The 72,089-nt window shown below is 41.2% G+C and overlaps 1 protein-coding gene and 3 non-coding genes across 5 annotated transcripts; 1 reads left to right on the forward strand and 3 right to left on the reverse strand.

Moving 5' to 3' along the window:
* Positions 1-7,112: 7,112 nt before the first annotated feature.
* Positions 7,113-54,937, reverse strand: ACTR2 (actin related protein 2). Of its 2 annotated transcripts, none has more exons than XM_049784744.1 (9): positions 54,787-54,937; positions 39,444-39,554; positions 30,976-31,191; positions 26,309-26,381; positions 22,598-22,734; positions 21,571-21,720; positions 18,220-18,365; positions 13,668-13,800; positions 7,113-7,738 (listed from the first exon to the last, which is right to left on the reverse strand). In XM_049784744.1, exons 1-9 carry the CDS (start codon positions 54,832-54,834, stop codon positions 7,568-7,570), a joined length of 1,185 nt encoding a protein of 394 aa, XP_049640701.1. In that variant the 5' UTR covers positions 54,835-54,937; the 3' UTR covers positions 7,113-7,567. The 2 variants fall into 2 exon arrangements, with proteins under 2 accessions (XP_049640701.1, XP_049640702.1); XM_049784745.1 differs by lacking the exon at positions 54,787-54,937 and adding an exon at positions 37,028-37,045.
* LOC126025112 (U6 spliceosomal RNA) lies at positions 35,443-35,552 on the reverse strand. The gene has a single exon (XR_007501158.1). It is a non-coding gene; the product is annotated as a U6 spliceosomal RNA (small nuclear RNA).
* LOC126025039 (U6 spliceosomal RNA) lies at positions 40,115-40,221 on the reverse strand. The gene has a single exon (XR_007501089.1). It is a non-coding gene; the product is annotated as a U6 spliceosomal RNA (small nuclear RNA).
* Positions 54,938-65,890: 10,953 nt separating the features above from the next.
* LOC126024919 (small nucleolar RNA U13) lies at positions 65,891-65,994 on the forward strand. Its single transcript, XR_007500996.1, has one exon. It is a non-coding gene; the product is annotated as a small nucleolar RNA U13 (small nucleolar RNA).
* The last annotated feature ends 6,095 nt before the right edge of the window (positions 65,995-72,089 follow it).

A 72,089-nucleotide genomic window follows, 5' to 3' on the forward strand; every position in this document is an offset into this window, starting at 1 on the left:
ATGCTAGTTGTGGGATGGGAATGGTGGCTTTAATGCAGTATAGCACAGGGGGTCAAACTCAGGGCTTCTTGCATACCAGGCTAGTGTTCCAGTCCTCTGGGGGAAAAATAAAAACCCAACATTCAGGGGGTTGGAGAGATAACATGGAGGTAAGGCGTTTGCCTTTCATGTAGAAGGTCACTGGTTCGAATCCCGGCATCCCATATGGTCCCCCGAGCCTGCCAGGAGCAATTTCTGAGCGTGGGGCCAGGAGTAACCCCTGAGCGCTTCCAGGTGTGACCCCCAAAAAAACAAAAACAAAAACAAAACCTAAAAAACCCCAACATTCAGCAGACAAAAATTCAGTTCCAGCTCACTGACTGATGGCACCAATCTACATTGGGTCAATCGACTAGTTTCTGTACTTCCCAAAGCCAAACCTTTCCATTAGTCTAGGTAAGCAGTCAAAAATACTAATTCTCCAATATCAGTTATTCCATATTCCATAGAAAATTATTTACAGTGTCCTTTGCAGTCTTTCCTGAGGAACCAAGTACAGATATGGGAAGACAGGAGAGAACTGTCAAAAGAGAGGAAGAAAGCACTTGGGACCCCCCATCTACTTAAGATATTTTCCCCAGCCCCCATCCCAGGCCCTACATAAGATATTCTATAGTAGTGGCATACAACACAAAGGGGAATACCTAAAACACAGGCGTTGATTTGGAAGTCACTGCCAAAACGTAATTTAAATGCAAGGCACAAGCTTTAAGTTTCTCCATAATTACATTTGTTATTTAAACAGTGCGGAGCACTTTTACAATAGTTGCTTATGAAGCCAGGGATGTGACTGTGTGGAAGAGCACATGCCTTGCTGTGTTTGAGCCCAAGCACATGATCACATCAAAAACCACCTTGTTTGTATGAAGTGGGGGAAGGCATGTGTGTGTCTGGGTGTGCGTGCATGCACTTTCACGTGCACACATACTAGGCTCAGGGCTTTCTCTTGGATCTACACTCAGGGTCACTACTGACAGTGCTCTGAGGATTATCAAACTAGGGTTGGCCACATTGGGCAAGTCCTTTAAGCCTGGTGCCTCTCTCTCCAAGCCAATGTAAAATGTTGTATGTGAGTTACTAGAATTCATATAACAGTTCTCCAAACTCATGCTTACTTCTGTGATTAACATTACTTTTAAAATGATGGCTGAAGTTAGTCACTTGACTTTTCAAGTGTTTGCACTTACAGAAACCCTTTCTCCACCCATACCTCCCAGGCTTACCTCTACTGAAGTATTTTCATTTATTTGTTTGCTTGTTTTTAAGCCACACCCAACTGTGCTCAGGGCTCATTTATGGATCTGTGAGCATGTGTTAACTTCTTTTTATTTTTTTAAGTATTTTTAAGTTTATTTAAACATCTTGATTACAAATATGATTGTGATTAGGTTTCAGTCATGTAAAGAACACCCCCCTTCACCAGTGCAACATTCCCACCACCAATGTCCCAAATCTCCCTCCATCCCACCCCACCCCCACCTGTACTCCAGACAGGCTTTCCAGTTCCCTCATTCATTCACATGATTATGGTAGTTCTCAGTGTAGTTATTTCTATAACTGCATCACCACTCTTTGTGGTGAGCTTCATGAAGTGAGCTGGAAGTTCCAGCCCTCCTCTCATTGTCTCAGGATTGTTGCAAAGATGACTTTTATTTTTTTTTAAAACCCATAGATGAGACTATTCTGTGTGTGTGTCTCTCTCTCCCTCTGACTTATTTCACTCAGCATAATAGACTCCATGTACATCCATGTGTAGGAAAATTTCATGACTTTATCTCTCCTGACAGCTGCATAATATTCCATTGTGTATATGTACCACAGTTTCTTTAGCCATTCATCTGATGAAGGGCATCTTGGTTGTTTCCAAAGCCTGGCTCTTGTGAATAGTGCTGCAATAAACATAGGTGTGAGGAAGGGGTTTTTGTATTGTATTCTTGTGTTCCTAGGGTATATTCCTAGGAGTGGTATAGCTGGATCATACAGGAGCTCAATTTCTAGTTTTTGGAGGAATCTCCATATCACTTTCCACAGAGGTTGGACTAGACAGCATTCCCACCAGCAGTGGATAAGAGTTCCTTTCTCTCCACATCCCCGCCAGCACCAACTGTTCTCATTCTTTGTGATGTGTACCAATCTCTGTGGTGTGAGATGGTATCTCATTGTTGTTTTGATTTGCATCTCCCTGATGATCAGTGATGAGCTTTTTTTCATGTGCCTTTTGGCCATTTGTATTTCTTTTTTATCAGTATCTGTTCATTTCTTCTCCCCATTTTTTGATGGGATTAGATGTTTTTTTCTTGTAAAGTTCTGCAGTGCCCTGTATATTTTGGATATTAGCCTTTTATCTGATGGATATTGGGTGAATAGTTTCTCCCACACGGTGGGAGGCTCTTGTATCCTGGACACTGTTTCTTTAGAGGTGCAGAAGCTTCTCAGCTTAATGTATTCCCATCTATTGATCTCTGCTTCCACTTGTTTGGAAAGTGCAGTTTCCTCCTTTAAGATGCCTTTAGTCTCAATGTCACAGAGTGTTTTACCTACATGTTGTTCTATATACCTTATGGTATCAGGTCTGATATCAAGGTCTTTAATCCATTTGGATTTTACCTTCGTACATGATGTTAACTGGGGGTCTATGTTCACTTTTTTGCAAGTGGCTAACCAGTTCTGCTAGCACCACTTGTTGAAGAGGTTTTCCCTGCTCCACTTAGGATTTCTTGCTCCTTTGTCAAAAATTAGGGGATTGTATGTCTGGGGAACATTGTCTGAGAACTCAAGCCTATTCCACTGATCTGAGGGTCTGTCTTTATTCCAATACCATGCTGTTTTGATAACTATTGCTTTGTAGTACAGTTTAAAGTCGAGGAAAGTAATGCCTCCCATCCTCCTTTTCCCTGGAGTGCTTTAGCTATTCGAGGGTGTTTATTGTTCCAGATGAACTTCATAAGTGTTTGATCCACTTCTTTGAAGAATGTCATGGGTATCTTTAGAGGGATCACATTAAATCTGTACAATGCTTTGGGGAGTATTGCCATTTTAATGATGTTAATCCTGCCAATCCATGAGCACGGTATGTGTTTCCATTTCCGTGTGTCCTCTCTTATTTCTTGGGCATGTGTCAACTTCTGGCAGGATTGGGATGCTGGGGATTGAATACAGGTCAGCCGCATGCAAGGAAAAAGCATTATCTGTTGCTCCAGCCCATGGAATGTTTTCAAACTAAAGGTGAATTTGAGCTGAAGAAAAACTGGCCCTATAAATAGCCCAGGTACAGTGGGACATTAGCCAGTTTAACTGTGATTAGTATAATGAACTGAATCAAGCCAGAATTTTGATTCACTTGTCAGATACCCACTTTGATGACAAATACTAAAAGAAGCAGTTCATAAGCTCAGTTGCACTGTGGGCAGTTTGCAGCTAGAGAAAATGACAAAGAGCACCACTTTGACTCTATCAATGGTACTTGCTGCACTGCTGAGTATTTTCCTCCTGTGCACACAGAGCATGAGCTCTCACCCAATTCTTCTGACAATCAAGGTAAAGACTAGATGAATGCCACCAGAGGCAAACCTCAGTAACTTTGGCTGTGAGCGAAAGGGAGCAATGAGGTTCAAACATATTCATGAAGAAATAAAAAAAATACTTGCTCTGGGCTAAAGAGTATAGTGGGTAGTGCTTGTGCCTTGTAAGCTGCGGACATGGCTTGATCCTAGTTTCCCAAATGGTCCTGCAGGCACCACCAGAAATGATCTGAGTGCAGGGCCAAGAGTGAGCCCTGAGGACTGTCAGGAATGGCTCAAAAACAAAAATATAGAGAAAGCTTGAGTCTATTTCCCACCCCCTTCCTCTCAAAGGCTTGTATAAATCCAAGAAAGGGTCAGTTTAATATATTTTCTTCTTTCTTTTTCTTCCTTCCTTCCTTCCTTCCTTCCTTCCTTCCTTCCTTCCTTCCTTCCTTCCTTCCTTCCTTCCTTCCCTCCCTCCCTCCCTTCCTTCCTTCCTTCCTTCCTTCCTTCCTCTCTCTCTCTTTTTTTTTTTCTTTCTTTGCTTTATTAAACAATTCCATGTCAGAAAGCCTACAGGTGACATGATGTCTGTGACAAGAAGCATGCCACACTGGAAAGTTATATTGGTGAAGGGGTGGTATACATTTGATGACTAACATCCAACTACGAATATTTTTGAAACTCCAGTGCTTAAATAAATTATAAAAGAAAGAAGAAAGAAAAGAAAGAAAGAAAGAAAGAAAGAAGAAAGAAAGAAAGAAAAAGAAAGAAAGAAAGAAAGAAAGAAAGAAAGAAAGAAAAAGAAAGAAGAAAGAAAGAAAGAAAGAAAGAGAAGCATGCTATGCATATTACTGTTTATTCTTTCTTAGACTGGGGAATCTATATGAGCCATGTGTGAGGGAAAAAAAAGTAGAAGAGCAGCCTGCTTAAGGAAAACTCCAACATAATGGCAATTATTAAAAAACAAAAACAAAATAACAAAAACAAAGCAAAAACACACTACAATTACTCTTATTTCTATTTTTTTCTTTGTTCTTTTTTGTTTTGGGGTCATACCCAGTGGTGCTCTCAGGGGTTACTTCTAGCTCTGCACTCAATAGTCACTCCCGGCAGGCTTGGGGGACCATACGAGATGCTGGGATTCGAACTGGGGTCTGTCCTGTGTTGGCCGAGTGCAAGGCACTCGCTGTGCTATCGCTCGGCCTAATTTTTTCTTATATTTAAGATCATACCAGAAATAAAGGTTTCTTCGTCATACTGAGTTGAACTTGGTCTAACAATAAGCATGAAGTTATAAATACATCACGTAAAATACTGTTTCATGTAAAGTATTTAAAAGAAAAACAACTAAAATTAGTATAACAAAGACAAAGCACAAATTTACTTTGAAAAATCTGATTTTATTTTCTGAATCAAAAAGAAGTATATCGTGTTAAATTCAGAATGTTAAACTTTCCATTGATCTCTCAAAATACTTTCCAGATATTGTTAACAGTGCTCAGAACTGTGTAAAAGTTAACATCCAATACCATATTTAAAGAAAAGCATTTCAATGCAGGCTCTATTTTTAGAAAACTTTCTCAAAGGTCAAGGCATTGGCAATTCTAATTTTAAAAGAAAAGAATTTTAATCATTATTGGAAATTTAAGTGACAGTGATTTTCAAGAATAATAAGATTTCTAAAACAAAAACAAAAAATTTCTGAGGGGCATACCTGACAGTAGTTCAATTAAACAGATTTCCGCCTGCTAAATTATTAAATGCATTAGTTCATTTTAAAAAAGGAAATTTATAAAATGGAACTTAAAAGTTATACTCTATATCAATTTGTTAACACACCATTTTAACCGTCATGTTTGCTAGCAGAATCATGAAATTAAAACCAAATTTTACCACCAGGGACAAATGACAAATGTTGCTCCTTGTTTACTAAAGAGCCTACCAATTTTTGGGTTTTATACCCATATTTTAAAAGCATGACCCAAGCCAGGAGTCACTTCATTTACTGGAAATGAACAGCTAGTTGTACTGGTCCTACCCGTTTCCTTTAACAAATCCAGTACTCCAAAATTGGGGGTTTTAAAAGAACATGATTTAGGACACTTTAAAATTCCAAAGTGCTTCTGACCTCACTCAAGTCCCTACAGTTTAGGAGACAGTGCTCAGAGCTAGTTATCATGTACTGAAGCATGTCCAGCATGCAGGCAAATGTTACTTGTTCAAATTGAGGTAAAACAGACAAAAAAAATTAACATTAGGGCCTGGAGAGATAACACAGCGGTGTTGGCCTTGCAAACAGCCGATCCAGGACCTAAGGTGGTTGGTTCGAATCCCGGTGTCCCATATGGTCCCCCGTGCCTGCCAGGAGCTATTTCTGAGCAGACAGCCAGGAGTAACCCCTGAGCATTGCCGGGTGTGGCCCAAAAACCAAAAACCAAAAAAAAAAAAAAAAAAAACATTAACAAAAGCTGCGTAATTAAAACTAATCTTTTGTTATTTCATAGAAATGTATTTTATGTTTTCTCACAAGAGATGCTAATGCCAGTAATTTGCTCCTCCAATTTAATATGTCAAAAAGAGGCTTCTTTCAAAGTCATTATTGGTAAAGAGTATTTTGAAATAAAGTCTTTTTTCTCAGAATCTGTGCTTTTATTCAGCATAATACAATTTCTTATTATCTTCCCTTTCAAATGCAGAGTCCAAACCCATAGTATCCATATTTTTTCAGATATCAAGCAATTCCAACAAGAATTCATACATGTAATTTCTTCACACAGGCAAGAAAGTTTGTAACACGTTCAAATACCAACAATTCTTCAGCAAAGCATAAGATGGCTGAGATTTTTGTAGCTATGATTTGTTTTTCAATACAAACACAGATACCAATCTTGATTTTGTGGGGTCAATATGTCAGTCAAATTTACTCCACTTTCAGGTTTCAAATAAAAAAACAATAGAATGAAAAATAACCAACTGGCAACAAGTCCCATATTTCAATGTTATTTTTAAATGAACAAGTATAATTTACTGCCAGTAATTATATGTATCTATTTATTTTTATTAAATAAGCACTGCCAGTTTATAAAAGGATTTGCAGGATTGGTACTTGGCACTGGGTTACCTGAATGCTTCGAGAACAAACAGAAACATTTAGAAAATACCAGCTCTCTAGCACTATTTTACTCTGTAATTTAAATATCCAAAAGCATTTTTAAATGTTACATTTCCTTTGATGGAGACGAAGAAGTATAGCTGCAGTTAACAGGTTGATTTTTAAAAAACAAATCCCTAAGCTACACTGTAATAGAATAGCACACTTGCCTTTTTATCATATGAAAAAATTCCAGGCAGACCAAAGTAAAGTCTGCAAATCAAAGTATTGTAAATAAAATTCATCTTACGTACCCCAGAGCAGAAGAGAAAAAAAAAAAGGAAAAGAGAGAAAGAAAAAGAGACTATTCCTCTCCTAAAGCCCACCCAAAACTCTTTAGTTCTGAGCCTGACATTTCTCAAGATGTTAATAAGAGAAGCTTTTACGCACTTAAAAAGCTGTAGCAGTAACTGTTGAAATCACCACACTACAGAGGAAATGCCATAAAAGATTCAGCTGCCCCCTCATCCCTAACCACCCCCCACCCCAATAATATGTAAAAGCTCCTATTAAAGGGTTTTTCTTATGCTAGTCAAGTCATACCACCTAGTGTGCTACAGACTAAAACTAGCAGCATTAGAGCAATAAAGTGAACATAGGAAGCAGACAGGAATGATCTAAATGCCTACTTAGAAGAAACAAAGCAGCAGACAGGACCCTTTGCCCTCATGTTGTTTTCAGGGAACAGTCAGATTTATCCACATTAACAAAAATTTAACAAAGCATCCCCAAGACACCAGGAAAAAACCTGACCTTTCCAGTCAAAGGGCACAGAGAGGCCTCCTCCATATCCTGGAGTTGAATGAGTTCAAAGATTGGCAATAAAGAAAAAAGAATGCGCAAGGGTTGTGATGGAAACAAGCTTTGGAGTTTATCGAACAGTCACACCAAGTTTCTCCAGCACACGAACACCCTTTTCTTGGTATTCTTGCCGGGTCATCCAAAAGTTGTCTTTGTCTTTCATGATGTCCGCAAGAACAGCACCTCCCAGGAATACCATGTGCTTTCTGCGGGGTGGGTCTTCAATGCGGATCTTGAATTTCTAAAGGAGGAAGAGGAGGTAAGCTGTTACATGGACATAATGTTTTCCGCTGAAGAGAAATTATTTTTCCCCTGCAGTCTCTTGTGACGCTCTCTGACAAACAGGACAGCAGGATTCCATGTGGCCTGTGCTCCATGCTAAGGGACTAAAGGCCCCTCCCAGTGAGCCTGCAATGATCCAAATTTACCCCAAGTCGCATCATTTTAACAACACTACTGGATATTCTCAAAGTGACTTGATTCATGGAGGTTTGGAGCAGTGGAGCAGCATAGGGTGTTTGCCTTGCAGCACTGACCAATGAAACCGCAATTCAATCCCCTGGCGTCCCATATGATCCCCCAAGCCAGGAGTGATTTCTGAGTGCAGAGCCGGGAGTAACCCCTGAGCATCACCAGGTGTAGCCCCAAAACAATAAAAACAAAAGTGACTTGATTCAAATGACAAACTACATGATTACAAGGACAAGTGCCCTGAGTGCAGCAAGCTTCTCATCAATTATTGGATATCCACAAGAGCAAATCACTCAGCTATCACATGAAGTATCTGTTAAGGGGTTTCTTTTTCTTAATTGTAGTTCAGGTAACAGTGTTGACTTTTTCCTTTTTTTCTTTTCATTTTTGGTTTTTTGGGTAACACCTGGCAGCGCTCAGGGGTTACTCCTGACTCTATGTTCAGAAATTGCCTCTGGCAGGTACATGGGACCATATGGGATGCTGGGATTCTAACCACCGTCCTTCTGCATGAAAGGCAAATGCCTTACCTCCAAGCTATCTCTCCAGCCCCAACAGTGTTGACATTTATATTTTTGATGTACAAAGTCACTGCACCTCCACCACTACCAAAGTGCTCAAGATCTTCTACCACTATCCTGATGTACTTCCAGTCTGCCTTTTGGCCCCCGACTCGTTCTACTACTTGGCAACCTCAGTCAGTAGTTACTTCCCAAGGGTTTGTTATCACTATTACTGTGGATTTTCCTGCTTTGGTTTTTTTATATGTTGCTGATGAGTGAAGTCAGCTGGTTGTGTTCTTCTCCTTGTAACTTCTTTAACTTAGTATGACTTAAAGAAACTTTTTAAATTTTGGAGCCACACCAGTGGTGCTCAGCGGTTACTTCAGGCTCTGAGTAATTTCACTCAGAAATTACTTTTTGTGAGAGTTAGCACAGTGAGTAGAGCATTTATCTTGCATGCAGCTGACCCAGGTTCGATCCCTGGCATCCCACATGGTCCCTCAAACCCACCAGGAATGATTCCTGAGCAGAGCCAGGAGTAATCCTTGAGTGCCACTGGATATGGGGTGGGGTGGAGAGAGAAGGGAAGGAGAGATGGGGAGGGGGGAGGAAAGGAGGAGGGGAAGAAGAAGAGAAGAAAGAAAACGGAAAGAAAGAAAGAAGAAGAAAGAAAGAAAGAAAGGAAAGAAAAGAGAAAAGAAAGAAAGAAAGAAAGAAAGAAAAAGGAAGAAGAAAGAAAGAAAGAAGAAGAGAAAGAAGAAAGAAAGAAAGAAAGAAAGAATGAAAGAAAGAAAAAGAAAACAAGAAAGAAAGAGAAGAAAGAAAGAGAATGAACGAAAGAAAGAGAAAGAAAAAACAAAGAAAGAAAGAAGGAAGGAAGAAAGAAAGAGAAAGAAGAAAGAAAGAAGAAAGAAGAAGAAAGAAAGAAAGAAGGAAGGAAGAAGAAAGAAGAGAAGAAGAAAGAAGAAAAGAAAGAAAGAAGAAAGAAAGAAAAAGAAAGAAAGAAAGAAAGAAAAAGAAAGAAAAAGAAAGAAAGAAAGAAAGAGAAAGAAAGAACGAAAGAAGAAAGAGAGAAAGAGAAAGAAGAAAGAAAGAAAGAAAGAAGAGAAGAAAGAAAGAGAGAAAGAAAGAAAAAAGAGAGAAAGAGAAAGAAAGAAAGAAAGAAAAAGAAAAGGAAGAAAAGGAAGGAAGGAAGGAAGAAAAGGAAGGAAGGAAGGAAGAAAAGGAAGGAAGGAAGGAAGAAAAGGAAGGAAGGAAGGAAAGGGGGAGAGAGAGAGAGAGAGAGAGAGAGAGAGAGAGAGAGAGAGAGAGAGAGAGAGAGAGAGAGAGAGAGAGAAATTACTCAGTGGGTTTGTGGGACCCAATGGGGAATGAACCCTGGTTGATCTTGAGCAAGGCAAGTGCTCTACCCATTGTGCTATCGCTCAGGTCCCTTGAAGAAACTTTTGTCTTCAAGGTCTAATCCTGCTATGAGACTAAATCCTTTACAACGAAATAAAATTTAAAGTCTTTCCTTACAAGCAAAGGTCATTTTCTATTGTTTCAAATTAAAATGAAAAGTTCTAAAAATAAACAAGACCAAATTTAGTCAAACTAAACATGGGGGTCCTGGGAGACAATGAACACTGCGCCTAAAATTAAAGACAACTGGGATAAAATCTGGGATCTTTAATCATTACTGTCTAAAAGGATACACTAAACCTCAGTTAACTTTTCTTTTTTCCTTTCTGGGGGCCCATATCTGGTTGCGCTCTGGGGTTACTCCTGGTTCTGCACCCAAAACTCATTCCTAGTATGCTTGCGGGACCAAATGGGATGTTAGGGATCAAACCTAGGTCGACTGAAAGCAAGGCCGAAAGCATTACCCACTGTTCTATTGCTCAGGCTCCTCAGTTAACATTTTTTGTTTGTTTTTGGGCCACACTCAGTGACACTCAGGAATCACTTCTGGCTCTGCATTCAGGAATCACTCCTGGCAGGCTCATGGACCATATGGGATGCTGGGGATCAAACCAGGGTCTATGCCGGGTTGGCAGCGTGCAAGTCAAATGTCTTACCGCTGTGCTATCACTCACCCCTCTCCCTCAGTTAACTTTTGACAGAGAAATTTTTAATGACATAAGAGTTGAGCTGCATGGTAAAAAGGGTAAGACACTTGCCTTGCATGAGGCCAACATAGGTTTAATCCCCAGGATCCCATACAGCCCCCTAAATCTACTGAGAATGGTTCCTAAACACAAGGCTAGAGTAAATGCTAAACATGAAGGGGAGTGACTCAAAAACAAAAACAAAGAAAAGGCATAGCAGTTTTACAGTGTTTTAACTGTACAAAAAAACTCAAATAAAAATCATTCTAAATAATAGATCTTCACATATCATATGCAATTGTAGAGTTCAGATTTGTGACATAAAAAAACACCAGTTTACCATATAGATAAGTTCTGCTGCTAATCTACCATTTTAATTGGTTATCTTTTTGTCTGGAATCAACAGGAAAGCAAAAGGCTGGGGCCTTTCAGATCTCTTCTAGCAACAATGCAGTGCTACTGTGAGACAGTGCACACAAATAATGTGAGACATCGGGTAACACTGTATAAAGGAAGAGGCCTGGCTTATCCCTGGGTAATATTTTTAAAAACCAAACCAGTCAGTCTGCGCAACGCTCAACCTGCTCCCACTGCAGTGAAAAGAAACCGAGACAGCACCTACAGACATGGGTGCTCTCTCTGCCTTTGGAATAGGTTCACAGAACAGGAGGCCTGAGGACAAGAAGGCTTCTTATTCTCATAGAAGCATCTCTCTCCCCCTCCATAACACTCTGCAGTCCCCTGAAAACTTAGGCTGTCAGACTATTCTGGACGTACCTCCTCGTCAAAGTTATCTATAGATTTCCTGGTTATTTTCGTCCCTAGACAAAACTGCATGCAAGTACTCTCCCCACCTCTTGCCGGAATAATCCTCAGTGACTCTGCCTTTCTCTCCCTTTCAGGCTCCAAAGGCAAAGCACCAAATCATGTGACCAACTCTCTACTTTGCATTTGGTCTCAAGCAACTAACAGCAGAGAAACTCATTATCTTAAGTAATGTATCCCTCTTCCCAATCCAGCCCTTTAAGGCTCTTCAGCAATCCAGACTTGTATCTCTCTGCCAATCTCCAGGTCAGCCACTTCAGTCCTCTGCTGCTATCTGAGACCTCCAAACCAGTCTGTCTATAATACTGTTTTTCCTCCCTTTGTCAAAAGTTACCACACCAGACTTAAGGATCCCTTAAAATTAGTCAGATACCTGATTTTGTGAAAAACCCTCCTGATACTTTAATCTCACCAGGAACAAAATCAGATTCTTCAGTGGTTGCACAGAGACCTGTTAAGCTGTCACCTTTATGACCGGATACCCCAATCCTCTCATTTATTCTGCCCCAGATACCTTCATCCACACACAGCCCTGCTCAAGGCATGTGCAGGTCTCATCTTTCAGAAACTGCTCAATCCCTCATGCCACAAAGGCCTCAAAGCTACTCATTAGAGAGGCATTCCCTGTTCTCGCCACCAGAAGGAAGGTATCTTCTCTATTACTACTGTGGCAAACAGAGCCTTACCTTACTTTCCATCACAGCTATACTACCAAACAGATTAAAAACAGAGTTTTTATCTTGCTCAACTTTGTTCTGTTCCCCCAATATTTAGCATCAATATTTAGCACTCAGAGGGAATGAATACACAAATACAGGAGCGATTTTTTGTGTTTTTTTGGATCATACCCAACGGCGCTCAGAGGTTACTCCTGGCTTTTTACTCATACATCACTCCTGGCAGACTCGGGAGACCATATGGGATGCTGGGAATCGAACAAGGGTCCATGGTCCATCCTATGTTGGGCGCATGCAAGGCAAACATCCTAGCGCTGTGCTATCGCTCTGGCCCCACACGAGTAATTTTAAAGTATTTGTATTATTCACTAAAATCCTAAAATGAAAATAGACTGAGCAGTGTCCAGGTGTTGCCCCTGGCTTTACACTCAGAAAACAATTAACTAAAGAACCATCAACTTTTGCATATTAGTTATATATTTTTATTTCATGTATTATTAAAAGACTATCAAAGTATTTCGAGAACTATAGTTGATGAGCTTGCAAAATTATTAGAAACAAATTTATTTTATATATTTTCCCCAACCCTATTTTATATTTTTACTGGAGAAACAAAACATGCAACAAATAGAAAATAGCCTTTTTCTTTCTCTTTCTCTTTCTCTTCTCTCTCTCTCTCTCTCTCTCTCTCTCTCTCTCTCTCTCTCTCTCTCTCTCTCTCTCTCTCTCTCTCTCTTCCTCTCCTCCCTCCCTCCCTCCCTCCCTCCCTCCCTTCCTTTTGTTTTTGAGTCATACCCGGCAGTACTCAGGGGTTATTCCTGGCTCTATGCTCAGAAATCGCTCCTGGAAGGCTCAGGGGACCATATGGGATGCCAGGATTCGAACCACTGACCTTCTGCATACAAGGCAAATGCCTTACCTCCATGATATCTCTCTGGCCCCAAATTCAAGTTTTTTTGTTTTTTTGTTTTTGCCAGGAGGGATTTCTAAGTGCAGAGCCAGAAGCAACACTTGAGAGCTGTCAGGTGTGGCTAAAAACAAACAGAAACTAAAAAAAAAAAAAAAAAAAAGAGAGCGAGCGAAAAATCCAAAAATTTTGCTGAAGGCTAATTACATATTCAGGAAATAATTCAAAACAGAGGCTGGAGCAATAGGACAGTGAATAAGGTGCCTGCCTTGCATTCAGCAGATCCTTAACACCCAATATGGTCTGGGTTCCCTGACCCCTGCCAGGAGTGATCCCTGAGTGCAGAGACAAGAGTAAGCCTTGAGCACAGCCAGGTGGCAAACAGAAAATAATTTTCATTCAAAACACAAGAAGGCATTTACATCTCCTCAGTAGCACAGTGAGCTCTTCCCATGCTGAATTCACTGGGACTGCAGGCTATATTTTACAGAAGAACCAGAGCTTTCCAGCCTGCTTGCTGCCCTCCATCCATTGACTAGGGACCAGAAGCAAGCTCATACTTGCTTCTAATTATTCCAAGGCCACAGGTGACTGAGACAGCATTAGGCTTAGAAAGACTTCTGGCTCCCTCTGGTGGTTGTCTAGAGTCACAAGCTATCTTACAGGGTATTTAACGTTAGGTTGGATTATTAATACTTACAGAAAGTTTTTCCACATCACCCTTCAAAACTCGTTCTAAGTAAAGCTGTTTAAGTTCTCGTTCCAACCTGGATGGCAGCCCAGGGTACATAGTAGATCCTCCAGAAAGCACAATATGTTTGTAGAATTCAGATCTAGAAAGACAAAATTGGTATTTACTGGGGTTTCAGATTAGGAAAACTGTATTTTTTTCCCAATATCTTTATTTAAGCATCATGATTACAACATGTCTGTACTTGGGTCTTAGTTCTCCCCTTCACAGGTGCAACATTCCCACTACTAATGCCTCCTGTCTCCCTCTTCTCCCCACCCCCTCCCTATATTTAAGACAAGCATTCTATTTCTCTTACTCACTACCATTGTCTTGATAGTTGTCAGTGTAGTTATTTCTCTAACTGCACTCACCACTCTTTGTGGTAAGCTTCATATTGTGGGCCGGTCCCTCCAGCCCTCATCTCTATTGTCTCTGTGTATTATTACAGTGTCTTTTATTTTTCTTAAAACCCATAGATGAGTGAGACTGTGTCTATCTCTCTCCCTGGCTTATTCCACACAGCATAAGAATTTCCATGTCCATCCATGATAGGAAAATTTCATAACTTCATTTTTCCTGAAGGCTGCATAATATTCCTTTGTGTATATGTACCACAGCTGTTGTCGGGCATCTGGGTTGCTTCTAGATTCTGGCTACTGTAGCTAGCAATGAATATAGGTGTGCAGAAGGCATTTTTGTGTAGTGTTTTTGTGCTCCTAAGGCATATCCCTAGGAGTGGTATAGCTGGATCATATGGGAGCTCCAGTTTTTTTGAGGAATCTTCAGATTGGGAAAACAATATTTCTATCAGCTTGAGGAATTTGCTGAGAGAAATAAAATTTGACACATAAATCACAGAACTTAATGTTTGCTATTCTTATTGTTGTTAGATAACAAATTCTTTGTGTGTGCTTTTTGGTGCTGAGAATGGATCCATGGTTTAAACAAGGGGTTCAATACTCTACTGCTACACTCTATCCCTTGTCCTAAATCCTCTTTCATGTCAAATTTGTCATAATTTAAAAAAAAAATAATTCGGGGATGACATTGGGCTACACCTAGCAGTGCTCAATTCCCAGCTCTATGCTCAGGACTGATAACTGATGATGCCAGGGGACCTGTGGTGCCAGAAATTGGAACTAGATGGGTGGGATGCAGGCAAGAAGCCTATACCTTACCTATACTATCTTTCTGGCCCTGAAAAAACCTTCTGGAGCACTCAGTAAGCTTTCTCACATAAAGGTAATGAATGAGTTTGCCACTTAGAGCCATAAATCATAAAACAAATGCCAGTATTTTGACTGTGTTAACACAGGATGCCTCTGAAGCCAATGAAATCAATGGTTTACTATAATTAACAATTTTCACTGGGATCCTACTTTTTAATTTCTCTCTTTTTTTTTTTTTGCTTGAGATTGTCCTCTCTTTTATATCAGTGAGTCTGCTTCTTATAGCTTCCTCTATCTTAAATAAGCTGTTAGATATGAAAATCAAATCTAAAATAACTGCTATGTAGTAAAAATAATCCAGCTGTTTGAGCCTTTTAACACCATCATATATTAGTCAGTGGTTGAAAGACTGTGTGAAGTGAGAAATGAAGGTCTGAAGAGCAGTAAAAATAGTAAAGCTCAGGGGCCGGAGCGGTGGTGCACTGGTTGGGTGTTTGCCTTGTAAGCTGCTGACCTAGGACAGACCATGGTTCAATCCCCTGGCGTTCCATATGGTTCCCCCCAACCAGGAGTGATTTCTGAGTGCATAGCCAGGAATAACCCCTAAGTGTCACTGGGTATGGCCCCAAAACAAACAAAAAACCAAAGAAAACTGATAAAGCTCAAAAAAAAAAATCACATTCATTTTAGGCTCATTCAGACTGGCTTCCAGATTGTTACTTATTTCAATGTAAGCTACTCTAATTCTCAGTTCCAGAAGAGCAGTGTTTTTATATCCATATGTGTAATTTATTTAGTAGTGCCAGGGGCAATTTGACTTTACATTTGACTTGTGAGGCAGGCACTCTATCACTGTGCTACACAGGGTGAGATGAGGCCTATGTGTATTTGTATCAACAATTGCACTGAAGCCCCCTGAAAAACCACTATGAACCACTCCTGTTACTATATAAGCTCATCAGTCTAAAGCTACAGACCCTAAAATTTGTGGACTGCTTAGTTGCTTGTGACTGTGTGAAACCCCATGATTTTAATTCTGATTTCTCAGGAATATACAAAATATTAAATAAATTATTCCTACCTACCAAGGGGCAAGCTTCAGGGAAGTGGGGAAACTGATGACCAGGGTCAAGAGAATATTACACTTGGTAGTGCAATATTGAATGCCAGAAAAAACTGTACTATGAACAACTCCATAAACCACACTGTTTAAAATAAAGACATTTCATAAAAAAAAAAAAGGGGGGGGGCTGGGCCCAGGACCTAAGGTGGTTGGTTTGAATCCCGGCGTCCCATATGGTCCCCCATGCCTGCCAGGAGCGATTTCTGAGCAGATAGCCAGGAGTAACCCCTGAGCACCGCCAGGTGTGGCCCCAAAACCAAAACAAACAAACATAAAAACAAACAAACAAACAAACCCTGGAAAACCTTTTGTTGTGATAACCAGAGGTGAACTGTGTCTTGCCTATCAGTCTATGTGTCTTGCCTATGTGTCTTGCAGTGATGACACACTTGGCTTCAGGACCCAACTGCAATCCTTTGTGGTGGTACTTGCACACACATGTATTGGGGGTGGTACTCTAGCTGCTGTGCTTGTTGGGGCTCATTATAGTGCTCACACACACTGGTGGTCACCAGAAATATAATTCCTGGCTATAGTGGTTGTACATCTTTTTTTTTTTTTTTGGTTTTTTGATGCTCAGGGGTTACTCCTGGCTAAGCGCTCAGAAATTGTCCCTGGCTTGGGGGGACCATATGGTGCTTGCCAGGGGTTAGGTCCCTCTTGGTCAGTTTTGGTGCTCACACACACTTGGCTACAAAACAGCAGGAAGCTTCTGTGGTGCTGGGAACCATGGTCAACAGAGCTGCAGGACGGAGCTCAGTGCAATATGGTAGCACTGGGGATTGGATTAGCACTGGCAAAGCAGGGTCCCTAAGTTATTCCTCCAGGCCTGAGTTGTACTCCTTTCCAAAGTTCACTCTGTGGAGAAGAGCCTAACTACTTCAGGAATGCCAACAGTTTCATCAACAATAGGAATCTGCTTTTAAGTACAATTTTGCTATTAATGATCATCAAAAGACAAATGCATATACCTAATCCCTGCATGTCACAGATTATGTGACAAAGTCTGGTACAGAGAGGTATGTTCAACACTGAAGCTAATAGCAACAACTAAAGTGTGCAACCTCTAGCAAGTGCCAGAACTAAAGATGTATGAGCATTTTGTCTAAGTATGTGACCCCAAGTAAGCACCACAACCTAGTCATCACAGCAACAACAAAGGGGAAAGAAAAGGAAACAGGGAGAATATATGCATTCACTCTATGGCAAGGAGCTCAAGAAACAGCAAGATAAAGCAAATATGCATAAAATAAAATTAATAAAACAAAAATCTGAACAGAGGGCCCGGAGAGATAGCACAGCGGTGTTTGCCTTGCAAGCAGCCTATTCAGGACCAAAAGTGGTTGGTTCGAATCCCGGTGTCCCATATGGTCCCCCGTGCCTGCCAGGAGCTATTTCTGAGCAGACAGCCAGGAGTAACCCCTGAGCACCGCTGGGTGTGGCCCAAAAACCAAAAAAAAAAAAAAAAAAAAAAAAAATCTGAACAGAGTGCAGATGAAGTCTTTTTTTTTTGGGGGGGGGGGGGGTTGGGGCTATACCCTGTGACACTCAGAGTTACTCCTGGCTGGCTATGTGCTCAAAAATTGCTCCTGGCTTGGGGAATCATATAGGACGCCAAGGGAATGACCCATGGTCTGTCCTAGGCTAGCACGGGCAAGGTAGGCGCCTTACCACTTGCGCCACCGCTCTGGCCCCTGAAGTCTTTGCCTTTCACAACTTTATTTTTTCTGTTTTGTTTTGGTCTGATTTGGGGCCACACCCGGCCAATGCTCAAGGGTTACTCCGGGCTCTGCAACTTTAAATTTTAAATGATTAAAAAAAAATTCTGGGTCTGAGAACTAGCTTAACACAGAGTAAAGCAAATGCCCAGCATGTCGCCCCTAAGTTTAATTCCAGACCCTGCATGCCACCTTCCACCCAACTAAGCACCACTGATGATAGCCCCATTAGTAACATATCCACAGCTGGACCATAACAGGGCTTAAGGTGCTTGACTTGGTTTGATTCTAGCACCACTTATAGTACCCCTTGCCAGCATTGCCAGAAGTGATCCTTAAGGACAGACCCAAACTGATCACTACCAGTTGTGGTCCCAAACCAAAATAAATTACATTGTCAACTATTAAAAGAATATTTTGTAATCTTTATTCAAAAATATGAGATATTAAATAAATTCTATTCATGGTATTCATGATAAATAACCTTAAAATGACCCTTTCTACTTTACCTGGTATCAATGTCAGCTGCCTGTATTGTGTTAAAAAGCAATTCAGCAACACCTACTCCCTCTACATTGATCAAGTGAGGCTGGAATAAAGCTTCTGGGGCTTCGAATCTCTCTCCCCCAACTTTGATAATGCGGCCATCTGGGAGCTAGAAACCAAGAACAACCATGTTATTGGTCAGCAAAGACTGAAAAAACGTCTCAATGTTCTCTACTCCAACAGTACTCTTAGAAACATCTGTTCAAAGATCAAAATTATTTTCAAGATAGTTGTCCTAAAGTATTTGTTTTCATTTTTGCTTTTGTGTCACACCTGGCGGTGCTCAGAAGTTACTCCTGGTAGGCTCAGGGGACCAAATGGGATGTTGGGATTTGTCCTGTATTGGCTGCGTGCAAGGTAAAAGCCTTACCACTGTGCTATCGCTCTGGTCCCCTAAATTACATTTTTGAAAAGAGGACAAAGGGAAAAATGAAGTACATCTAGATAATGACTTCTCACACTATTCTGCTGTAAAATGGTGCCCTCCACTTCAGCATCAGGAACAGTCTTTAGAGACCCCAATGCTGAGTGTCCATTAGTGTATGCAGCAAAGCAAGAGCAGGCAGCACTCACCCACCAACCACTGAACTCAGATCACTGCTCATGTTGATGGTGCTGTCTCACTAGTTGACTAGGCATTTTACCATGTACCATGACAAATCAGATCTTTAAACACTTTATTACATCTGCTACTTATGTGAAATTATTTAATCCAAAAATTGTTTCATGATCAAAACAATTTAAGAAAACATTGATGCAGACTACTTTTTTATTAGGCAACTGCAACAGTCTTCCTTTGTGGGCACTATTAAATTTTACCTAATATAATTTTTTGTTTTAATTTTTTGGTTATGGCATTCAGGGGTTACACCTCACTCTGCGCTCAGAAGCTACTCCTGGCAGGCTTGGGGAACCATATGGTATGCCAGGGATTGAATGTGGGTTGGCTGCATGCAAGGCAAATGCCCTACCCACTGTGCTATTACTCCAGCCCTACCTGATATAATTTTAATTTAAGCAAGTAAAACTTAAAACAGGTCAAGTACTATTACAACTGTCTTCTGATCTTGTGCAGAAGACACAAATCACATGTTTTTTTTTTGTTGTTTTTTTTCGGGCCACACCCGTTTGCTGCTCAGGGGTTACTCCTGGCTAAGCATTCAGAAATTGTCCCTGGCTTGGGGGGACCATATGGGATGCCAGGGGATCAAACTGCGGTCCTTCCTTGGCTAGCACTCTCAAGGCAGACACCTTACCTCTAGTGCCACCTCGCCAGCCCCACATTTATTTTTAAATGAGAAATGTTAGGTAGCAATTTCCTTGCTTTAATGATCTCACAATTCACTGAAATTATGAGATTTAAAGACACTAAGATCTCTGATTTAGATCATTAAATATGTGGCATTTGACACGAGATAACATATATAGTTTTGCACTGACATTTATAGCATCATTAATAGTAATTATATTTAAATTATACTTTCCTATATAAGAAAAGGCCACAAAGCAAGTTTTTAAGCTACTCAGTTTGTTATATATACATAGTGCAAAGCAATCACATTTTCCAAAACTCCTTACTTATCTTTTTTTTTTGTTTTTGTTTTTTGTTTTTTGGGGCTACACCCATTTGATGCCCAGGGGTTACTCCTGGCTAAGCGCTCAGAAATTGCCCCTGGCTTGGGGGGACCATATGGGACGCTGGGGGATTGAACCGTGGTCCTTCCTTGGCTAACTCTTGCAATGGCAGACACCTTACCTCTAGCGCCACCTCACCGACCCCCTTTAATTATCTTTTTATAAATCATATTAAATTTCTAAATATTTGTTTTGGGGGGGGGATTAGGCCACATCTGTAGGTGCTTAGGGTTACTTCCGGCTGTGCTCAGAAATCAGTGCGGGCACGTTCGGGGGATCATATGGATGCTGGGGGTCGAATATGGGTCAGCCGCATATAAGGTAAGTGCCTTACCCACTGTGCTATCACTCTGGCTCACAAATACTTGTTTAAAGAAAATTAACATAAACACTAGATGATAATCACATAAAATCATCCAAAATACGTGGTAAAACTTTACATGACAGATTCTATTACAAGTAAAACCTCTTGAAACTTGCACTTCTGACTTGATGGTACAGCTTATCTCAATGATCTGTCTGGCTAGTGGGGGACAAGTTTTCTACCTGCCTTGTGAACTGTTAAAGACTATGTAGTTTTGGGCTTGGAATACAACTTAGTGGTTAAGCACTTCATTTTCATATGTGTGGCCCAGAGTTCAAACACAGTCACCACAAATAAAAACAAAAACAGCAATACACAATATGGCTTAAATTTCTTTTCCTTTCTTTTCTGGTTCCCAATTTGTTATACCAAATCTTATCTTACTCTTTATCTCTCCATTCACTTATTAGTTTGTCTTTGTAAGTTTTGTGTATATATTTTGTAAGCTACTCAAACTTTTTGATAAAAAGGGAAGAAATAAATAAAATACCTGTTAATTTATAATTACCTATGCTTTTGTTTCATACGATTGCCACAATAAGGCAGAACATTTTGGTCTAAATTTTGGTTTTGGGACACATTCAATGGTGCTCTCTGGCTACTTCTGGATTTGTGCTTAACAAGGTCACTTCTGGAGCTGCTCAGGAGACTCTAGGTACCAGGGATCAAACCAGAGACAGCTACACACAAGGCCAGCACCTTAGCCTTAGCCAGGGGTTTCTCCTGGCTATGCGCTCAGAAATCGTTCTGGGTCAGCCACGTGCAAGGCAAACGCCCTACTACTATGCTACTGCTCCGGCCCCTGCAACCTGTTTTTAATTTTTGTAAAATGCCAATAAAAATAACGATCTATACATGTTTAAAGATGTTACTTCAGATACTGGAGTCCATTATCACATCAATATCTAATTATGTCTAAAGCAGAAAACCAATTAATAATCCTTGACTTATTTAATATTATATGGTGGCTAAATAAAACACAGAATTTTTTTTTTGGGGGGGGGAGGGTTGGGCCACACATGGCAGCACGCAGGGGTTACTCCTGGCTTTGTGCTCAGAAATTACTCTTGGTAGGCTTGGAGGACCATATGGGCTGCCAGGGATTGAACCCGGGTCAGCTGCATACAAAACAAATATCCTGCTCATTGTGCTATCTATCGCTTCAGTCCCAAACCACAGTATCTTAATATACAAATATGTTAAAGATCACACATACTATAACAATTCAACACGAATAAATGAACTCCAAAAATATTTCCTAAGGAAACTAAGAATCATTGTACTTTAACATAAATTATACACTGGAAATACTTACTGTGTAAGATTCAACTAATACTGTGGTTTCTAAGGCCAGTTTCTGCTCTTGTTCAATATTATATCCCACATAACACAATTTTTCTTTAATCATGCGAACTGTTTCAAAATCAGCAGAATGATTGAAGGCGTATCCCCGCAATAAAAGCAGCTGATGTTAAAAAAATAAATAAAACAGCAGTAAGTTCACAATCATTACCCACTAAATACCTAAAAACCAAAATCTTTAGCTGTTCTTGAATATTTCAGAAATGAAAGTAATAGAATAGCTTATGAATAAATGTGTAAAAAGTAAAAAAAGCTTGAAAAAAGTTAGTTTTTTTTTAAAAAGTGGTGATTGAATGCTAATATCAAGGCAGTTTTGATAATCAAAAGTCTATTACTAAGTTTTCATCACAAAAATCAGGAAAAATATTGCTTATTGGTTGGTGAAACAGACTTACAAAACTTTGTAATATATATAAATATTGAATCATGCTAATATACTTAAAATTAATATATACATTTCTGAGCAGAGAGCCAGGAGTAACTCCTGAGTGCTGCAGGGTGTGGCCCCCCCCCCAAAAAAAGATATAAAATTGTATATATTAATTTTTGGTTTCTGGGTCACACTCGGCAGCGCTCAGGGGTTACTCCTGGCTCTAAGCTCAGAAATCGGCGCCGGCAGGCTTAGGGGACCATATGGGATGCCAGGATTAGAACCACCATCCTTCTGCATGCAAGGCAAACGCCTTGCCTCCATGCTATCTCTCTGGCCCCTGAACATTTTTTTTTTAATATTAACGGGGTCAGGAATGTAGTTTGGTATTAGAACACAAGCTTCCTATGTATGAAACCTGACATTTATCTCCAGCACCCAAACAAATGATACAAAAAAAATTTTTCTTTTAAATTTTTGTCAGTTTTGTGCTCTGTGCTTAGAAGACCATGAAGTGCTGAGACTAGAACTGGATACAGAGCAAGTGCTCAGTCCACTGGGTTCTCTCTTCGGTCCAACAAAAACCCAATTTCTATTTTCGTTTGCTTACCTTGATAAGATACCGGGTAATATCTCTCCCAGCAATATCCAGTCTCCTGGTAAGGTGAGGGAGAGAAAAGCCTTCATATACCGGGCAGATATGAGTGACACCATCTCCAGAGTCTACCACCACTCCGGTCAATAAACCTGTGGAGGAAACATGAAGGGATGAGTCAAAACCAACTCAGAAAGGGAGAAGCTAGCAAATTTCAAATACCAACATTTTTAACCAGTCTAGAACTCCAACAACTAGGAGGATGAAAAGTGTTTTCTTTACTATTTTCTTATTTGGTGGTTTTTCTACTATATCAACACTAGCATCAAGTACATGTCTCTTGTGAGAAACTTTGTAACCTAATCATGTGCTAGTCCAGAAGAGAAAGATTCTAAGAGGTAGAACAACAACAACAACAACAACAACAACAACAACAAATCAGAACCTGTTCTTGAAGCTCAAGACTATATGTCTTTCCAATATAAAATCTCCGGGGCCCGGAGAGATAGCACAGCGGCATTTGCCTTGCAAGCAGCCGATCCAGGACCAAAGGTGGTTGGTTCGAATCCCGGTGTCCCATATGGTCCCCTGTGCCTGCCAGGAGCTATTTCTGAGCAGACAGCCAGGAGTAACCCCTGAGCACTGCCGGGTGTGACCCAAAAACCAAAAAATAAAATAAATAAATAAAATAAAATCTCCAAAAATTTTATGGGGCCAGAGAGCAATTACAGCAGGTAAGGTCCCCGGGTTAGGTCCCCAGCATCCTATATGATCCCCCACGCACTGCCAGGAAGAATTCTTGACCATGAAAATAGGAGTAACCCTGAGCACCACCTGATGTGGCCAATTCCCCCCCCCAATCTCCTAAAATTTTCTGTACATCATAGTTACTTATGGGAATTAGTGTGAAAGGTAAATATCACAAAAATTGGTAATAAACTTAATAAAATAATCTAGTTATTATTTTTGCCATATTGTAGATTCAAAGCCATGTTGTTCTGGAACAGTATCTGCCAGTAAAAGATACCTAGAAACCTGAGTACAATTCATCTTGGCTAGTGAAAAGATCACTTCAATTATTTAACTGAAACCAGGAGCAATATGCCTTTATAGGAAAGAGCAGCAAAGGGGCTGTCTTACTTTTATTATATACTATTTAAAAGTAAAATGGCTGCAAGAGTTAGATATCCACTTTTAGATAGATATACCAGCTCTCCTAAATTCAGGAAAAGAAACTTCTGATTTATTTCCCTAGTAACAAAAAGGGAAAATAAATAAATAAAAATTAGTACCATCAGGAGCAACCTTGGGAGTGACCCCTGTGTACTGCGTCAAGAGCAGCTCCAAAGTACCACCTGGTGTGACCCCAAATCAAACAAACCAAACATTCCTTCCTTTCTCTTTATTAACATAGACATGCATGAACTCCATTATCTCATTTCAATATTTTTAGTTTCAAGTGTTTTGTTCTTAGTTGGCTCTCAACAAAAGACACCTAAACATCAAGAATTGAGATAAGCTTGGGGCTGGAGAGATAGCATGGAGGTAAGGCGTTTGCCTTTCATGCAGGAGGTCATTGGTTCGAATCCCAGTGTCCCATATGGTCCCCCGTGCCTGCCAGGAGCAATTTCTGAGCATGGAGCCAGGAGTAACCCCTGAGCACTGCTGGGTGTGACCCAGAAACCACACACACACACACACACACACACACACACACACACACACACACACACACACACACACACACACACACACACACACAAAGAATTGAGATAAGCTATCTTCTCATGAGACAGAAATAAACTTATAAATACTGATTAAAACCTGTGAAGGTCAATTTTACCCAAATACAGTTAAAACAAGGGCTGTGGAGGTGGCTTCATGGTATATAGCACATGTGTTTGTATGCAGAAGCCAGATGTTAGAGCCCTGGAACCAACCACAGGATCCCCCTACTCTAGCCTCCAATGCCAGGAGTGGCCCTGAAGCACTGCCAGGTAGAGCCAAAATGAGGGCAGGGATAGGGATTTCAAAGCAGTCTTTTCTGGACCAGAGCAAAAGGATAGCTGATAGACTTAGTTTGATCTATACAAATATCATCAAGCTCTAGAGTTATCGGAGCACCATCTAGAAAACATCCCAAATTCTCTTATGCCAATAAACTTCTAGGGTGAGGCCTTTTTGTAATCAGGTCAAGGAGTTTTTCTCCATTTTCCCATTTTTCTGGACCTATGCAAACAATGGCGATTCCCACTATCACACCTTTAATATATTTTTTTACTCTTATCCTTTAAGAAAAAAAAATACAACTTACTGAACTTAAAAACAAATAACTGTAGTAGAATGCCTGTCTCGAATACAGGCAGGGGATGGGAAGGGGGAGGGGGTAATGTTACACTGGTGAAGGGAGGTGTTCTGGTTATGACTGTAACCCAAATATGATCATGTTACTTAAATAAAAATATATTAAAAAAAAGAAAACATCCCAAATTCAACAACAACAACAACAACAAAAGTTTAAGTTTATGGAAAGAAAGAGTAAATAAACTTCTTTATTTTTAAAAATTGGAAACTTTCTTTTTGCCTTAAATTCTTATCTGCTAAAAAAAAGAGAAACAGGGGGCAGCTGAGGTGGTGCTAGAGGTAAGGTGTCTGCCTTGCAAGCGCCAGCCAAGGAAGGACTGTGGTTCGATCCCCCGACGTCCCATATGGTCCCCCCAAGCCAGGGGCAATTTCTGAGTGCTTAGCCAGGAGTAACCCCTGAGCATCAAATGGGTGTGGCCCCCCCCAAAAAAAAAAGAGAAACAGGGCCAGAGATATAGTATAGGCGTAAGACACTTAACTTGCACAAAGCCAACCCCAATTTGATCTCTCTCACATGGAGATATAAAGAAACACAGTAAGGGGATAATAAATGCCCAGAGCCAACAGAAATGAAGAACATAAAGATGCATGCCACTGGGAAAGGGTAGGGGAAGGAGAGCACGACTACCATGGTGGAAATTAGGGGTCACGGTAGAGGAGGAAGAAAGGGGTGCTGGAAGACAGTAAAATGTCACTTATACAACCATATCAGTAACACTAATGTAACCCACTGCACCTAAAGAAAAAAAAAAAAAGAGGTGCTTTCCAGAGGCAGAATAAGAGTGGGTAGTTGGAAAGAAAAGGGGAAATTGGTGGAGGAAAACAGGAAAATACCAGTGAAGGAATTGGTGTTGAAACATTGCATGCCTAACTCAATTAGAATAACATTATAAATCAGGGTGCCTCGATTAAAAAAAAAATAAATGGACATAGGGCCAGATAGTATAGGGGTAAAGCACCTGGTTTACATGCAGTCAACCAGTTTGATCCCCAGCACACCAAGAATGACCTCTGAGCACCAGAGTGTGTGACCCAAGCTCGCCTTTCCCCATGAAAAATAAATAAATGAAGTTAAAATGTAGGGGCTAGAGAGACAGTACAAAGAGTAAGGTTTTTGTCTTACATGCCCCAACTGGGCTTGATTTCTGGCATCCTATAGATTCCCAGTGAACAGCTCCGGAACAATTCCAGAATGCAGAGCCAGGAATAACCCTGAGCATTACCAGGTGTGACACATGCACATACAATGATAGATGGGCAAATTTTAAATGCATAACTTATTGGAAAATCAATTACACCAACATAAACTATACTTCATAAACATTTCCTGAATTTATTTTTCTAAGAATAATCTTGACCTACCTTGAGCATACAAAGTCAGAACTGCCTGGATGGCTACATACACACCAGAAAACTGGTAAGTTTCAAACATTACCTGAATACACAGAAGAAAAGAAAAAAAAACATTGGTATTGGAAGTTATATACAGTATACATGCTTTCTCTCTCAAAGAGATGCCAGTCAAAGCCTTTATTTCTTTTACCTATTCTTTTCTCTGTTAAAAGTCCTGCAAATTTTTGGATACACAATTGAGTCCCAAAATGTTTCATAAGTGGTATTAAGATTTGAGTGTTTAGTCAATGACTAATTATATTAAAATAAAACTTTATACACTTGATAGAAGTTCTTCTAATATTCCAGAAGGAAAATATTCTTTAATTAAAAAACAAACTATAGAAATGCTAAGTATTGATCCCTCTCCTTATTCCTTTTCCTTAACCTAAGCCAGTGGCTCTACTTTTAGTAGCTTACAAAGCAGTTGTAAAATAAGATGGTAATAAAATTAACAGTTAATTCCTAATTGTTGGCAAAAACAATGCTTAAGCTGCAGAGCCTGACTTCATGCCTGAACCTGGCTGCTGCTCCACCCTTAGCCACACACTGAACTACCTGTGAGATTTTCCTTGTGCCCTTCCTGGTTACAAATGTACTCAGGCACCATAATTAGTCCATACTTAGTGCTGGAAGACAGTAAACAGGAACATCCTCTGTAAAAAAAAAAGTAAACAAAAAGACCCCAGAGGTGGGACCAGGGAGATAGCACAAAGGTGTGAAAACCTCAGGGTTGACTCCAGAATCCCATGGATCTCTGAACACTGTCAGGAGCCATCTCTGAGCAATAAACCGAGAATAGTCCCCCACCTCCTCTTCCAACACTACCAGATGTGACTCCCCGCCTCCAAAAAAAAGTGCCAAGAGAATTTGTGTCCTTTAATACTCTAGGGATAGAACCCAGGGTCTCAGCCCCATAGTCCAACCTAAAAGAACTTGGAAGATTACTGTGATTGGTTGAGTTATGAGCAGGCAGGTGAATGGAACAAAATGGGAAGGCAATATTATATTAGAGCCTGATAATCCTTATACATTATAATAAGGAATAAGTAATTTAATTGACAATGCCACTAAGTTCAATTAGAAACTATACAAAATAAAAACAAAAACTACAACTATCTGAAACCACTGGCATTAAGAGAAATGCTGGTAGATTTTGAGAGGAAGGCAACTTGGAAGAGGAAGCAGTAGAGTATAGGCTTTCCCTTTTACAGTTAGTTGCCAGCCTGAAGGTAGGACACACTGGGCACAAAAGAAGCTAAATCTTCACCTAATAATTGAATTCTTCCTAGCTTCTTTTGCATAGCAAAAGGAAAAAGGAGAACGTTAAAGAAATAAGAGCAAATGAAAATTTAAGATTAGGAAATTCAGTTGTGGGCCCGGAGAGATAGCACAGCGGCGTTTGCCTTGCAAGCAGCCAATCCAGGACCAAAAGTGGTTGGTTCGAATCCCGGTGTCCCATATGGTCCCCCTTTCCTGCCAGGAGCTATTTCTGAGCAGACAGCCAGGAGTAACCCCTGAGCACCACCGGGTGTGACCCAAAAACCAAAAACCAAAAAAAAAAAAAAAGGAAATTCAGTTGTAAGTTGGGATGCAGGGATAAAGTTACAATAAATTTTGTATGCCTAAATATCTCACTGACCCCTGCACAGGGAAAATTCGGTACCATTTTCTTTTTTTTTTTTTTTAACTTTATTTATTTATTGATTGGTTGGTTTTTGGGACACAGTGGCACTCAGGTATTACTCCTGGCTCTGCCCTCAGAAGTCACTCCTGACAGGTTCAGAGAACCATATGGGATGTCAGGAATCAAGAAATCAAATCGGGTCTCTCCCAGGTTTGGCAAACACCAAACTGCTGTGCTATCTCTCTGTCCTTTCGTACCATTTTCAAATAGTCTAATCTAGACATCAAATAGCTAATCCAGAGAATTTGGGGGTGAAGAAAGAGAAGATCACTTAAGAAATAAGACAATTCTAGATGATATCAAAGTAGTGCCTTAACAATCACTGCCAAGTTAGCACTCACAAGCAATTAAGAGTATAAAATAAGGTAACTCTTAAGAGAGCTATGAGACCAATTCTTGTCTTTTTTGTTTTGTTTTGTTTTGTTTTTTGTTTTTGGGCCACACCCAGCAGTGCTCAGGGGTTACTCCTGGCTGTCTGCTCAGAAATAGCTCCTGGCAGGCACCACCTTTGGTCCTGGATCGGCTGCTTGCAAGGCAAACGCCACTGTGCTATCTCTCCGGGTCCCAATTCTTGTCTTTTTTAAAACAGATTAAAAATTATATTGTCTACCCAAACTGCTAATTAGAAGAAGCATCCAGACTAAATAACATCTCCCTAACATTTTATCTGAAAGAAATCTTATAGTCATTCTGAAATCTTGTTGCTTTCCTAAACATGTATCCAGATACCTTTAGATTCAAAATAAAATTATTTATACACTGTGATAATGTATTGTTGTTAAAAAGTAATAGTAGTTACAAATGATTACCTGTTTATCACAAAATATAAGTAAATAGCTGTAAATCATTTTAAAAAAATAAAGTGCAACTTAAATTAATGTAATAAAATACCATCTTCTGTTATAGGGGTAACAGAAAAGGACATTAAAATATGAAGTATAAAAAGTCATATAGGTTTCTGAAACTAAAATCCTGAACTAGAATTCTTTTTTTTTTTTTTTTTTTTGGTGTTTTTGGGCCACACCCGGTAACGCTCAGGGGTTACTCCTGGCTATGTGCTCAGAAGTTGCTCCTGGCTTGGGGGACCATATGGGACACCGGGGGATCGAACCGCGGTCCGTCCAAGGCTAGCGCAGGCAAGGCAGGCACCTTACCTTTAGCGCCACCGCCCGGCCCCCTGAACTAGAATTCTTATAGAGCTGGGTAATTAGCTCCAGACAGAAAACTGGAGCAAAACTTTGTTTCTTTTTCTTTTTTTTTTGTTTTTGTTTTTGTTTTTGGGTCACACCCGGCAGCGCTCAGGGGTTACTCCTAGCTCTATGCTCAGAAATCACTCCTGGCAGGCTCAGTGGACCATATGGGAGGCCGGAATTCAAAACCGGAATTCAAACCACTGATCTTCTGCGTGCAAGGCAAACGCCTTACCTACATGCTATCTTTCTGGCCCAAAAGCTTTGTCTCTAAGGCAGGTCGAAATTCAATCCCCTGACCACCACTAGAGGCAGCCCTTGAGCACTGCCAAGCCTGGCCCAGTCTCTAATAAAAGCCTCAGACACTCTAGAAAATCTAAAAACTCTAAAAACCTCTAGAAACTGAGTTTCAATGTAGATTTTAAACAAGCTCCTCCCAAAGTTTCCATCAATATTTATCCATAATATTAAAAAAAATTTACACAAAGTAGTAAAAGACAAGCAGAACATTCAAAATAGTTTCTCTACCTTGTATATAAATGTAAAAAATAGCCTTGACAGTTAAACTCGGCAGTTTCCACACGTATTTGGCTGACTGCCAGGGTAAGAGCAATGGTAGGGTTCTTGTCTTGCACACAGTCAACCGGGTTTCTAATATAGACAACCACAATAGTCCCCTTAAGGCCTGCCAGGAGTGATCCCTGAGTGCAGTCAGGAGTAAGCCCTAAGGACCACTGAGTGTGGCCCCAAACAAAAGAAATAAAATACTGAGACTGACCACCCAGGGAAATCTACCTTCTTTGAGTCTACCATAGCCCCCTGGACCATTTCAGCACTCCAAACCGGAGGTCAGTATCACCTACTTTGGGAAACATTATTAACTATGTGAATTTCTGTTGTGTGTAACTGTTTATCTTTAGGCCTTTTAAATCTTTTAGTAGCACTTCCTCTCTCCCTGGTCCTTGCCTTCTCAGTACTGTCCTCCTTGTGAACATTATTCTTTATGTAGTATTCCTCTGACCTCATTTATTGTTGCTCTCCTTTCATTGGATTCCTTTACAACTAATAATGCCAATCATATTCCCATCATAAGAACTTGACATTAGCTATTAGCTTTTCCTTTGCCTGGATGTTCACCATCTCTTTTTTTTTTTTTTTTTTTGGTTTTTGGGCCACACCCTGTGACGCTCAGGGGTTACTCCTGGCTATGCGCTCAGAAGTTGCTCCTGGCTTCTTGGGGGACCATATGGGACGCCGGGGGATCGAACCGTGGTCCGTCCTAGGCTAGAGCAGGCAAGGCAGGCACCTTACCTCCAGCGCCACCGCCCGGCCCCTCACCATCTCTTATAGACTCTGGCTAACTCCTTTACAATCTTTGTTTAAATATCACCTTCTACAGACATCACACCCTATGTAAAACATACAACCTTCTCCATTCCCCACATCCCTTAACCTCCACTTTCCCCACTTTTAGCACCTACTATATTCCAAAAACCATTCCAATTAACTCATGGGAGAAGAGGGAGAGTAGAGGAAGTGGGGAGGAGCAGCTATATATCCCAACTAGATGCAGATTTTTCTTTACCAGTAAGTCCTACTCAAAATAAAAAAAAACTAAATATAATTAGAGGATTATAAATAGGAAGGGGGTGTGCATGGCATTTTCTTCTCTTTATCTTAATATCAATGATTAGTAGAAAATGCTGCTTTCACATTGTATTACAGAAATACAAGTAATTATATTCAATGTAGAAACTTACCTCTACAATCTTCTCTCTGTTTTTGGTTGGGTTCATAGGAGGTTCTGTGAGTAATATTTTACAATTTCTGGTATCTATGTTAAGTTTTTCTGGTCCAAATGTATAGTCCCACAGGTGTTTCATGTCATCCCAATTTCGTACTATACCATTTTCCATAGGGTAGTTAACTTCTAACATTGAGCGTAATTCACTTGCCTCATCACCAACCATAAGATCCTAAAAAATTATAATATTAAAGCTTTAGACTTTTTTTATATAAAAATAACTCCATAAAATTATGTTTATAATATTCTCAAGTCTTATAATAACTAATTTTAATCTTTCTAGCACTTCTGATAAATTTCTTTATTCCATTAAATGTAAACCATAAATCTTCGCTTTCAAGAACAAAGTTTATTTGTGATAATAAATAACAATGTTTACACACAATGTGGTTTAAGTCAACAAACTGACCTTACCTTTATTAAATGTTTCCGAAAGAAAAGCGTATTAGTACAGATAAACCCTACATTTTCTTATTTTAATGGGTTTTGTATGATTTTTTTTTTCCATCTATTTCTTTTGCTTAAATATTTGCTTAAAAAATATGGTCTGTTAGGTGAAACAGCATGGCAGGGAAAGGGAGGAAATGTGTAGAAAAATGCTTGATACATGCAGCATATTTCTATGTACTAAATGTCAAAATAAGTATAAAGATTAGAGGCATAATAAAAGAAGCAAAAATCGAAATGATTAATCTTTATGCTATAAATATTTATTATTTATAATAATATATTATATAAATATAATAATGCCACCCCTTGGTAAATTTCACAAACTTCTATGTACATATGCCCACACTAAAACTGAAGTAAAAAATTTTTTATATGCCTTACCACTGATGAATAAGAATTTGAATTACTAAAACATGTGATACAAGAAAATACCTTTTAGAAAATTATTCCACGAATAACCTTTCTCATCTTAAAGTATATTACTGGAAAGTTATGCCATCACACACAAAACAGAATACTCACAGGTCTTGTTTCCAATGAAAGAACACTTAACATGAGCCACATTTGAAAAGTCAGATATTTTTTAATGTAAAATAAGGTTACCGATGTCCTAGAATTTAAATTTATTCTAGGAATCAACTACTCAAGATATTAAATAACCTTATTTTCCGTATGCACTAAGGAGTTCAATTTTTCTTTTTAAGTACCAGAAATACCTACAATTTGCTATAATCCCTTAAATGTAAGATACAGGCCTGGTACAGCTCAGTGGTGGGCCTGCCATGCACTGTGGGATTGAAGGTCTGATCCCAGGCACCATCCAACACACTGAATTTGATCCCAGCAGCATCACATTTTGAAATCCCTGGTGCCACAAATCTGCAATCTAGTTCTGACACACTGCAATCAAGAGTATACAAGCACCACAATTAAGGTATGTGGTCTGGTTATTGCAGTAACAAAGGAAATAGAAAACCATTAAAAATAAATATGGAGAAATGAAAAAGAAAAAATACCAATATTTAAAAAGTTTTAAATATATAAATACATATTTTCTTGTTTGTGATGCCAGGGATTAAACTCAGGGCTTTATACATGAAAGTAGTGCTCAACCACTGAGGCACATGAGCAACCAAATCTTCACATTAAAACTTTCTTTTTTTTTTTTTTCTTTTTTTTTTTGTGGTTTTTGGGTCACACCCGGCAGTGCTCAGAGATTATTCCTGGCTCCAGGCTCAGAAATTGTTCCTGGCAGGCACGGGGGGGCCATATGGGATGCCGGGATTCGAACCGATGACCTCCTGCATGAAAGGCAAACGCCTTACCTCCATGCTATCTCTCCGGCCCCACATTAAAACTTTCAATAAAAACAGGTCAGAGGTAAAACTAGGGTGATGACTCTATTTTAAAAATAAAACAACAACAACAAGTTTCTGGAAAATCCACTGAAAGCAACAACAAAAAAGAAAAATAAGGTTAAAGGAGATGCTAGAAACATTCACTAAAACATCTCTGTACAACTAATTTCTTACAAAGTCACTTTACGATACTTAATACTCACATTTCTAAAATACTGTTTAGAGTCTTCTAACAGGAAAATGCAAAACAAAAGTCTTTATCTGTGAACTCTGGTTCAAGATACATATTCTGAGTTAATTAGGGAGCAGTATCCTGATGATACTTTAAATATATAATGAATAGTTATATGATAAATCAGTATAATAAATATTATGGCCAGAATCTAGGTAGTAGATACATGGTTTCACTAACATTTTCACAACCATGCTTAACAAGATGTTAAAGAAGAAAGAGTTATGATTACTCAAAGGTACAGTGTGCATGCTCTGCCTCAGCAGGCCCATATTTGAGCCTCAGCACCAGAGGGTCCACATCCCCCACCTCCCCCTCCAAGAACCTAACTAGGAATAGCTCCTGAGAACTTAAGGTATAGTCCCCAAACAAAAACAAAATGTTTGGGAGAAAATTTCTACCAGTAAGTTCATTTATTACTATTTACTTTGGGCTGTTAACAAATACATTTTCATGTGCAATTTTGTTACCTCAGAATATATTCCTTTTTATTAAACAGGTATTAGTTCAATTAGTTCAATGACAACCACATTTTAACAGATTTAAAGCATTGTCTGGTTTCAATTTTGTGGGTGTTTTTTTTTTTTTGGTTTTTGGGTCACACCCGGCAGCGCTCAGGGGTTGGTTACTCATAGCTCTACGCTCAGAAATCACTCCTGGCAGGCTCGGGGGACCATATGGGATGCCGGGATTCCAACCACCGTCCTTCTGCATTCAAGGCAAACGCCTTACCTCCATGTTATCTCTCCGGCCCCATCAAATGTTTATTTTTTTATTCCATGCACACATACATCTGACCCAATGCCAACTCAAAATAAAAGCCACATACTGCTAGGACATACACACTATTAAGGATTAACTGAAAGAAACATCTGGCATTATATATCCTACCAATTCCCTAAACAAAGAGAAGGAATAGAAGGAAATTAGCTTCTTAGAGTAGTGTAAATTTCATAAATAACCTAAGCTACTTAATTAAAAAAGTATCAATATCATTTAAAGATCCAAAAAACATAGCATCTTCCATAGAACATTTAAATTTTCCAAAAGTGAAACACTATAAATACATTTTGTAGCTTGTCTTTGTATCTCAGAATCATGTTATAAGTGATCATATGAGACCTTAGATTTTTTTTTTTCACCTACCTCATGTCTGGACCTTAAGCCTAAAATATAACCCATTAGCTTGAAAATAAAGTTTCCATATCAGGAGCTGGAGAGATAGCACCTTGGTAGGGCGTTTGCTTTGCACAGGGCTGACCAGAGCCTGCTAGGAATGATTTCTGAGCGCAGAGTCAGGAATAACCTCTGAGCGACACTGCCAGGTGTGGCTCCCCCGAAACCAAAATAAATAAAAGAACTATAAAATAAAAAAAGGGAAGATTTCCATATCTAAGATATCATTTCAAAAGTACTTAAATTATTTGAAAAGCAGACTGTATAGATTTTATTTGCCAACAATAATTTTGAAAAAAAAATAACACTAATCAAAATAATTTTGAAAAAATTGATATAAATTGGGGGAATAAAGAAAATACAACTTTATAGCACAAATTCCTAGAAGAGAATTTTTTTTTTTTTTTGGTTTTTGGGCCACATCCGGTGATGCTCAGGGGTTACTCCCGGCTTTGCGCTCAGAAATTGCTCCTGGGGCCAGCGAGGTGGCGCTAGAGGTAAGGTGTTTTTTGCCTTGCAAGCGCTAGCCAAGGAAAGATTCTCGACTGCGGTTGGATCCCCGGCATCCCATATGGTCCCCCCAAGCCAGGGGCAATTTCTGAGTGCTTAGCCAGGAGTAACCCCTGAACATCAAACGAGTGTGGCCCGAAAACCAAAAAAAAAAAAAAAAAATCGCTCCTGACTTGGAAAGCTGGGGGATCAAACTGCAGTCCATCCTAGGTTAGTGCATGCCAGGCAAACACACTACCGCTTGCACCACCGCTCCGGCCCCTAAAAGATATATTTTTTTTTGTTTGTTTGTTTTGTTTTTTGGGCCACACCCAGTGATGCTCAGAGATTACTCCTGGCTATGCCCTCAGAAATCACTCCTGGCTCAAGAAACTATATGGGATAATGGGGGATGGAACCGTGGTCCGCATTTGCACGACCACTCTGGTGCCATAGAAGAGAATTTTTTGAAGCTTGTTAAACCTACATCATTCTTTGCAAGTACACTCTTTTTTTTTGGTTTTGATTTTTGGTTCACACCTGGCAGCTCTCAGGGGCTACTCCTGGCTCTGTGCTCAGAAATCGCTCCTGGCAGACTTGGGGACCAGATGGGATGTCGGGATTCAAACCACTCTCTGTCCTGGATCAGCTGCATGCAAGGCAAATGCCCTACCACTGTGCCATCTCTTTGGCCCTACAAATACACTCTTTTTTTTTTTTAAATATGGAACACTTCACGAATTTGGCGTGTCATCCTTGCGCAGGGGCCATGCTTAATCTTCTCTGTATCGTTCCAATTTTAGTATATGTGCTGCCCGAAGCGAGCACACAAATACATTCTTAATCTCCTCAGGATTTTAGGACAAACTGCATGACCTTTTCATATAGGAAAATACAGACATTTCCATATATAGGCAGGGATACAAGGAATCATTTGTGGGAAAAGAAGTTTGTGCTCTACCACTGAGCAATATTTCCTAACCCACATTTCCTTTTCAAGTATAAATATACAGTTACATATATATTTATACACATACAAAATACATAACTATATGGGGCCACTTCCAGCAGAGAGGGTTATAATTTGATGCTCCAAGGGAGTCACCAGGATCAGTTCAAGGAGGTGCTAGGGGATGGTCCCTATGTAGTGCCAAGAACTGACGTCCAAGGGCCCGGAGGAGATAGACACAGCGGCGTTTGCCTTGCAAGCAGCCGATCCAGGACCAAAGGTGGTTGGTTCGAATCCCGGTGTCCCATATGGTCCCCCGTGCCTGCCAGGAGCTATTTCTGAGCAGACAGCCAGGAGTACCCCTGAGCACCGCCGGGTGTGGCCCAAAAACAAAAACAAACAAAAAAAAAAAGAACTGACGTCAATGGCCAAATAGGCATGTACTCTTCCACTGGAGCTATCTCCCTGACCCACCTGAAAATTTTCATTTTTAAATGAATTTATTTATTTATTTAAAAAAACAACTCCAGCTACTCGCTGAAATACTTCACTTAGAAATGTCTGGTCTTCCCCAACTACCTACAAATAATACAAAAAAAAAAATCTAATCTAAAATAGCACAGAGACTACCACAGAAAAATTAGTCAATAGAGATGTGCCTACTATACTAGTTCAAAAGAACAAGCTCCAAATAATGATATTTATTTAGGGGACAATTTATTGTTTACAGAAAAATTTTCCTAAGACTTTCATCTCTTCTTATTTATCTCCACACGTTATAGCTACCTATTAATAAATATAGAATGGAAAACCACTAATTTGTCTTTACTACTCTTTTATTACCTAATATACATTTATTGTTCATATCAAAATTTTACTTTTTGTTAAAATCACATAGACCACACTAGATATATTTATGTATAAAATATATATTATATATATAGTGATAGACAATTTTAATTAAACACTGGTCAATAAACTGGGTTTATCTAAGTTAACTTCACCCCAATTTCTACATCATACAGACCCTATTAAAAAATAGGCTTTCTATTATTATGCACCACACTCCATTTTAATAATACTTATCTACAAAAGAAAAACACAAAAGAAAATAATTTTCAAAAACTATGTTAGTAATTAGCTCTGGGTTGGCCCACTAAATGCAATCAGAAAAAGTACAAGACTTAATTAGTTGCACCAAATTAAAGCAATGGAAAAGGTTAAAAATCAAAGTACTTAAAACTGAAATATGGCATTACCCACCCTCCCCAATACTAACGGGACACAAACAACAACTACTGTCCCACCAAGCAAAAGTGGAAAACAAACAGAGCATGTGTTTAACCTCACTTACCATCTTTTTGTTATTCTACTTCAACAGGTCAAGAAAGGTGAAGAGAGAGAAGGTAGAAGTAAGAGTCAGAAAAGGCCTACATAAAATCCTCACTGAAACTTTTAAACATACAAGCAATAGAGACAAATTAGGTTGAGGTCAGATGCAGTACTAATATATTTTAAGGAGTGAATAACTAGGGCCAAATTAACATGAACAGTTATTTATCTGGAATGAAACTCCACTCATTATATACAATTTAAATTTCCAGGGTTTTTTTTTTGTTTGTTTGCCACCACATTTTAGCTAACACAACAAAAAGTATGTATCAATTCACTAGGAATTCCTAAAATTAAAGTTTTAAAAAATTCATTTTTGACTTAATCTTAATTAAGGAAAATAAGTTCACAGAAAAGGTCTAGATGAGTAGGTAGTGTTTAATTTTAGGGTTACATTTCCAAGAGCTAGTAAGTCAAGTTAAATTTGACATAGGTCTCTTCCTGTCTTTTATTGGAAGAAAAAAAACATATTTAAAGATTTAAAAAGATTGAATATAAGTGACCCACAAAACACACAATAACAAACCAAACGAACAAATCTACTAAGGATTTTTTTTTTAGCAAAAATGTCTTATTAGAATATTAAATGGTTTTATTTCTAGGACTTGGATTTAAAAGGCAAGAAAGTTACTGAAAAATTATTCAATGACTGAATATAAGGTTGGAAAATAAAAATATGTTATCACTCATTATATCTCCAACATGTTACTATTCCTAATACATAAACCATTCTTTGTTAGGAAATGATACACTAAATAAGAGTATATCAATATGACTTTAAAGGCTATTTTTATCACTATTATCTGACTCTTATATGACATTTTCTTCTCTCATATCAAGTTTTTCGATTTGATTGTAACAAAACAGAGGCTAAAATAATTCACTAATTTAAGTATTTTAATTAACAAGGAAGCTACCTTTCAATTGCTATTTTTATTCTCTGTGTAACTTAAGTCTCTAATCCCAACAGCGAACTCTCTACCAGCTATTACTATCTTCCTAGAGATCTCAATAAAATGCTTCCCATAAAAAAAAAAAAATCCCACACCCTAATGACTTTAAAATTAGTCATAATATAACAATTTATTAAAGTCTTGCCAAAGGCTATCAAAGATAAGGCTAAAAAAGCTAGTCTTTTAGTAGCTCCTGAATTTATCTTTATTTTCTATCACTGAATTCTTAGGCCACTAGAATTTAAGTAAATTAGTAACCTTTTTTTTCTTCCAGTTTTTGGGCTACACCTAGTAATGCTCGAGGTTACTCCAGGTTCTGTACTCAGGAATCACTCCTGACAGTGCTCCAGGAACCATATAGGATGCCAGGGATCAAATCCGGGCCAGCTAGTGCCTTACCCACTGGACTATCTCTCTCCAGCCCCAAGCCTCAACCACTGTCCTTTTTTTTTTTTTTTTTTTTGGTTTTTGATTGTTGGGCCAAACCCTGTGACACTCAGGAGTTACTCCTGGCTATATGCTCAGAAATCACTCCTGGTTCGGGGGACCAAATGGAACGCCGTGGGATTGAACTGCAGTCTGTCCTAGGTCAGCTGCATGCAAGGCAAATGCCCTACTGCTGCACCACGGCTCCGGCTCCAACCACTGTCCTTTCGATTGTTTTATTTTTCATTATAACAGATCATAACTTTCATTTGATTCCAAATCCCTTTAATAAGGGAGGAAAAAACCCTATTAACAATCTTTGATGTCATGATTAGCAATACCTCTTTCCTTCTCTCCTGTGGCAAAATAAAGAAATAATACAAGGTTAAAGACTTAAAATAGCTTTCTTTTTTTTTTTTTTCTTTTGGTTTTTGGGCCACACCCGGCGATGCTCAGGGGTTACTCCTGGCTGTCTGCTCAGAAATAGCTCCTGGCAGGCACAGGGGACCCATATGGGACACCGGTATTCGAACCAACCACCTTAGGTCCTGGATCAGCTGCTTGCAAGGCAAACACTACTGTGCTATCTCTCCGGGCCCAAATAGCTTTCTCTTGCTTAAGAAGATCTATTAGTGAAAAGAGGATTGAATTTAATTTATTCCTGTGTATTTTCCTGACTAATTAAAAAGTTAAGGAATAAGGCCACAAAACATGGAAAGAAAAAAACCAAAGGTTCCAACTACATTTGGTGACAATTATATGAAATTAAAAGTAAAAATTGTCCAGCAGATTCTTTTAAAAATTATACAATAGAATTTAAGTCACTAAAACAATATTTTTTATCAACATAGTTCCATCCATTCAGAACATTATGGCATCAAGCCATACTTAAATTCCATCTTACTCTTTGGCTTATTATATCACACTAATTTATACCCACTAAATTCAAAGACTACTTCACAGGCTTTGATCCCCATGTATCAACCAATGAAATATTACCTTGATTTCAATGTTTCCCACTTTGGTGGTTGATCTGATAATAGGTCTTCCAACCAAAGCTGGAAAGATGTGTTCTGGAAAGTTGGAGCCTGCATATCCACACTTCACAAACTGGAAAAGACAAATTAAAGTGGGTTAGTACAAAGATAACTAATTTTTCTCTTTTTCTGTTTTTGGGGATCTTGGTGGTGTTTGCAGTTTACTCCTGGCTCTGTGATCTGGCTCAGGTATCACTCCTGATGGTGCTCAGGAGAACATATGATATCCTAGGGACTGAACCTGGGTCAGCGGTGTGCAATGTTGTATACTCTCCCAATGCCTAATATTTTCATTTTAAATTATTTTCTAATATACCATTTTGCATTTACAAAGTATTTGGAACTTTTGATGCTTTCAAATTTCCCAGAGTAGGGACCAGAGCAATAGTACAGCAGGTAAGGAGTTTGCCTTGCTTACAGCCAACCCAGGTTCAATCCTTGGTATCCCATGTAGTCCCCCAGGTACTACCAGGAGAAATTACTGAGTGCGGAGCCAGGAATAATCACTGAACATTGCTGGGTATAGCTCAAAACCAAAAAGGGCAAACAACAAAAATGAACACCAAACAAATTTCCCAGAGTTATCACCTAATGTATTATGTAATCTCCTTTTACTTCTTTTTTTTTAATTAAAAAAATATGGAACGCTTCACGAATTTGCATGTCATCCTTGCACAGGGGTCATGCTAATCTTCTCTGTATCGTTCCAATTTTAGTATATGTGCTGCCGAAGCAAGCACCTCTTTTTACTTCTTTATGGCACTGACCTCTATCAGAGTTCACAACTTTATACTGGCTCTTTAAGTCACCACACTATGAAGTTTTAGCAGAGTAAGGAGCAGAGTAGTTTATGCTGGAGCAAGACTTAGAGAAATCTGGGTTCACAGCAGTACTACACAGACAAGTAGTAAAGGGGCAGGGGAATATTTGTGAAAGAGAAATATTGGAAAATAAACACAAATAATGCTTCAGGACAACTGGTGCAATAGTACAGTGGGTAGGATGTTTGTCTTGCATGCAGCCAACCCGGGTTCAATCCGTGGCACCCAATATATATGTCCCCAAGCCCTCCAGAGTGACCCCTCAGCACAGCCGGTTGGCCCCAAAGCAAAAGAAAACCAAAAAGATATAATGCTTAAATTCTAAAGCAAACATTTATCATTTCTGGCAAGTCACTAATGCAACATCCCTTTTTTCTCTTATTTTTTGCTTTTGGGACCACATCTGGCAGTGCTCTAGGCCTACACCCAGCTTGTTCTCAGAGGACCAAGTGCTGGGGAATGAACCCAGGCCACCTCATGAAAGCAGGTGCTCAGTTTCGAGCTATCTCTCTACCCTGCAACTTTCATCTGAAATCTTTCCCTTTTCAAGTGGGAAACCAGTATTAGATTCAAGTAATTATTAGGCACTTTTGGCTACTAACAATTTTATATTTAATAAAAGTATCTAGTGATATCAAGTATATAATTTTATATTCAGATAGCCTATGTCTGAATGACAGCAATGCAATAATTTATCACTGATTCTAATAATACATCCACATTATGCATAAGAAACTGATAACAGTTGAAGCAAGAAAGCGAGAAAAGCATTTATTAGTAAAGCACTTGTCTTGCATGTATGCAGTCAACCCTAGTTCAATCCCCTAAGGATTAGCAGAAGTGACCTGAGCATAGAGCTTGAGCATCAATGAGTGTGGCTCAACCCCAATTTCCCCCAAATGAAATTAACAACTAAAATATAATTAAAATAAAAATCAAAAATTAAAAATTAGGGGCTGGAAAATTGATGATAAGAGCCTTTAGAAGGACTCCACCCATTTTTGGGGTATTAGACTCTTACCCCAGTTTATCACTTTTCTCTTTTTCAAACAAAACCACGCAACTTGAACTAGCTAGTCCTGCCTCCAGTTAGAGGGGGAAATAAGGGAGGCATCAAGACCAAACAGGTGCAAGACTACTAAGTAGTGGGTTGGATACAGAGAGGACCACATATTCTAGCCGCCCTGGGGTGAGGGAAAAGGAAATGGGAGGTAGGACAGAAACGGAGGTGTAGGGAGGACAATTTGGTGATGAAAATCCCCCCTGATTTTATGTAAATATGTACCTAAAATATTATTGTAAACTATATGTAAGCCACTATGATCAAAATAAAAATTAAAAAAAAATTTAAGACAAAAAAAAAAATTAGGGGCTGGAGTGATAGCGCAGCGTAAGGTGTTTGCCTTGCACACGGCTGACCTAGGTTGGACCCTGGTTCAATCGTCAACATCCCATATGGTCCCCCAAGGCAGAAATGATTTCTGAGCACATAGCCAGGAATAACCCTTGAGCGTCACTGGATATGGCCCCCAAACCAATAATGTAATGCTTTTTTTTAAATGCACTAGGTATTAAATCCAGGCCATCATACATGCAAGGCACAGGTACATATGACTTTACTATTGAGCCACATCTGTAAACTGGTTGTTTAGTACTATTTTCTTTTTTTTTTAAATTTTTTTTTTTTGGGCCACACCCGGCATTGCTCAGGGGTTACTCCTGGCTGTCTGCTCAGAAATAGCTCCTGGCAGGCACGGGGGACCATATGGGACACCGGGATTCGAACCAACCACCTTTGGTCCTGGATCGGCTGCTTGCAAGGCAAACGCCACTGTGCTATCTCTCCGGGCCCTGTTTAGTACTATTTTCAAGTACTATTTCTTTCTTTCTTTCTTTCTCTCTCTCTCTCTCTCTCTCTCTCTCTCTCTCTCTCTCTCTCTCTCTCTCTCTCTCTCTCTCTCTCTCTCTCTCTCTCACCTCTCTCTCTCTCTCTCTCTCTCTCTCCTCTCTCTCTCTCTCTCTCTCTCTCCTCTCTCTCTCTCTCTCTCTCTCTCTCTCTCTCCCCCCCCCCCCAACTCTACCCCATATGTGTGTGCATGTATGTGAGCTACTCAAGACAGTCTCTCATACATGTAGCTAGCACTCTACTATTAAGCCACATCCCAGCACAAAAGCAAACACTTCAAGGCAAAGCCAATTAAAAACTATTTCAGGGAGAGGAAACTACACGTGAAAAATGAATAGTCTCTACCATCTCTTATCTCTTGTCAAGGTTTATTTTCCTTTATTCTCACACACACTTTTGTGTATTTGGGGTCACACCAGCTATGCTCAGGGCTTACTCCTGGCTCTGCACAATGCAGTGCTGGAGATCGAAGCAGTCAGCAGAGTGCAAGACAAACACCTGATCTGCTATACTATGCCTCTGGCTATCTTAACAAGTCTTTATCCAAAAATAAGTTACCAATGCAAGAATTTCTGTCTCAGCTAATGAATCGCAAATGCCTAAAACAGTATCTGGCATTTGTAAGTATTTAATAACATTTAATAACCGATCTATAAATATTAGAAGTTTTACTGCTGATTTGAGTATGATACTATGATTATTTTAATAGGAAGCTATTTAGTATTGAGAAAGTCTACTCTATGGCATCATCTATTTTAAGAGTTTTGGGAGAAAATGACAACAATAATATTAAGATGAACAGAACTTACCCAACAGAAAACTCTATTATAGGTTTAGGGTTTGTTTGTTGTTGTTTGGGAGGGGCATGACCACGCAGTGCTCAGGTACTACTCCTTTCACTGAGATTGGGGTCTCTACTAGCAGCACTTGTGCGACAATGTGATGTTAGAGATTCAATCTGGGCCTCCTACATGTCACACCTATGCTCTAATCTCTCTCACTCTGTCTGTCTGCCTGCCTGCCTGTTTCTCTCTCCTGCATGTCACACCTGTGCTCTAATCTCTCTCTCTCTCTCTCTCTCTCTCTCTCTCTCTCTCTCTCTCTCTCTCTCTCTCTCTCTCTCTCTCATGGCCTCAACTATTCTGTTTAATGGTGGTCAAACTGAGTAACACTCTTTATCTCAATATTTTTTATTAACCCTCCAAAATATGAAAAAAAATTTTTAAAAGATCTCTACAACAAGCTTCTTGGAAACAAACCACAGTTACTTATAAATAGCCTAGAACATTCTGCCACCCAGAACACCAAGTCTTTTATAAATAGACTTTAAAATGTTAGTTGTGCAGATTAAAACTACGCTTGCGAAAAATCTATCTGAAACTAAGATGTTTTTCAATTCAAAATGATATCTGAACTTGTATTCTCAATCTGTGTTTAAAATTCTGAAACCTAAATTCTGATTAGTTGGCTATTAATCCACAAGGCATTTTCCAGCAATCCATTAAATTTGTAACATGTTCTCATCAACTAATTAAAATGTACTAACAATTTTTTGTAGTTATTCTTGGAGGTGCCACACCTGGCAGTGCTCAGTGCTGGAGACTGAACCCAATCTTTCTTCATACAGAGCATGCACACTAGCCCTTCGATTTTTCATTAGATTGTCTTTCAAGGTTGAAGTCAGTGTGAGAGTGTGGCATGCACAAAAGATAACATGTTTAGGTACACTTCACTTGCCATTTGGATACTGACAGTGAAAAATCAAAACATACTTTATTATTTTTTTGTTTGTTTTTGGGTCACACCCAGCAGTGTTCCAGGGGAGTCACCAAGATCAATTCAAGGAGGTGCGAGGGGATGGTCCTATGTAGTGTCAGGGACTGACGTCAATGGCCATAGAGGCATGTACTCTTCCACTGGAGCTATATCCCTGACCCACTGAAATATTCACTTTTTTGTTTGTTTTTTGGATCACACCTGGCAGTGCTCCTGGCTGACTCGGGGGACCACATGGGATGCCCGGATTTGAATCACTGACCTGCATGCAAGGCAAACACCCTACTTCTATGCTATCTCTCCGGCCCTCAAAACATACTTTCAATCATAGAAAGAATGTTAAAAAGAACTAATACGCTCACCTTTCTTTAACTTGGTGGAGAAGGAGGGGGGATCACACTTGATGGTGCTCAGGACTTACTTTTTTCTTGGTTTTTGGGTCACACCCGGCAGTGCTCAAGGGTTACTCCTGGCTTCACACTCAGAAATCACTCCTGACATGCTCGGGGGACCATATGGGATGCCGGGATTCGAACCAATGACCTTCTGCATAAAAGGCAAACGCCTTACCTCCATGCTGTCTCTCTGGCCCCAGAACTTACTCTTAATTCTGTATTTAAAGGTTACTCCTGGTAGTGCTTGGGGGACCATATGCAGTGCCAGGAATCAATAAAAGGTAGACCACAGATAAGACAAGTGCTTTACTAGGGCCCTGTAGGATTTCTTAGGTCCTAAAACACCTTCTTTTTTCTTCAATAATTTTATTATGACCAAAGTGAATTACGAAGCTTTCACAAGTAATATTTAAGGTACATAGTGACAATGAATCAGAGCCATTCCTACCACAGTGTTGTCCTCCCTCTACCCCTGTTCCCAGCATGCATCCCATATCTCCCTCCTTTGTCCCCCAGACTGCTAGTGTAACTGGTCCCCTCTGTATGTAGCTTGTTCTAAAGAAAAAGAAAAAGAATAAAGAAAAATATCTCTCACTCTTCAAAGTCAAAATCAAAATGTACTTGATAGAAACAAAAAAAATATGGTAGAGAATCACTTGTTGTTTCAACCTTATCAAATCACTATATAGGGGGTGGGGCGATGGCGCTAAAGGTAAGGTGCCTGCCTTGCCTGCGCTAGCCTTGGACGGACCACAGTTCGATCCCCCGGTGTCCCATATGGTCCCCCAAGCCAGGAGCAACTTCTGAGCACATAGCCAGGAGTAACTCCTGAGCGTTACTGGGTGTGGCCCAAAAACCAAAAAAAAAAAATCACTATATAAATATGGGGGGATAAGGTGCTCCCAAGTGGCGCTTAGGAGGCCTGGGTCCAGCAGTTCAATGCTAGGGCCCGCATATGTAGTTAGGCATATGTGGCACTGGCAATGACTTGCACCACTCCAGTGGTGATGGGGGTACCAAGACTATACCCAGCAATGCTAGGGGACTGTTTAGCTGGGGATCACTATAATTATTGTACAATCTCCAAATTCCATAAAAAATCGAAGGTCACCAGCTTAGTATCTATCATTAGTCACAATTTACACACATACATGTCAAATATGAAAAGTAAATACATGAATGTTACATTTCTGTTTAGGTCTAGGAATGCATGAGCAAGGCATACACTGTCCATATACAGTATCATGCACACAAAAATTTTTTTTTTTTTTTTTGGTTTTTGGGCCACACCCATTTGACGCTCAGGGGTTACTCCTGGCTATGCGCTCAGAAGTCGCTCCTGGCTTGGGAGACCATATGGAACGCCGGGGGATCGAACCGTGGTCCGTCCTAGTCTAGCGCAGGCAAGGCAGGCACCTTACCTTTAGCGCCACCGCCCGGCCCCCTCACACAAAAATTTTAAAGCATGTTTACCTCCAAGTAATAAACAAATATGGTTACAGGGAAGTTTGAAAATGCCCATTCAGGGGGCTGGAATGATAGCACAGTGGATAGGGTCAGCCTTGCACATGGCCTGACTAAGGTTTGATCCCCAGTATCCCGTGTGGCCCCCCAATCCTGCCAGGAGTAACCTGAATGGCACCGTGTGTGGCCCCCCAAAAGAAACAAAATATTTTTTTATAAAGCCCACTCATCGAGCCGAAGTGATAGCGCAGCAATAGGGCGCCTTGCACGCGGCTGATCCAGGACAGACCTTGGTTCGATCCCTGGAGTCCCATATGGTCCCCCAAGCCAGGAGCAATTTCTGAGCTCATAGCCAGGAGTAACCACTGAGCGTCACCAGGTGTGGCCCCAAAACAAAACAAAACAAAAAAGCCCACGCATCAAGGTCAAAAACGCTTACCAAACAGGTAAAAATGTTCTAACAAAAAATTAAAGAGTGGTTGGTCTGATGGCAGTGGTTTACCAGAACTTATTAACGTTAGTATCACAAAAGTTGGTATATAACTCCCCCACTGCTCAGTTAGACTGGCTTTTAAAAAAAAAGAAAAAAAAACACAAAGGGACCAGAGAGATAGCATGGAGACAGGGCGTTGGCCTAGCATGCAGAAGGACGGTGGTTCGAATCCCAGCATCCCATATGGTCCCTGAGCCAGCCTGCCAGGAGCAATTTCTGAGTGTAGAGCCAGGAGTAACCCATGAGCGCTGCCAGGTGTGACCCAAAAACCAAAAAAAAAAAAAAAAAAATTAAAGAGTAAGTGACAAAAAGAATTTAGGAGTTGAAAGGAGTCATCTGAAACCTATTAAATGTAAACAAATGATTTAATTAGATGAGAAAACCTAACAGGAGTTGGAGCTAGGAAAGCGGCATTGAGCCTGACATGCCTCCTCTCATTCCATCTCACACATACAAAGTAAATTTGTAAATAATCACATCATCCACTGTTGTCTTTAGATTAAAAATTGTACAGATGAGTGGTTTGTATCTTTTGGGGCCACACCTGATTATTCCTGGCTCTGCACTCAGAATTACACCTGGCAATGCTGGAGGACCGTATGGGATGCTTAGGAGCAAACCCGGGTTAGCCATAAACCCTACCTGCTATATACTATTGCTCCAGCCCAAGTAGTTTGTATCTTTTTTTTGTTTTTGTTTTTGTTTTCGGGCCACACCCGTTTGATGCTCAGGGGTTATTCCTGGCTAAGCGCTCAGAAATTGCCCCTGGCTTGGGGGGACCATATGGGACGCGGGGGATCAAACCACGGTCCTTCCTTGGCTAGCGCTTGCAAGGCAGACACCTTACCTCTAGCACCACCTCGCCGGCCCCAGTAGTTTGTATCTTTTTTTTTTGGGGGGGGGCACACCCATTTGACGCTCAGGGGTTACTCCTAGCTATGCACTCAGAAATCGCCCCTGGCTTGGGGGGACCATATGGGACACCGGGGGATCGAACCGTGGTCCGTCCCAAGCTAGCGCTTGCAAGGCAGACACCTTACCTCTAGCGCCACCTTCCCGGGCCCAGTAGTTTGTATCTTAAAAGCACCATTTGAAGATAGTCTAGAAACAAGAAATTTTTCTAAAAAAAAAGGTAAAATTGAGATTACCAGGGGAAAAAAATCCTGCTTTATAAAATAATTGAAAACAAGACATTGAAATTCAATCAGAACTTACTAATAAAATTATTTGTTTCAGCAATGGCTTATTGGGACAAGGTTACTCAACACTAACATTCCTTCCCAGTGCTAGGTATCTGGTCAAAATGGCAAAAGCTGCACTATTATCTTATTTCAAATGTGAGTGTATTAACAACAGAATTCACAAAAAATAACCCACTTCTCAAGAATATCAAATAAAGCCGAAGATCTAATACACAAGTCAAGAGTAACCAGTCAAAAGTAATGTGTGAGCACAAGGTAGACCACCAAAATAAGCAAACAAACCAAAAAGAATATAAAATTAGACAACCTAGCAACTTTTGCCAAAAAAGAGCCAGTATTTTTAAAATAAAATTTAAACTACGTGATAAAATACAACCTTTTCTTCCTTTTTTAACTAACCTATGACTTCCAATATAACTACCCACTTGGTATCATTATAATTGTTAAAATTATTCCCCCACCCCAATCATTTTACCACACAGTGACTTAGTTCTCTCATGTGCAATAAGGCTGTGTTTAAAAAGCAGATTTTACCATATATAGTTTCCTCTTCAGAGCACAGTGGTTGAAACTAGCTCCCTTACTTCCTACTGAGTCATCAAATGCTAAGAATGCGAACAGTAGACTGTTCTCCTTTTTTTTTTTTTTTTTTTTTTTTTTTTTTAACCTTCGCTCTTCCCCCTTCCCTTTGAGGCTGATGCTGTTATTTTTTGTGAGCACAAGGGGTTACATACATGTCTGGCTGTGAGGCTTGCAAACTCCCCAGAGCTCACTGAGGTTTGCACCCTTTGAGTATGGTACTTGCTCTTAATTGAGGCCCACAAATTATGTGATGTCCAAAGGAGATCACCCCAGTACTAACATGTGTTCTTGCCAGAGGTCTTGCTTCCTTGTTATGGCAAATGCAAATGTTTTGGGTTTGGGGGTTTGCACCCTTTTTTGTGGTACTCACATCTAGCTGTGGAGCAACTAGATATAGAATTTGTGATGCCAGGATCAGAGCAGAGCTCCAGACTTCACTTGACACATGTGGAACACCAGGGACTTTCATTTTTGACCAGGTGCTTGCAAGGCAGGCGCCCCAAAACTCTGTGCTATTCTTCCAGACCCCTAAAATGTTCTCTTCAAGAACACAATCCTTATTTGCTCTAAAAGTACCTTCCTGCATTCAAAAATATAAACTGGGATTTATAAAGGCACTCTGTGCTCACTTAATTTATATTTTTTACTTTATATTAATTTTTAACAGAGCTACAATCAGCAACTTTCAGCCTCATAGTGAGTCCTCTGGTTAGTTGCTCGGCCCCAGTTTATTCAGGGACCTCCAGGGAAATACCACCCAGTGCTGGGCAGAGGAGAACAATGTACTGCTGGGGATAAAAATAGGGTTTCAGGACTGGGGAGATAGTTTAACTGGGTAAGCATGTGAGCTTTGAATACGGGAGACCCAGGTCATATTCCCAAACAGAGTGGCCTCTACTCAAAATAAAATCCAGGTTTTACACATGCTAGACATGTTTCTACCACTTGAGTGAACTCCCAGGGCTTTCCCTTATCTAGTTCACCCATTAATATCGATGTTTCTGTGAGGGTGTTTTTTGGGTTTTTTGGTTGAGAATGTGAAGGGTTCTGGTATTAGGGCCACACATAGTGGTACTCAGGTCTTACTCCTGATTATGTGGCTCAGATAACTATGTAGTAGCAGGAATAAAACCTGGGTACAAGGTAAATGCCTTAGCCCTGTCCTATCTCTCTGGACCCAGAGGCTGTATTTGAGACAATATGTTTGAACAATTATGAGGAAGAAGTACACAAATTACTAGAAAAGTTAAGTTTTCTTCCTCTAAACCTCCTTAGTTTTTAGTCCAGGTAAAGGAGAGAATCCAAACCAACACCTGGCAAATCCTGAGAACCCACCTATCTCAGAGCATTTAATTTAGGAGCAACCAGAAGATTTAAAGAGCTATTTTGTAATTTTGAAATCTAAAAAGTTGAGAGACAAGATGCTTTAGGGGAGCAACTACTTCCACATGCTTTCTGAAATAAATTTTGAACTTAAAATTCTTTTTCTTTTTTTTTTTTTGGTTTTTGGGCCACACCCGGTAACGCTCAGGGGTTACTCCTGGCTATGCGCTCAGAAGTCGCTCCTGGCTTGGGGGACCATATGGGACGCCGGGGGATCGAACCGCGGTCCGTCTCCTAGGCTAGCGCAGGTAAGGCAGGCACCTTACCTCCAGCGCCACCGCCCGGCCCGAACTTAAAATTCAATTGTAAAGGAAACACACTGTATCTTCAGGTAGATAAATTTGGGAGTACTAAAAATATAAGTAACAAGAAATATAGACACTAAACTGGCTTCTCAAAAATCACAAAAATAGGAGCTGGAGCGGTAGCAAAATGGTGGGGTGTTTGCCGTGCTCGCATCTGACTCAGGACGGCTGCAGGTTCGATCCCTGGTATCCCATATGGTCCCACTAGCCAGAAGTAATTTCTGAGTGCAAAGCCAGGAGTAACTCCACTGTGTGTGGTCCAAAAACTGGAAAAAAAAAAAAATCTCACAATTATAAAAGAAATTTTGGGGCCAGAGCGGTGGCACAGAGTGGTAAGGCGTCTGTCTGCCTTGCCAGCGCTAGCCTAGGACAGACCGCAGTTCAATTCTCCCCACTCCCAGTGTCCCATATGGTCCCCCAAGTCAGGAACGATTTCTGAGCACATAGCCAGGAGTAACCCCTGAGTGTCAGCGGGTGTGGCCCCAAAAAACCAAAAAATATATATAAAAGAAGTTTTGACTATATACCACAGCTGTTTTCTCATTAGTAGTCTATCATGTGTATAGAAAATCTAAATTAAAATTTAATGCTAGAAACCTTAAACCAAAAACATAAAATGTTCGAATTAACTACATTTCATATTTATGTCATAGTAACCAACCTTTTGTCTTAATAAGATTCTTAAATTGTGGGAAGCATGAGACTGATCAGTAATACACTAACGTAACAAATGAAACAGTAACCATAAAAATGACTTCATGGGGCCCAGAGAGATAGCACAGCAGCGGCGTTTGCCTTGCAAGCAGCCGATCCAGGACCAAAGGTGGTTGGCTCGAATCCCGATGTCCCATATGGTCCCCTGTGCCTGCCAGGAGCTATTTCTGAGCAGACAGCCAGGAGTAACCCCTGAGCACCGCCAGGTGTGGCCCAGAAACCAAAAAAAAAAAAAAAAAAAAAAAAAGACTTCATGGGGCCTGAGAGCACAGCGTAGGCGTTTGCCTTGCACATAGCTGACCCAGGATGGACCGTGGTTTGAATCCCATATGGTCCCCCATGCCTGCCAGGAGCGATTTCTGAGTGCAGAGCCAGGAGTAACCTTTCAGCGCTGCCAGGTGTGACCCCCCAGCACCTCCAAAAAAAAAACAACCCAACAACAACCAAAATAATGACTTCATGGCTGGGGTCAGGTAGATGGCTCAATCTAGTACTTCATTCAGTATGAGTAAGGTCCAGAGCTCATCCCAGGTGCCTCATTTCCCCAGTCCTTCCTCTCCTCTTCCCATCCCAGCCTGGTGACCCCTGAGCATTGCCAGGCAGGGCTGAACTCTGCTGGGTATGGTCCTTATCATTTAAAAAGTGACACTGTGGTTAACATTCCTATTCCATTTAGAAATTTAAAATATAGTGTAAAAACGAGGTTCACCACCCTTGAAAAAGGAAGGATCTAGGGCCCGGAAGGTGGCGCTAGAGGTAAGGTGTCTGCCTTGCAAGCAATAGCGTAGGATGGACCGCGGTTCAATCCCCCGGGGTCCCATATGGTCCCCCCAAACCAGGAACGATTTCTGAGCGCATAGCCAGGAGTAACCCCTGAGCATCAAATGGGTGTGGCCCAAAAACAAAAACAAAAAAAAAAAAAAGAAAGAAAAAGGAAGGATCTGGGGCCGGGCGGTGGCGCTGGAGGTAAGGTGCCTGCCTTGCCTGCGCTAGCCTAGGATGGACCGCGGTTCGATCCCCCGGTGTCCCATATGGTCCCCCAAGAAGCCAGGAGCAACTTCTGAGCGCATAGCCAGGAGTAACCCCTGAGCGTCACAGGGTGTGGCCCAAAAACCAAAAAAAAAAAAGAAAAAGGAAGGATCTGTTAAAATATAACTGCTTCTGATTTTTAAGAAGAATATGGGATATAGCCACAAAAATGTTTGTTTTTAAATCATTTTCTTTTTTGAGGAAAATTCTGGCTCACACATAGTCGTGTGCAGGAATTGTTTCTTGCTCTGCTTTGGGTTCACTCCTGGTAGGATTTTTGGTGGACCATATGCATGCTTGGGACCCTAAAATATTTTTTTAATTTGTTAAGGAATTAATTAAGATTACAGTAACTACTGAGCCATTTTTTTAAGCATCTATATGTATTACTCAAAAAGTAATACATGTTTGGGGCCAGAGAGAAAGCATGGAGGTAGGGCATTTGCCTTACATGCAGAACGACGGTGGTTCAAATCCCAGCACCCCATATGGTCCCCGAGCCTGCCAGGAGCGATTCTGAGCATAGAGCCAGGAGAAACCTCTGAGCGCTGCTGGGTGTGACCCAAAAACCAAAAAAAAAAAAAAAGTACTACATGTTTATAGTAAATTAAAATTAACAATCCATAGTTTAAAAAAAACACAAACAACACTTTTGAGGGACAAAGAAATAGAATAGAGGGTTAAGGCATATTGGTCCCCAGCACCATATACTATCTCCCAAGCTTCACCAAGAGCGATCCCAGAACAGAGCCTGGAGTGGGCACCCCAAACCAGCAAAACCATTACCCAATAATTCAAGTGTCTTGAAGTCCTTCCTCTTTAAGTCTCATTCCCTCATTATCAAAAGTAACCACTATAAGCATTCTAAACGATTCCTCCAAACTTGAACATACTAAAGTGAGTTAGTAGATATATATCTTTAATAAAAAGCACTCGTTTAGGGCCCGGAGAGATAGCACAGCGGCATTTGCCTTGCAAATGGCCAACCCAGGACCAAAGGTGGTTGGTTCGAATCTCGGTATCCCACATGGTCCCCCGTGCCTGCCAGGAGCTATTTTGAGCAGACAGCCAGGAGTAACCCCTGAGCAATGCCGGGTGTGACCCAAAAAAAAAAAAAAAAAAAAAAAAAAACCAAAAAAAGCACTCGTTCAAACAGAAACATTCTAAAACCTTTTTGAAAAAATTGTACAACTTTCCATAGTGAACCTGCCTTTTTTTTTTTCCTTTTCTTGTTTAGGTTCAATGTTCAGGGATTACTCCTGGTGATGTCCAAGGGTCTATGTGGTGGTGTCCAGGATAGAACCCAGGTCCCCAGGATGCAGAGACACATGCTCTGGACTACACTCTATCTTTTTTAAGAATCAAAAAGTAGGGCCGGAGAGATAGCATGGAGGTAAGGTGTTTGCCTTTCATGCAGGAGGTCATTGGTTCGAATCCCGGCGTCCCATATGGTCCCCCGTGCCTGCCAGGAGCAATTTCTGAGCCTGGAGCCAGGAATAACCCCTGAGCACTGCCAGGTGTGACCCAAAAACCACAAAAAAAAAAAAAAAAAAAAAAAGAATCAAAAAGTAGGGGCCGGGCGGTGGCGCTGGAGGTAAGGTGCCTGCCTTGCCTGCGCTAACCTAGGACGGACCGCGGTTCGATCCCCCGGTGTCCCATATGGTCCCCTAAGAAGCCAGGAGCAACTTCTGAGCGCATAGCCAGGAGTAACCCCTGAGCGTCACAGGGTGTGGCCCAAAAACCAAAAAAAAAAAAAAAAAAAAAAAAAAAAAGAATCAAAAAGTACCCATTTTGCATTCTATGATTCTATTCTATACCCAATTCTATGATATGAATTGCATCTTTGATGCTATGATAGCATCTTTCTCGTCCATTTCAGATGAAACTAGTATAACTACTGTCTGTAAAAGTATGCCACGAATTCCACCAACAGCAATATGACAGCAAATAGAAACTATTTCCTCTCCATCTCAGCAATCGTTGCCAAATGTTTTCAAGTTCAAATCAAATCTCCTTTCATCCAAATATCACAGGTAGGCCAGGAGCAGACACCACTACGATCCCATCTCTAAAATGGTGAGCTATCACTGTAAATGTGGAAGAAAAAAAAATACGACATCCACATATGAGGAGAATTCATCCAAAGTGGGTTTTTTTTGGGGGGGGGGGGATGAATTCAGTTTTCTTTTCTTTTTTTTTTTTTTTTGAATTCAGTTTTCTAATTTGCTGAGAGCCAACCTAAGTACTCTTACTTTTTTTTTTTTTTTTTTTGGTTTTTGGGTCACACCTGGCAGTGCTCAGGGGTTATTCCTGGCTCCAGGCTCAGAAATTGCTCCTGGCAGGCACAGGGGACCATATGGGGCGCCGGGATTCGAACCGATGACCTCCTGCATGAAAGGCAAACGCCTTACCTCCATGCTATCTCTCCGGCCCCAGTACTCTTACTTTTTAAGGGTGGTGATAGAAATAACATGCAAATAATTCAATAAAAATGAGTCTGGGGAGGGGGAAACAGGGATATATATATACACACATATATATATATCATTGTAATATATATATATATATATATATATTTTTTTTTTTTACAATGATTTCCATTTTGTATTCTCCAAAGATAAGTACTGGGCACCTAAAAAAAACGGATGATCTGGGTCAAGAGAAACTCCCCCAAGATCAAGGCGGAGATAGATAGATGCACAGGGGCCTCCTCCATCCAAGTGGGGGGTTCCAGACCTCCTGAGCTCGATTTGGGGGGGAGGGCGGAGGGGTGGAGATCACAAGGCGCAGCTCTAGGCGGATTTGCACCCGAACCAGACTGTGCTGTGAGAAAGGGGTGGGGGTGCGCTGGTAACCTGGGCCACCCCTTTCTTTCTTCCCCCAGAGAACCCTGAGAAGCAGCCAGGCTGCCTGGGAAGGAAGGGGTGAGGCTGTGCGAGGCGAGGCGAGGCGAGGCGAGCCCAGCACTTCCCCTTCGCCCGCGAGCCCGTTTCCTGCCTCAGCTCGAGCCTCCTCCAGCCTCACAGGAAGAGGAAGGAGGCCTGGGGGTTGGGTCCCCCATTCAGAGAGGGCCTCGAGGGGTGCTGCGGGGCGGGCGGGCGGGCTCGGCCCCACCAGGGTCCAATTCCGCCCAGGACGCCTCGAGCCTCCATAGCCCTGGGCCCGCGCGGGCCTTGACCTGGGGCAGCTTGGCAGCCCGCGCCCCGACCCAGCCACTTCCGGTCGGGGGGCTTACCCCGGTGCCGTTGTCGCACACCACCACCTTCCTGCCCTGGCTGTCCATCGTCCGCCCGGAAGAGAGCCGTAGCCGCCGCCGCCGCCACCGAGCAACCTACAGCCGCCTCTGCCTCTGCCGCCGCCGCCGCCCGGCCCTTCCTCTTCCTCCTCCTCCCGCCCCAGACCCGACCGGAAGTCGCCGCCCCGCCCCGCCCCGCTAACTGACAGCCTGCGTGGATGTGGGCGGAGTCCGGACGCCGCGGAGCCGACTGGCAGCTCTCATAGCCAATCAGAAACGGAGTTTTCACCCAAGCCCCGCCCAACCGCCGCTCCTCGCCTTAGTTCCCAGGGCACCGCCCAGGCAGGTTCTTCCTCTTTGGTGTCTGTTTCTCCTGGTCTCTCGGTCGCTTCATGATGGCAGCTGCCGACCTGAGCCTCATGAGGGGCTTTTTTTTTTTTTTTCTCTTCTTTTAAGATGTCGAAGGAATGAATGGTGATTGCTCTGCTTTACCGTCTGCAGCAGGCTCGGGCTGCTTGAGTGACGCTTGGTCCACCGCGAGATAGCTTTGGAATGATGGGGCAAGAGAAGTGACCCCTGGGAGGAGAGGGGTGGGAGATGATTGGCCCATCCTGGCCAACTCACCATGAAACAAGATTATTGCAATGGACAGAGGTGGAAGAATGCACATACACACACACACACACACACACACACACACACACACACACACACACACACACACACACACCCTGGAAGGAGAGGGTGGGAGCTAATTGGCCATCCTAGCCAACCCACCATGAAACAAGACCATTGAGCATGACTTTCCAGTGGACAGAGGTGGAAGAATGCACACACACATATCCCACTGGGAGGAGAGAGTGGGAGCTAATTCGTCATCCTAGCCAACCCACCATGAAACATCCTAGCCAACCCAACATGAAACAAGACCATTGGCTGTGACTTTCCAATGGATAGAGGTGAAAGAATGCACACACACGGGACCGGGCGGTGGTGCTAAAGGTAAGGTGCCTGCCTTGCCTGTGCTAGCCTTGGACGGACCGCGGTTCGATCCCCCCGTGTCCCATATGGTCCCCCAAGCCAGGAGCAACTTCTGAGCACATAGCCAGGAGTAACCCCTGAGCATTACCGGGTGTGGCCCAAAAATCAAAAAAAAAAAAGGATGCACACACACACACACACACACTCACACACACACAACACATGCATAGAGTCTTTATAATGATGCCTCCAATTCCACCTCAGTGGTAATTTGCACAAATCATTCTAGTTCTACGGAATAAAAGTTGATGCCTACACTGAAACCTCATTGATTATCATTTTTCTCTTCCAAAAGCATCTCACCTCATTATTATTATTATTATTAATATTTTTGGGCCACACCCAGTGGTGCTCAGGGGATTACTTCTGATTGCTCAGAAATGGCACCTGGCAGGTTCGAGGGACCATATGGGATGTGGGGATCAAACGCAGGTCAGTCCTGGATTGGCCATGTGCAAGGCAAATGCCCTACCTGCTATGCTTATTGATCGATCCCTCACCTCTTAAGTTTAAGGAGCAATTTGAATGCAGAGTTGCCTCGGTTTTGATACCCTGCAAGGCTTGCTTCCTATGTGGCCCTATCTATCATTTTAAAAGTTTAGAGATCTTGGTACAACCCTGTGTGTCAACCTCAAATAGGTTGCAGAGAGATTAAAATTCTGTGCATCATCCATTCAAATAAGCATTCAGAAAAGCATTCATAGAAATGGTAATTAGGGGCCGGGCGGTGGCGCTAAAGGTAAGGTGTCTGCCTTGCCAGCACTAGCCTAGGACGGACCGCGGTTCGATCCCCCGGTGTCCCATATGGTCCCCCAAGCCAGGAGCGACTTCTGAGCGCATAGCCAGGAGTAACCCCTGAGCGTCACAGGGTGTGGCCCAAAAACAAAACAAAACAAAAACAAAAAAACAAACAAAAAAAAAAGAAATGGTAATTATGTTTTATTAATTCTGGACTTTTAAGTGGGAAGTTTTATCTGTAATGTACCGCTTTTTAATTTTCCTGTCATGAAACTTTATTATTACCATAGTTTCTAAAGCATAGCTTGTCCCATCCAGGAAAACTTCACTGATGTTACTCTCAGGCTCTGCCCTCTACTCTGTCACTGCTCTCATACTTCTTTAGCATGAGCATATGAAAAATAGTGTTGTATAGACACTCAGAATAAATGGCTTTAAATTCATCTAGATCTAGAAAAAAAGTCATCTTTCTTTAGATGTGTGAATTATAATCATACATTCTATGTGTACAAAGTGAATAAAACTTAGATTCTGATCACCCAGTTCAGTATAATAATACTAACATCTCAATTTTCACTGTTCTTTAATTTAACTAGTGGTTTTCAAACCTTTATGAAAGCATAGAATGCTTTATTCAATTAAATCTTACAGCACCCTATCCTATAAAATAAATCAAAGTAAAACTGTCATAGCTTTAATTGGAGGTTTGAGAGGTCAAGTTATATCTTGGTGGAATGTCTTCCTGCATCTTCTTAAGTAGTGTTTGAGGCATGTAGGCCTGCTTAACAGTTCATTAGTGCATAAATCATACACTTTTGTAGCCCCATTGTTTGGAGCCAAATTTTACTGAAAGCCCATTTAATTAGCCTCAGCAAATTGAACTCAAACATTTCTCCTTTGATTTTCCTCTTATTTCATTGTTTTCTTTTGCAATGCTAGGGATTAACCCAGGTCAAGGCACGCACTTCACTACTGAGCCACATCCTTAGTCCCTATATTTTCTTTGTATAAAATTGAATGAAATACTAATGTTCTTTGAACGGGTTGAGGGCTCCCCAAAACTTTCCCAGTGAAGCTTTGCCTTGCTGGGTGTGCTACCCTGATATGAGTGCTTAGCAGTGGTAAGGTGACTGTCCCAGCAGTGATCAGAAGCCACCAGGGCAACATCTGGAGCACTGTGTTCCTGGGATGGATTTCAAGAGCTAGTATATGCAACATATATGCTCTGTGACACTAGTTAGTGCCCCCAATACCTTCTAATTACTATATTTAAGAAATAGACTCATTGGGGCCAAAGAGATAGCATGGAGATAAAGCATTTGCCTTTCATGCAGAAGGACGGTGGTTCAAATCACAGCATCCAATATGGTCCCCCAAGCCTGCCGGGAGTAATTTCTAAGCATAGAGCCAGGAGTAACCCCTGAGTGCTGCCAGGTGTGACCCAAAAACCAAAAAATAAATAAAACAAAAGAAATGGGCTTGCTCTTCAAGCCTTTTTCTCTTCTAAACATGTATCTCTTACTCACCTCTATGTCTCTTTGCTCTCATTTTTTACATTTGGGAGAGGTTGTGTTCGCTCTTAAGCACATATTCCACTTTTTGTCTCCCCTCACTTCTTTCTATATTAGTTTTGCTCAATAAAACAATCTTGCTTCACTAAAAAAAAATTTACAAGGGTATTTGCCTTCTAAGGAGACCCAGATTTGACCCCCTGCAGCCCATATGGTCCCCCAAATCCTGCTGAGGGATCACATCCCCGAGAGCAGACCCAGAGGGTACCATTGATTGTGGCTCGTAAACAAACAAGCAAAAAGTTTAAGAAGCACTGCATTACATGAATTAAAAAAAAAACTCTTTATAATACAAGTTCATATTTACTCCTAGTGACTGCTTCCTGTCTTCTATTCCAAGCCCATATATGTAGTTTTGTTTTTCTCAAAATAATGTCACCCACATTTTGAAGTAAAATTTTTCAGAGGTTGAGATACTTAATTTTAGCTTTATGCTGAGATTATATGTATACAATTTCACACAAAACAGGCCAGGAAGACCAGCCAGGAGTGATTTCTGAATGCTAGCCAGGAGTAACTCCTGAGTGTCACCGGGTGTGGCCCCAAAACAAAAAACAAAACAAATCAAAAGATCTATACATAGAAATTAATATGTTTATATCCCATTAGTAGAATTCGCACAGAATAAAATTAGAAAAATAATTTCTGGGGCCGGGAAGGTGGCGCTAGAGGTAAGGTGTCTGCCTTACAAGCGCTAGCCAAGGAACGGACCGCGGTTCGATCCCCCGGCATCCCATATGGTCCCCCCAAGCCAGGGGCGATTTCTGAGCACATAGCCAGGAGTAACCCCTGAGCGTCAAACGGGTGTGGCCCAAAAACAAAAAAACAAAAACAAAAAAAAAAAAGAAAAATAATTTCTGTCACAACAACCACAAAAGTCCAAATATTAGTATAAAAGAAGGCCTACATTTTGAAAATTATAAAATTTTGCTAAAAAAAAATCAAAGGATTTAGATCAGAGATTCTCAAACTTATTTGGTCTACCATGCTATTTCTTTTTTTTTTTTTTTTTTTTTTTTTTTTTTTTTTTTGGTTTTTGGGCCACACCCTGTGACGCTCAGGGGTTACTCCTGGCTATGCGCTCAGAAGTTGCTCCTGGCTTCTTAGGGGACCATATGGGACACCGGGGGATCGAACCGCGGTCCGTCCTAGGTTAGCGCAGGCAAGGCAGGCACCTTACCTCCAGCGCCACCGCCCGGCCCCTACCATGCTATTTCTAGAGGAAAAAATTACACAGTGCTCCTCAGGAATACTACTTTTTTTTTTTTTTTTTTTAGGGAAAGAAATAAAATGCCTTCTAATTGCACCAAAGTCCAACATCATTTGTCATTAAGGAAATAAGAACTAAAGCATACACAGTAGTTTCATACAAATAAGAGTCTCTATAACCAAAAAGGCATTAAATAGCACATGTTGGTAGGGACCTAGAGAAATTGACACTGTTCTCCATTGCTAGTGGGATTAAAGAATAATGCAACTACTCTGAAAAAGGATTTGGCATATTTTCAAAAAATTTAACAAAATTGCCATACTAATCATTCTACTACTAAGCATATACTCAAAAGAAGTGAAGACATAAATGCACAGATATATATGCAAATATTAACCAGCGCCCATCAAATTGTGATTGAGTAAATATTCCAATGTAGATCTACAATGGAATAGCACTTGGCAATAAAAAGAAAACAATACATTTTATAGCATGAATAATCATCATATGACACATAGAATACAAAATAATAACTCCACGTATATGAAGTTTTTAGAAAAAGAAAATCTGTAAATCCAGAAAGTACATAAATGATTGCTTGGATTAGGATCCAGATTTGGTTACTCTGTAATTATAGAGGAATATAATGATTTTAAAACTGTGGGCTGAGCTGAGCTATATAGCACAGCGGTAGTGCCTTTGCCTTGCACGAAGATAACGTATAATGGACCCAGTATCCCATATGGTCCCCCAAGCCTGCCAGGAGTGATTTTTGAGTGCAGAGATAGGAGTAACCCCTGAGTGTCGCCAGGTGTGCCCCCCCAAAAAGAATCATTTGAGTGTTTTAATTTACTTCAAAGATTTTAGCTCATTTTATAAGTAGATAATTATACTACATATACCATCTTGTACCTAAAATTCTCATTTATTCATTTAGTTTTTTAATATCACCAAGTCAAAATATCTGCACTATTTTAGAAAAATACTTCTATATTTTGTCAAATATTTAATATCTTCCAAGTTATTTTTATGTATGCTACTACAGTAAATTATTTTAGCAATTTATAGCAACTTAGTTAAGTTTTTCCCCTCCCCCTAGTTTTTTAAAAGCAAGTTAACTTATTTAAAAGTGTTTTAAAATGATGAAATTCATCCTTAAATTTTCAAGTATGGGCCCGGAGAGATAGCACAGCGGCGTTTGCCTTGCAAGCAGCCGATCCAGGACCAAAGGTGGTTGGTTCAAATCCCGGTGTCCCATATGGTCCCCCGTGCCTGCCAGGAGCTATTTCTGAGCAGACAGCCAGGAGTAACCCCTGAGCAAAGCCGGGTGTGACCCAAAAACCAAAAAAAAAAAAAAAAAAAAAAAAAAATTTCAAGTATGGGGCCGGCGAGATAGCATGGAGGTAAAGCGTTTCCCTTCCATGCAGAAGGACGGTGGTTTGAATCCTGGCATCCCATATGGTCCCCTGAGCCTGCCAGGGGCGATTTCTGAGCGTAGAGCCAGGAGTAACCCCTGAGCGCCGACGGGTGTGACCCAAAAACCAAAAGCAAAAAAAAAAATTTTTTTTTCAAGTATGGTCCCGGAGAGATAGCACAGCGGCGTTTGCCTTGCAAGCAGCCAATCCAGGACCAAAGGTGGTTGGTTCAAATCCCGGTGTCCCATATGGTTCCCCGTGCCTGCCAGGAGCTATTTCTGAGCAGACAGCCAGGAGTAACCCCTGAGCACCTCCGGGTGTGACCCCCCCAAAAAAAAAACACCAAACAAACAAAACAAAAACAAAAACAAAAAAATTTCAAGTATATCCATTCTATATGCAATCTCTCTTTTTTTTTTTTTTTTTTTTTTTTTTTAGTTTTAGTTTTTGGGTCACACCTGGTGGTGCTCAGGGGTTACTCCTGGCTGTCTGCTCAGAAATAGCTCCTGGCAGGCACGGGGGACCATATGGGACACCGGGATTCGAACCAACTACCTTTGGTCCTGGATCGGCTGCTTGCAAGGCAAACACCGCTGTGCTATCTCTCCGGGCCCTATATGCAATCTCTTAAAAAAAAAAAAAAAAGACATGAAACTTTGGAGCTGGAGCGATAGCACAGCAGTAGGACATTTGTCTTGCATGCAGACAACCCGGGACAGACCCATGTTCAATCCCTGGCATCCCATATGGTCCCCAAAGCCTTCCAGGAGCAAATTCTGAGCACAGAGCCAGGAGTAACCCCTGAATGCTGCCAGGTATGGTCCCAAAACAGAACAAAACAAAACAAAACCATGAAATTTTGATCATATTTAAGAGAAATTAGCATTAATTATATATAATCTAATGCCCATATTTCTTTTTTTTTTTTTTTTTTTTGGTTTTTTGGGCCACACCCGGTAATGCGCAGGGGTTACTCCTGGCTATGCGCTCAGAAGTCGCTCCTGGCTTGGGGGACCATATGGGACGCTGGGGGATCGAACCGCGGTCCGTCTCCTAGGCTAGCGCAGGTAAGGCAGGCACCTTACCTCCAGCGCCACCGCCCGGCCCCCCTTTTTTTTTTTTTTTTGGTTTAATGCCCATATTTCAACTTTTTCCAATTATTACTAAATTATTTAGAGTTGTTTTTTCCTGAACTGAATTCCAGTCAGGGTTCATGTATTGCTTTTGTTGTCCCTTTAATCTTTTACTCTCTTAAAAGTAGTTTTTCTACTTTTCCTCATGTAATTGGCATTGTTTAGGAGTAGCACTCAAGAGTTACTCCTGACTCTGCACTCAGGAATCACTTTTGACAGTGCTCCTGGGACCATATGGGATTCCAGGAAATGAATCTGGGTCAGCCATGTGCAAAGCAAACACCCTTCCTGCTGTGCTATCCTTCCGGCCCAGACATTGGTTTTTTGTTTGTTAGTTTGTTTTTTTGTTTTAGGGTCACACCTGGCATCGCTCAGGGTTACTCCTGGCTCTACGCTCAGAAATAGCTCCTGGCAGGCTCAGGGGACCAAATGGAATGCTGGGATTCGAATCACCGTCCTTCTGCATGCAAGGCAAATGCCCTACCACCATACTATCTCTCCGGCCCCCAGACATTGGCTTTTTTGTTTGTTTGTTTTTGGTTTTTGGGCCACACCCGATGACGCTCAGGGGTTACTCCTGGCTATGCGCTCAGAAGTTGCTCCTGGCTTGCGGGATCATATGGGACGCCGGGGGGGGGGGGGGATCGAACCGCAAGGCAGGCACCTTACTTCTAGCGCCACCGTCAGGCCCTGACTTTTTTTTTTTTTTTTTTTTTTTTGGTTTTTGGGCCACACCAGGCGGTGCTCAGGGGTTACTCCTGGCTGCCTGCTCAGAAATAGCTCCTGATAGGCACGGGGGACCATATGGGACACCGGGATTCGAACCAACCACCTTTGGTCCTGGATAGGCTGCTTGCAAGGCAAACACCACTGTGCTATCTCTCCGGGCCCCCGAATTTTTTTTTTAAGTGCTCAGGTTGTTCATATTCATTTAGGTCACGGGAGCATATAAGTGCTGTGATGTTCTAGAATTGTCTGACAATTTTCTCATGGTTAACTGAACTTTAAGAGACATCTGTAGGAACCAGAGATATAGGTCAAATGGGCAAGTGCATGCTTTGCATATGAGAGATCCAGGTTTGATTCCTGATACTATATAGTCCCCAGAACACCACTGGGAGAAAGCCTAGTAGCTCCCTATAATAAAACCAGGGACAGCCAAGCATAAGGTAAGCACTGAACCGCTGTAACTATCTCTCTGGCCCCATAGGGGCCATTTGCTATTTTAAAATCAGAGTCTAGGACCCTAAGAGAAAGTACAGGAGATAAGGCATTCATGTTGCATGTCAACAACACTAATTTGAATCCCAGCACTATCTATGGTCCACACAATGAAAACTACCAGGTGTGGCTCAATCCCCCAATAAATAAAATGAAACCAGAATGTAAATTAAATACCACATATTACATATGTTATAGTACATATGCCTCTTTAGCTTGGGAGCAGTTCTTTGAGAGACACATTGCTTTATTGTTTTGTTTTGTTTTGTTTTTTTTTGGTTTTTCGGGCCACACCCATTTGATGCTCAAGGGTTACTCCTGGCTAAGCACTCAGAAATTGCCCCTGGCTTGGGGGGACCATATGGGATGCCAGGGGATCAAACCGCTGTCCTTCCTTGGCTAGGGCTTGCAAGGCAGACACCTTACCTCTAGCACCACCTCGCTGGTCCCTGCTTTATTGTTAATGGTGCATTTGAGCTTACTTTTTTCACAAGTACACTCTCTAACCCCAAAGCCAGTCTTTCTATCAAATATACATTGGGCCTTTTACACTCTGAGTTTAACTTCACCAAATAAATCTGGAAAAGAAAAAGAGAAGGAATGGGGTGGAGTCTGGGGACATAGTTCTGGGGTTAAGGTACATGCCTTATGTGCAGCTGATCCCAGCTCAATGCCAGCATTAATGATTCCCCCAAACATAGTTGGGTACAGAGTTGGAGGCCCCACATACCCAGCATTACTGAATGGCCCAAATAATCCCTGACAATTTAGAGCCAATTAGCACTCCATCCTCAGGCTCTTACATTGAATCTCTGATGGTGGGGGGGGTTGTCAAGAATCTTCAGGACTGGCTACTGGGGAATCTGAGATTCCTTAGCTCTCCCAAAAGGAAGTGCCATTTAAAAAAAAAAAGAAAGCACTCAAACCAGAGTCATAGTTTAGCAGCAGGTAGGGCATTTCCCTTGCACAGGGAAAATCCAGATTAAATCCCTGGCCCTCATACAATCTCCTGAGCCTGCTGGCAGTGATCACTAAGCACAGAGCTAGAAGTAGGCCCCAAACACTACCAGGACTGACCCAAGAAGAAAAGAAAGGAAAGAAAAGGAAAAGAGGAAGGAAGGAAGGAAGGAAGGAAGGAAGGAAGGAAGGAAGGAAGGAAGGAAGGAAGGAAGGAAGGAAGGAAGGAAGGAAGGAAGGAAAAAGAAATAAAGAAAGAAAAAGAAAGAAGGAAGGAAGAAAAGACAAAGAAAAAGAAAGCAGGAAAGAGAAGGAAAGGAAATGGAGAGGGGAGGGAATGGGGGCAAGGGGAAGGTGGAGTAGGGAGAGAAGGACGGGAGAGGAGAGGGGGATGGGGAGGGTGGGGACAGGAAAGGGAGAGGGAGTGAGAGGGGGAGGGTGGGGAAGGGGGAGGGAGGAAGGAAGACGGAAGGAAGAAGAAAATACAGAATGGTTGAGCAGTGAAGAGACTTTACTGACAAAATAAACAACTTAAGTTGAGGAGCATGTGTACTGGCACAGATTGTAGAGCAAGCTTCAAAGAGAAGAATTGGGAGTCTGGTTCCATGCTGGTGGGTTTAGGGTGATATCCAACATATTTAGTAGTTTTTTAGAATATCATGCATCTTTTTGAGTGAGAATGCTGGGTATGAGCAGTTGAGGAACATAGCTTGGACATGTATGTATCACATATACAGAAAATAGTGGAGAAATTCCATTTAAGTCTGGTAATAAAACGAGTGATTGTAGTTTAAAAAAGAAAAGGTTTTTTTTTTTTTTTTTTTTTTTGGAAGTCGCCACTGAACAGTCCGGTACAACCAGGGGTCTGTTATCAGTACAAAGGTATTTTTTTTTTTGTGTAAGACTCAGTTTTAGCCCAGTCAAAGCTAAAAGAATGTAGCAAGGTGACTTCACCCAGAGAGGGGTTATTGCCAAATTGTCCACACTAAGCCATAGGTCAATAGTTTTTGCTTTCTTTTCTTTTTTCTTCTTTTTTTTTGGGGGGGGGGGGGGCTTGGGCCACACCAGGTGACGCTAAGGGGTTACTCCTGGCTATACGCTCAGAAATCGCTCCTGGCTCAGGGGACCATATGGGATGCCGGGGTTTCGAACCGCGGTCCATCCTTAGTTAGCTCATGCAAGGCAGACACCCTGACGCCCTATCTCTTGCGCCACCATTTCTGGTCCCAGTTTTCGCTTTTTTTTTTTTTTGGTTTTTGGTTTTTGGGCCACACCCGGCGGTGCTCAGGGGTTACTCCTGGCTGTCTGCTCAGAAATAGCTCCTGGCAGGCACGGGGGACCATATGGGACACCGGGATTCGAACCAACCACCTTTGGTCCTGGATCGGCTGCTTGCAAGGTAAACGCCGCTGTGCTATCTCTCGGGGCCCAGTTTTCGCTTTCTTAACCCCAGAGAATTCTTTAAAGCTTGAAGGGGAAGAGATGGGGCACAAAGGAAGGAAGGAAGGAAGGAAGGAAGGAAGGAAGGAAGGAAGGAAGGAAGGAAGGAAGGAAGGGAAGGGAGGGAGGGAGGGAGGGAGGGAGGGAGGGAGGGAGGGAGGGAGGGAGGGAGGGAGGGAGGGAGGGAGGGAGGGGAATGAAGGAAGGGAAGGAAAGGAAGGGAAGGGAGAGAGGAGGGAGGGAGGAAGAGAATGATGTCTTTTTTTTTTCACCCCCCTCCCTTTTCAGAATGATAATCTCTTTTAGTTGAAGGGATGTTCTAAAAAATAAGGACTATACGACAAGGACACTGCAGTGATGGTATAAAAAACAAGTGAGATCCATTTCCAGTTCATAAGCATGATGATCGGGTTTTTACATGCCTGTGTGATATGTGTCTCCCTTCAACCATGTTACGACATTGGCACATGACCCTTCTGACATGAAAAAAAAAAAAAAAGAAAAACACACACAAAAAAAACCACAAATAAAAAACAAGTTAAGGGCTAGCTAAGAATGCAACATTAGGGGCCGGAGAGATAGCATGGAGGTAAGGCGTTTGCCTTTCATGCAGAAGGTCATCGGTTCGAATCCCGGCGTCCCATATGGTCTCCCGTGCCTGCCAGGAGCAATTTCTGAGCATGAAGCCAGGAGTAACCCCTGAGCACTGCCGGGTGTGACCCAAAAAAAAAAAAAAAAAAAAAAAAAAAAAAGAATGCAACATTAAAATAGACTTGAATTTAAAACCAACTTCCAGGCTCTCTCCTTGAGTCAATTGGTTAATCTCTTGAAATTTATCTCACTAGAATCTAATGAAAGGTAGAGTTTCGTTCGCTCATATTTTAAAAAGGAGAAAATTAAGTCCAGTGAATATAAATAATTTGTCAAGTTTAAGTTTCTATAAATAGTTAAGACTATTCAAATTTGTGTCTGTGAGATTGAGGGATGTGGTCAGTGGTAAACTGCCTCCTTTGTATGTGTGAGGCCCTAGACTTGATCCCCTGCATCACAAAAAACTTTTTTGATTTAAAAGGAAAAAGAAAAAAAAAAGTAAATTTGTGTCTCTTTGTCTCCTAACATGCATCATAATCAATCACAAATATTTTCTTTGTTTTGGGGCCACACCTAGAAATGGTTTATTCCTGGCTCTGTACTCAGGAACTATTACTGGCAAGGCTTGGGGGACCTAAAAGATTGAACCTAGGTTGATTAACTGCAAGATAAACATTCTACCCACGGTGCTATCTCTTATTAAATTTTTTTGTTTGTTTTTGGTCACACCCGGTGGCGCTCAGGGGTTACTCCTGGCTCTATGCTCAGAAATCACTCCTGGCAGGCTCGGGGGACCATATGGGATGCCGGGATTCGAACCACCATCCTTCTGCATGCAAGGCAAATGCCTTACCTCCATGCTATCTCTCCGGCCCCCATTTATTAATTTTGACTAGAGGGTTTGAGTCATATCTTCAGAAACTTATTTTCTAGTTTCTAATTTTAAATACTTGGAAAATTTAATTAGCAACAGAAAATTGATATGAATTTGGAATTTAGCAAGGAGGAATAAGGAACAATTCCAAGAGAGGAAAGTGTAGCTTTCCTAACACCCAGAGGCATCATCAGCCACTCACCAACTATATTTATAACACCAGCTCTATGCTTGATCCCTCTTTAAGCCTTGCATGAGGTTCCTTGCAATCACAAAATTTACATTCTAGTTGGGAGAGACAAGGACTAAAAAAAAAAAATACTAAAATTATGATAAAGTCACCTATTACAAAAGTGTTGGATAAAGTGGGGTGATATTGTCTTCCCACTTTGGATAGATTTATAGAGATTAGATTTATCTAAGGTAGATTTGTAGAGGAGTACCAAGTATTTTTTTTCCTGAAAAGAGAAAATAAATTTAAGTAAGCCAAGTAAGTTTAGGAATCTCTGTTCTACAGCATCATGGATCTGGCTTCCTGAGTATTGCGGGCACCTGGCAAGCCTGGTTCTCATTCATATTATTTGATAGTTGGTGGTGCTCCCAAATACCATTTCTATAGTCCAGCAGTTTGGAGAAGGTGGGATAAGGGTATGGATATGGTGAAAAAAGTAGGTATCTCTTTCCTGAAATATGCACCTAGCATTTCCAGTTTCATCTGGCTGAAATTTGGCTAGCTTGAAGAAATTTTGGAAAATGGAGTTTGTTCTCAGCACCTCTCCTCTTCATCGAACAGAACCCAGCTTCTAACAACAAATAATAACTTTTTCTATTGTTTGTCTTCTACAAATAGTACCATGATAGGCATGATAGGAACTAGAGAGATATGTCAGGGATCAGGTAGCAAGTGGCCCGAGTTCTATCCCTAGCACCACATGGTCCCCGAGCATCTCCAACTGTGTTCCTGGTGGCCCCAGAAGCCTGGGTTAGACAGCAATGACTCACCATTGATCCTGCCAGTATTATTGAACGCATGTGGCCATGAATGACCCTAAAGCCCCCTGATAACTTACTCCCACTAGTAAGTATAAATGATATAATACAGTAAGTTCTTTTTTTGAAGATAGTGTCATTTAAAAATGTATTTCTCTTTGAAGAGTCTTGAGTCTCTTTTTTTGGTTTGTTTTTGGATCATGCCCATTGACGCTCAGAGGTTACTCCTGGCTATGCGCTCAGAAATCACTCCTGGCTTGGGGGGAACCATATGGGATGCCAGGGGATCGAACTGCGGTTCATCCTAGGCTAATGCTTGCAAGACAGATGCCTTATCTCTAGCGCCTCCGCTAGAGGTGGTGCTAAAGACTGAGGCCATCATTGCTCTTAGAGTTTGACTATTAGTAAAAAGCTTTTCAATAAGGGTTCAGGGTTTTATGAAAACATAGTTTTAGATACTCTAAGCAGGTTTGGGTCAGAAAGATAGTACAGCAGGTAAGTCTTCTTCCTTATACTGACTGATCCAAGTTCAATCCCTGGTGTCCCATATGTTTTCCTGATCATTGCCAAGCATAGTTCCTAAGTACAGAGCCAGGAGTAAGCCCTGAGTACTGCTGGTGTGGCCCATAAATCAAAACCAAACAAAAAGTTAAGCAGGATTGAGATAAGGAGAACTCATAGACTGAGCACAAACTTTGCACGCTGAAGTCCTGGAATGATCCCCAGCAAGGCATGGTTCTATAAGAACCACTAGGAGTTGACCCCTGAGCAGAGTCAGGAGTAGTTCTCACCCATCATGTAAGGTGTGATCTTAAAATCAAAAATCAAAACAGAACATGCAAAAAGCAGGTTTGGAGTTTCCTTCTCATGTAATTCAGGGGGTATGCCTGACAACAGTATGCAAGAGGAAAAATAAGCTCTGACCTTCAAGTGATCTGCCATCTTCAAGAAAAGGGTCATTGGTCAGAATAGCAAAGGTTTCCATTGATGGCCACACTGGCAGTGCTCAGGGGTTATTCCTGGCTCTGAGCTCAGAAATTACTCCCGGCAGGCTCGAGAAAACATACAAGATGCCAGAGATAGAGCCTGTGTCAGCTGTGTGTAAGGCAAATTCTCTACCTGCTGTGCTATTGCTCTGGCCCAAAATGTATATATTTTTATATTAAATAAGATTCTCTGTTGGCTGGCACACATCACAAAGAACAAGAATAACCTCTGCTGGTGTGGATATGAGGAGAAGGTGACTAATTCACTGCTGGTGAGAATGCCATTTAGTTCAGCCTATCTGGAAAACAATATGGATACTTCTAAAGAAACTGAAAAATTGAGTTTCCATATGATCCCATTCCAAGGGATATACTCTAAGAAAACAAAAACACTACAAAAAATGCTCTCTGCACTCCTATGTCAGTGCAGCATTATTTACAATGACCAGAATCTAGAAACAGCCCAGGTGCCTGACAACATTATGGGTGGCTAAAAGAACTGTGGTACATATACACAATGGAATATTATGTAGCCATTAGGAAAAATGAAGTCATAAAATGGGAGAAAGTGACAGGGGAGAATGGCACTCCCTCATTAACAATAGTGCAAATCACAGAGAGAGAGAGAGAGAGAGAGAGAGAGAGAGAGAGAGAGAGAGAGAGAGAGAGAGAGAGAGAGAGAGAGAGGAAAGATAGAGAGGCAAAATACTTCCCCAGAAAAAGGCTGTGGGGGAGGGAAGTGGGGAACTTTGGTGGAGGGAAAGTTGCACTGATGAAGGGTGGTGAATGAAACCCAACTATGAACAGTTCTGTAACCATAGTGGTTAAATAAAAAAAATTATAAAAAAATAGTGGCTGGAGGGGTGGCACAAGCCATAAGGCCTCTGCTGCTAGTCTAGGATGGACTGCGGTTAGATCCTCCCTCCCACAGCATCCCATATGGTCCCCCAAGCCAGAAGTGATTTCTGAATGCATAGCTAGGAGTAACCTCTGAGTGTCACTGGGTGTGGCCCCAAACCAAACCAAAACAAACAAACAAACAAAAATATATAATAGTTTTCATTAAAAATAATAATAAATAAAATTCTCTGTTACCTCAACTGGCTGATTAACATCAGATGTTAATATTTGCTAGTGAAAAGGAAAGAAGCACAAGATTTGTGGGGGCAGTAGTACATTTAAATCTCTATGAATAATCAAAAAGGAATCTGTTCCTCAGCCAACTCCCCGAACATCATATGGAACAGCATGAGCTCTTGTCACAAGCTGTTTCAGACTTTGAAGCTTAACGAACAAGTCTAAATTAAAAATATGTGAGTTTATGGAGTTGGAAACTGAATCTAATATGACTAAGTACAAGGCCCTTCCTTTTCTATTGACCTGGAGACTTAAGGTCTGTTTTTCCTCTTCTTTTTGCTGGGGAGGGACACACCCGTCAGTGCTCAGGGCTTACTCCTGGCTCTGCCCTCAGGGCTCACTCCTGGCAGTGCTCAGGGGACCATATAGGCTACCAGGGACCAAACTCTGAGCTGACCATATGCACAGCAAGTACCCTGTCCACTGTGCAGGCCTATTTCTTCTACCTAAGATGATTTCTCTTCTGTTTTATGGTCTTGATGAGGTACACTTCATCTTCATCTTCACCCACACCTCCTAGAAGAACCCATGACCCTCTATGCAAACTCTGACTCATCTCCTAGTCCTGACTTTTAGATAACCTGTAGGCAACATAGGGAGGTAGCAAGGAGTTATCTTTCTTCTTCCTGTTAACTGCTTAAACACAGCAATCTGCTCCAGTAGTTTCCTTTCTTTTCATCATGATTCCATAGAATATACGTTGCTGCTTCATTACTGTTGTTGCCATAAGCAGTTGCAGAAAAGCACCTAATCTATCTGATCATCATGTGCCTGTGATTGTCATAATATGTCATGAATTCATCAGTTTCATTCTTTTGTAGAATATTGAAAATAGCTCTCAGATGCACAAAATTACCTTTATATTTTTTGGTCACACCCTCCTTGTTTTTCTTTCCTTCTTTCTTTCTTTTTTTTTTGGTTTTTGGGCCACACCCTGCAGTGCTCAGGGGTTACTTCTGACTGTCTGCTCAGAAATAGCTCCTGGCAGGCATGGGGGACCATATGGGACACCGGGACTTGAACCAACCACCTTTGGTCCTGGATGGGCTGCTTGCAAGGCAAACGCGCTGTGCTATCTCTCTGGGCCCACCTTCCTTGTTTTAACTAAGGGTGAGTAGGGCAAGCCATATTGGCGCTTGCCTAGCATGAGGCAGAGTTTGATCACTGTGTACAGTTCCCAGAGCACTTCAAGAGGTCGACTCCTGAGCACAGAGCTAGGAGAAGCCCGTGAGCATCCTAGGTGTGGCCCTAAACCCTCCTTCACCTCCACAAAAAAAGTAAGTAGACTGAGGTGCAGAAAAATTAGTTACATGACAAAAGAATGAATTTAGGGGCCTGAGAGATAGCATGGAGGTAAGGCGCTTGCCTTGTATGCAGAAGGTCTGTGATTCAAATCCCGGCACCTCATATGGTCCCCTGAGTCTGCCAGGAACGATTTCTGAGCATAGAGCCAGGAGTAACACCTGAGCGCTGCCGGGTGTGACCCCCCCAACCCCCCCCCAAAGAATGAATCTAATAGAAAGTGTACTGACCCATAAATCAGAAAACCTGAATTCTAGTCTTTAAGAAGACTTAATTCTTATATTATTGTATTTTTGGGCCACATCTGGCTGTTTAGGGGCTTACTCTTGGCTCTGCATTCAGGGTTCTCTCCTGGAAGGCTCAGAGAATCATATTGGGGGGACAAGCATTAAAACCTGGTTGGTGGGGCCGGAGAGGAGGTAAGGCATTTGTTTGCCTTCATGCAGAAGGTCTGTGGTTCGAATCCTGGCATCCCATATGGTTCCCCGAGTCTGCCAGGAGCAATTTCTAAGCGTGGAGCCAGGAGTAACCCCTGAGCGCTGCTGGGTGTGACCCCCAAAAAACAAAAAGCAAGCAAATAAACAAACAAAAACCTGGTTGGCCTCATGTAAGGCAAACCCCCTACTTACTGTACTATGACTCTGATTCCATTGATTTTTGAGCTACACCCATCATTGATTAGAAGTCCCTACAGTGC

This window comes from Suncus etruscus, chromosome 12, assembly GCF_024139225.1.
Source record: "Suncus etruscus isolate mSunEtr1 chromosome 12, mSunEtr1.pri.cur, whole genome shotgun sequence".
Classification (NCBI taxonomy): domain Eukaryota; kingdom Metazoa; phylum Chordata; class Mammalia; order Eulipotyphla; family Soricidae; genus Suncus; species Suncus etruscus.

Coding starts and splice junctions, on each gene's coding strand:
- ACTR2 (XM_049784744.1), bottom strand. CDS start 54,834: ATGGACAGCCAGGGCAGGAAGGTGGTGGTGTGCGACAACGGCACCGGG. Junction 21,721..22,597: donor TTACCCGGTATCTTATCAAG/GTAAGCAAACGA, acceptor TTTTAACATCAG/CTGCTTTTATTGCGGGGATA. Junction 7,739..13,667: donor GTGATGTGGAAAAACTTTCT/GTAAGTATTAAT, acceptor TTCCTCCTTTAG/AAATTCAAGATCCGCATTGA.